The 51532-nt window shown below is 49.5% G+C and overlaps 3 protein-coding genes and 1 long non-coding RNA gene across 10 annotated transcripts; 2 read left to right on the forward strand and 2 right to left on the reverse strand.

Moving 5' to 3' along the window:
• The first annotated feature begins 2707 nt into the window (after positions 1-2707).
• On the forward strand, positions 2708-25717 carry TICRR (TOPBP1 interacting checkpoint and replication regulator). 5 transcript variants are annotated; one of them, XM_067555682.1, is made up of 22 exons: positions 2708-3392; positions 4090-4375; positions 5094-5332; positions 5619-5862; positions 6185-6317; positions 7095-7237; positions 9090-9299; positions 10131-10282; positions 11446-11546; positions 11897-11990; positions 12146-12225; positions 12957-13199; positions 14269-14365; positions 14621-14696; positions 15898-16044; positions 17200-17290; positions 17887-17948; positions 18874-19029; positions 19797-19951; positions 20331-22674; positions 24734-24844; positions 25180-25717. In XM_067555682.1, exons 1-22 carry the CDS (start codon positions 2733-2735, stop codon positions 25293-25295), a joined length of 5940 nt encoding a protein of 1979 aa, XP_067411783.1. In that variant the 5' UTR covers positions 2708-2732; the 3' UTR covers positions 25296-25717. The 5 variants fall into 5 exon arrangements, with proteins under 5 accessions (XP_067411783.1, XP_067411779.1, XP_067411780.1 ...); XM_067555678.1 differs by lacking the exon at positions 25180-25717 and having other exon boundaries at positions 24734-25154; XM_067555679.1 differs by lacking the exon at positions 25180-25717 and having other exon boundaries at positions 18877-19029; positions 24734-25154.
• Positions 13048-17357, reverse strand: LOC137158103 (uncharacterized). Its single transcript, XR_010921294.1, has 3 exons — positions 16386-17357; positions 15873-16118; positions 13048-13183 (listed from the first exon to the last, which is right to left on the reverse strand). It is a non-coding gene; the product is annotated as an uncharacterized lncRNA (long non-coding RNA).
• KIF7 (kinesin family member 7) lies at positions 25150-44508 on the reverse strand. Of its 3 annotated transcripts, none has more exons than XM_067555686.1 (19): positions 44433-44508; positions 41185-41580; positions 39343-39543; positions 37495-37912; positions 36373-36907; positions 34966-35103; positions 34236-34460; positions 33524-33714; positions 32730-32839; positions 32181-32333; positions 31368-31570; positions 30941-31138; positions 30590-30715; positions 29682-29855; positions 29061-29276; positions 28387-28593; positions 27705-27903; positions 27367-27513; positions 25150-27025 (listed from the first exon to the last, which is right to left on the reverse strand). In XM_067555686.1, the coding sequence occupies exons 1-19, from the start codon at positions 44458-44460 to the stop codon at positions 26625-26627; spliced, it is 4266 nt and encodes a 1421-aa protein (XP_067411787.1). In that variant the 5' UTR covers positions 44461-44508; the 3' UTR covers positions 25150-26624. The 3 variants fall into 3 exon arrangements, with proteins under 3 accessions (XP_067411787.1, XP_067411786.1, XP_067411785.1); XM_067555685.1 differs by having other exon boundaries at positions 25150-27022; positions 29682-29858; XM_067555684.1 differs by having other exon boundaries at positions 29682-29858.
• Positions 44509-44933: 425 nt separating this feature from the next.
• Positions 44934-48241, forward strand: LOC137158102 (ras-related and estrogen-regulated growth inhibitor-like protein). The gene is made up of 4 exons (XM_067555692.1): positions 44934-45072; positions 45692-45745; positions 46316-46392; positions 47586-48241. Exons 1-4 carry the CDS (start codon positions 44934-44936, stop codon positions 48009-48011), a joined length of 696 nt encoding a protein of 231 aa, XP_067411793.1. The 3' UTR covers positions 48012-48241.
• The last annotated feature ends 3291 nt before the right edge of the window (positions 48242-51532 follow it).

Below are 51532 nucleotides of genomic sequence, written 5' to 3' on the forward strand. Positions count from 1 at the left end.
CATGAGGTCACAAAGCCATTGAGAATAAGAATTAGTCACTGCTGACAGAGATCCAGTAAGAGAAACCATAACCCTCTCCCCTCACCCCCCTGGGAGTTCAGGTTATCTTTCCCCTGACTTCCATCCAAGACATCTCCATTTTTCATCTCACTGTGCTAGTCTGTGCTTATTGCTTTTGGCTGTTATGTTTTGTGTTTGATTTTTTTTTAAATGGAAAGACCTCCACGATACCAGAATGTTAGTCTTTGTAACCCTAACCCATGTCATACGTACTGCATCAGTGCCAATCCCACATGTTCAGAAACCACGAGTCAGGGTCAAAAATCCATGAGGTTATTTTAAAAATCATGAGATTTAAAATAAATAAATAAATGAAGGATTCTTTTAATTTGCCTCCTGGTGCTTAAGCCTTTAGAGGGCCACATTTTCACATTTTTCCTCCACCAAATATTGGAAAACTTGAGATAAAATCATGAAGGTTGCCAACCCTCCAGGATTGTCCTGGACTCTCAGGAATTAAAGATTAATTTTTAATTAAAGATTATGTCAAGTGATGAAACCTCCAGGAATACCTCCATCCAAAACTGGCAACCCTCGCTGGTCCCCCTTCAGCTCCTTAGCCAGGTGGTTCAGGTTCCCTTGGAAATATAGATTCATGGATTCGAAAGGGGCCATTGGGATCATTTGGTTTAACCTCCTCTAACACAGGCCACAGAACTTCTCCCAAATCATTCCTGATTGAACTAGAATGTTGGTTCCCAAACGGTGGGTTGCGACCACCAAATAGGGTTGTGGTATCTGCAGACGGGGTAACAGGGCCAACGGACCAGATTTGGGCTGCAAGACTATGCTGTCTGCCCCCAGATGTGTCTTGACCTGCTCTATAAACATCACACCAGGAAGCTGCTGTTTTGACCTACAACAGGGGTCATCAATTCTTTTTTGTCAAGGTCCAAATTTCTTGGTCAAGGTATAGTCAAGGTCCAGACTCCAGAGAAAATAATTACAAAAAACACTCCAACGCAATAATGATGTAAGTAAACAACAAGTTTTTGGGGTCCATTCAAAAGCATCTGGCTGTCTGGGTTTGGCCTGCAGTTCACATTGACCACCCCGATCTACAGAATGGTGACCCCTGCACAACTTGACCTCACGCATACACGTTGGCTATGGGGAGGTGGCTGTGCGAACGACAATTTGGCTGTTTGCACCATCTGACTGTACTAGCATTTGTCCGAGGGACCTGAATGCAGAAGATCCTTATCTCTGCACAGCAGCCACATCAACAGAGCATCTTCTCTGCGCCTGCTGGTTGGAGCCTGTGCTAGCCTTTTCCAAGTTGGGAATCTGCAGTGCTTTGAAAGCGCCGTTAGGCAGGGCCCATATCTCCTGTTATGACACCCTGAGCCCCTGTTGGCACTCCAGGATAGACTATTGTAAGTCACCTCTGGGCTGCCCTTATGTCACCACACAGCGCCTTCCTACATCCTGGCCTCATTTGCTCAACCCCTGTGTTAACCTACATAGATGGAGCTGCTTGAACCAGGGACTCCAAGGCATGTTTGTCAGCCCTTTAACACCTGCGCACTCCCCGGCTGCGAGTAGGCGTGGGCGGCCCCAGGGCAGCAGAACCTGCGTGGGTGTCCGGCACTGCCCTCGCTGGCACACACCTGGGGGGAAACGAGCCCCTATGGAGGCGGACACGGACACGTCAATGCCAGCGTGACGCAGGCGCCATGGTAAATGGGTCCCAGAACCGGCTCAGGGGACGGGCCCCCCAAGGGGATGTCACTGAGGGCAGCGTGAACACGCCCCAGGGGGCTGAGCAGCAGGAGCCACGGCATTGCAGAGCAACACGGCTCGGCTACTCCAGTGACGGACGCCATCAGTGACGTCACAGTGACGTCAGCGTTTCAGAGCCTAATGACCGCAGCATCCCTACTGTGAAGGGGGCGGGGGGAAGACACCACGTGGTCTTTCCTCCCCCCCCCCCCTCCCCCCGGCGGAGCCCGGCAGTGCCGCCCCAGGCATGGCACGAGAGACCCTGGCAATTATCTCATCATTGCCCAGCGATGACGTGGTCACCTCCCCCTCTCTATTTACCATCCTCGCGCTTCCTCCAATTCCTTAAGCCAGCCTTTAAATTTTAAATTCAGGGCTGCAGCCAATCAGTGGCTCGCTCCCGCCGGCTGACCCTGTACGTCACATCTGCCCGCCAATCGCATCCAGCATCCCTTCCGGCCGGACCTATCAAGGTGGAGCTGAATCGGGACTCCTGAGGAGACTGCGCCGCATGTGTACTTCCGCCCGGAGCTAGTTCAGCAGCAGCCAATCAGAAACCTGGGGAAGAACAAGGGCACGCAAACATCGCGAGAGGGGCGGGGCCTGAGGGGATCCTTCCGGCCCAATGGACAAGCGGGAGGGGGGCAACTGGCAGCCAATCGGAACACGGGAAGATGAGCGCGCGAGCAGTTGGATTGGGGCAAAAAAAAGACAGCAATGGCGGCCGTGGCAGCTTGAGGGGGGCTGGGGATAGGCGGTGGGGAGCCGGGGTGGCAGCGAGTACCCGGTGCGAGAAGAAGCCCGTGGGGGCGGGGTCGAGGTCGGGGAGGTCCTTGGCTGTGGAGCTAGGGAGCCTCTCTAGCCATAGGTGTGGGGGAGGGTCTAGCTGGGGGGGCAGCAGGGTCTGTGCGGGGAGGTGCTCGTGACTGGGCAGCTCCTTGGAGGGCAACATGACCTGCTCCCACCATGTGGTTTTTCTGCTGGACGTCGCCAGCCCCGTGCAGAAGAACCAGCTCCAGCTGGGCTGCCTGAGGATTCTGAACTACTCGGGCTGCAGGTTTGGCCTGGCCAATGTCCGATGGGGTTACAAATTCTTTGACTCGCTGGGGGCCCGTGGCCGAGCCTCACGGTTGGGTGATTTCTGTGAGCTTGGGCCCCGCAGCTTTGAAGACTTTGCGGAAGAACTGGAGTCCAGGTTTGGGGTGCAGAGCCACAAATCTCACTTACCTGGTCCAGTGCCCAGAGCCATCCTCACCCAGAATGTGCTGAAGGAAACCCTACTGGATTACCCATGGGATCGACCGGAGATCACCTCACCAGCCAAACCATTCCTGAGGAGCCAGAAGAGCAGGCTGATTGTGGCCCCAGATGAGCCACTGGAGAGCCACATGCCCTCAGAGGGCTTCGTGAATGCTGTCTTTCTTTTCTCTCCCTGCCCTCATTCTCAGAGGGAGCTACTGCAGTTTGTGTCTGGAAGTGATGTCCATTCCTCTTGTAATTATCCCTCTTCTCAAGAGGTGGCAGAAAAACTCTTACCCAAGAGAGTCCAGGAGATGATTGCAGGCCAGAAAATCACTCTGTATTGGGTAGATACTGCTGAATGGTTCAAGGTAATGAGAGAGAATGCAGCGGAGTATTTAAGCCCCTGTGATGGTGTACCGCCCTCTACCAATTATCCAACTGCATAGGAGGTGGTCAGGTGGCTTTATACTCTAACCTTCTGATGTGAGGTGTCTTTCATTACAAATGAAATGGAATTCTCTGCTTTATAGCTAATGGGCATCCTGGCTCACCTGAGTGAGGCCCATTACTGGGATGGCAATTATCTGTGTTGAGATTTAGGTACACTGGAAGATAGGGAACCTTGCCAAAGTGCTTATTTGTGGAATGTCTCATCCATTGACTTAAATGGGAGTGCAGGTGCTTTAATAAATAGTCTGCAGATGCTTAAATACTTGGGTGCCTAAATTCAGGCATCCAAGCTTGAAAACTGTGTAGCCTTATCTTGTTAAATAGGGATGATGCTACCTTCCTTGCAGGGTAGTTGTGAGAATTTGCTAAATAATGACTGTAAACCACTTGAACCCTGCTCTATTGAAGTGCCAAGTATAATTATGAATGAAAGTTAAGGATGCAGGGAGCTATATTTAAGAAGAAAAAGAAGACTTAAATAGGCCATCCATCACTACAGTGCCACTGTAGTCATTCCCCTGCACCATTTTCTCTAAAAATGTGATATTTTATTTTTCTGATAGTGATCACCTTATTGCCAATACTAACTCGAACCTGTTCATTGTTTCATTTCAGGTGTTAGAATCTCCAGATCATGTTGGCTACTGGACAATGTCTGAATTGATCCATCTCGTGGGAGGCACCATTGTGCCATCGGAGACCTTAATTCATGGTTTGAGTCACTACAGAACAGAGGCAGCCTCTCTCTTTTGTAGAGAGTCCAGCTCCTCTAAGCTGCAATTTATGCCAAGAGCCACAATCCTGCCCTTTGACTCAACCTTGAACTTCCTGCTCTCTAAGCCTTCACTATTCCAAGCATCATTCCCACAGCAGGAAGGAGCATTATTCCTCAGCATGCATGGTAATGGAAGGGGTTGCCAGGCAACACTTAATGGATTCTGGGTTAAGGACCAGAGCCATGATGCTTTCCTCTTGCTAACAGTACATGTAAAGTATTATTATTTAAGTCCAATTATTTAAGGAGAGCTCAAGTGATAAAAGTAAAATAGATTGCATCCTGAACAAAGGGATCTCTGATGTGTGAGCCAACATTACTAGGCTCAGAAGGATTAGTTTTTTTACTAGTAAATGTTAGTGAACATCAGTTTCACCTTATACACACAAACCAAAGGAAAAATGCCCAGTGACAAAAATCAAAATTTACTGATAGACAATGTAAGAAAAATGCTTCTTGGAACTTATTAGAGTTTGATTTAAGGATATTGACTTTGTATATTTTGACATGTGATATTGATGAATTTTATTAACAGCTATAAAGCTTTCCTTTGACCAAAGAGAGCTGAATGGGAGACCCCTTTCAAAGCTTCAGATCAGTTTACAGGGCGTAGCTTTCCAAGGGATATGCAGTGGTCATATTCCCCCACAACATGAGCTGAATTTGCCGTCTCCACATGGCTCTCAGCTTCCATGCTCAGGACCATAAAAGCTAAGATGTTTCCTGTGGTTCCACAGCACACTTACCTCAGAGCCATTGCCTGCCTAATCCAGGAGGTTTTTTTTACACTTTCTGCTGAGACTTCTGTTCCTGCACCCATTGTTTGTTTTTTCACCTTGAATAGGAGTAGAGAAGCAGTGGAGATGTGCGGTGATTTTGGAGCCCATAGCCATGAATCAGAGATGCTTCCAGAGTCCGGTCAGTATCTTCCTGAAAGGCACCTTGACAGACTGGAATTTGACAGTGGCTGACAACTTCCTCACTGAGAGTTGGATACTGCAGAGCTCCCGGGCAGGACAATTGGAACAAGATGCATTGTTTCAACAGCTTGTAAGAAGACTAATTACTGAAGAACTGCACATGGTAAATGTTCCCTCCTGTACTTTACTACCCTCTCTGGAAATGGCAAAGAAATAGCATGCACTTATATTACAGTGATGAGGACTATATTAGTGATTCAATAAATATTATTCCTAGAATATTATGAAAGTCTGCACCACAAACTCATTTTTTGTTCTAAATTTAGGGTCTTTTTACAAAAAAAAAAATTTCAGTCTGTAACCTAGTTGTGAGTTGCCTCTTCTGCCTTCCTGAGGCTGTTTAGTTTGTCTGTTTCTAGATAACCTAGATGTCTTTTTCCTTCATATAGGTTGCTGAAGTGTCTTCATCTGAATTTTGGTCCCCCTGCACTGGGATTTTATCCCCTCTCTCTGACACTGCTGCAGTTCTTACCCTGTTCTGCACTGAGAAGGCTACTGAAGTTCAGAGATGTCTCCCTCAAGGAGCTGTGACAGCAAGCTCATCCCAGGACTATACCTTTCATCTCCCAGAAATTGTGAGCAGTGTATTGAGTCAAGCTGATACCTTAATCAAAGATGATCTGGCTAGTTCTGGTAAGTGTGTAGAATGCAAAATGAATCTCCTTTTGATAGTCCCTAGATCAGAATTCTTAGATTCAAGATTGGGTATTTTTAGTGGAGTGTCTCTGGCTTTGGAACTTTCTCCCTCTGGCTATCTGCCAGGGCCAAAGTTTGCTACACTCCAGGGTACTGTGGTGGTAGGGAAAGTGGTGTTATTGAATGAGCATTTGCTTTACTAAGTTCGTTGTTAAGGCTTGATGACATGTGCCAGGTAGCAGAAGCCTTCGGGGCTATGGGAGTGCTGAGGCAACTTGAAATATTCTTAGTTTCATTCGAGCTTTTCCTTTCTGTCCAGACGAGACTACAGTCCCAGAGTGGGTCCAGCATGAACTGTCCTGCACAGATGGTTGGAATCCTGCAGTAGTTGAAAGGTGGTATTCTCTATCAGACATCTGTGGAGCAAGTCCAGATTTAATGGAGTCGTTCAGGTAAGTCTCTTTCACCTGTCCCCGAATATCATTTAGATATTGTCACTTTAGTCCAGAGAATGTCACTTACACTTCTCCAACTAGTTTCTAAAGCTCTACATAATTACCTAATATTTTCAATGCTTGTTAAGTAGGCAGACGTTACTGTACCTTCTTTACAGAGGAGTAAGAACCAGGGCTAGAATCCAGGAATCCTGACTAGTGCTCCCTTGCTCTAAACATTAGATCTACATTCTTAGATGCTTTGATAAGTATTTCTAGGGCACCAAAGTGTGAAACAGAGATGCCACAGATTTCGCCTCTTAAGATTTAGTGCAATCCAATGCAGTACAGTGAAGACAACTGGTTCATTAAGAAGGAACTTTGTTCCTATTTATGCTTACTGGTGCCCAGTGAATGCTGATGGATTTATAGTGAAATCCTCCTAAAGGGCTTGCTGTGAGAAACATGCAAAAATACTTATTGAGGGATATGATTAGATTATCTGAAACTGTTCTTGGCATTGGCCAGTGACATGTCTATTTCAGAAAGGAGTTCTTATTTTTTTGGAGTGCTGTCTCCTTAGCATAAACTAAAAATGTGTTCCTTTTTCTCTGTGCCAGGACACACACTCAGGGACCCAGAGGTTTGGAGAAAGTGGGGGTTATCTAGTAGGTATTTTGCAGGGGCTCATGTCTGAGCTTTCCTGAGATGAGGGCAGGTGGGCACCCTGCAGTGGGAATAAGGGATTCATCTTGTTCCCTGCATCTATTCTGAATTGCTTTGGCTTTTGAACAGGCTACTGCAGGCTGTTTCTGCTACTGAGAAGGAAGAGGCCTCCCAGCCTGAAATGGAGCTGACACACTGTCTGTCTGAGTTCTACCAGAGAAAATCTAGTGAAGCATCTGCCACAGCTGAGCCAAGGGACCACAAAAAAAGATGTATGTCTAGACTAGGACTGTGTGAGTGCTGAGCATTCCCATTACCCTATGGTCTTCTGCGTTTCGCAGCAACATTCTTGGTAATATGAAATCCGAACACCTGCCCTTCTCTGAACAAAGGCACAGTTCTGAGCTGCCTCAGAGGGTGGCCATGTAGCTTGTTTGTTAAAGGGCAATATTGTTTATGCATAAAATGAACCCTGAGCCCCAGTTGGAGCCAAGTGAAGCTGTATAGTTATTGACAACCATTTTCAATAACCACACAATATACAAATCTCTGCACTTTAATTGCCTATTGCTCTCTGGACTCCTCATCTATATGGCCACAACTAACATGACATCACATCTTCTCCACTTTGTTCTAATTTTAAAAAATCAGAGAAAACATTTTAACCCACTTTTTTTTCCTCACAATATTTAATCATTAGACATTTCAGTATAATAATTCAGGGATACTTTATGAATGTCCTGGGCTAATAATCTCCTATATTTTCAGCCTGGGAATCTACCTATATGGGATATAGTGGTGGAGTTGTATAAATAAGAAGCAGCCTCATATTACAGAAATTGAATTCTCTGTCAGACATAGGGCAAGGATGCTTTAGTCTCTAATGCAGAACTAGGGTTTTTACTCAGTTAAGCAACTCCACACGAGGAGCATCTGAATTGTATAATCCTTGTATAGCTATTTCTCAGTGACATTTCAGTTAATATGCAGATTTCTATATTATAAACCCTCTGCTCTAATGAGACCCTGTACTCAGGATTTTCAAGCTGCTTGCCTGCAACAACTCTACCATATAATCATCTTTCTCTCTTCACTGAAGCAGAAAAATCTCTAAAATGTACATTAAAAATGAGGGGGGAAATGCTCAAAAAGCACTGAAAAGGGGGTTTGCTTTTTAAAATTTAAAACCTTTATTTCCTTGTTTACAAGTGACTGGGTGCTTGTCCATACCATAACTTATATTTCTGGATTTATATTGTCCAGCCTTCACTGTTTTAGAAACCTGTGGTAAACGAAAATGTACTGAAATTATTCAGATGTGAGCCCGATTCTTAAGGAAAAGGGCTGAAGAGGAGGAGGCAGAAATGATAGAATCTTGTAAAAACTTAAAAATTTGTTAGTCATTTAACTCCTCTCAATGTGAGAGCCCATCTTGAAACAACAGTTTGGGAAAGTCTCTTGTTAAGCTGGTCTGAGCTGGAAGCAGTTCAGCTTCTAGCCTGGGTTTTAGTCCAGTATACAGCTGTTGTCTTGAAAACAGAAAGCAGAGCATGCTCTAACATTCCCCACTTGTGTAACTTGCTACTCTCATCTTCCTTAGGCTAAAATGAAGCTACTTACCCTTGGCTCCTTTTCAAATCACTAGTGGAGTTGCCCTTCTATTATCAGCTTTCTTGGAGAAAGCACTAAGCACATTCCAAAGGCCAGGTGCCCAGAATAATTGTTTGTATCTATATGTTAGGATTATGTTGGGTATATATGTTGCATACATTCCAGGATCATAGTGTGGCAAGCTAACTGAAAACAGTTAGAGGCCTGTGTTCCTTCCTAAGCGAACGGGAGATCCACTGTTCCAAAAAGAGGGTGAGCCCAGTGGAACAGCCAGCACCACCTGCCTGAGTCTTTCCCTCACATTCTGAACTCTTATTGCCTAATCACTGTGCGGAGGTTAGTTAACATTGCTGTATTGAGATTTACATTTCAACAAACCAAGCATTTATTTTAAAAATGCATCTGGCCTGTCTTGTGGTGCCAGTGTTCTGCTGGATGGTATCTTGGCATCACTTTGTGTGAACTCCAATTCCTCTCTGCCCGATGTAAATTTAACCATTTGTAATCCTGCAGGGGGGGTCCCCCGGACTCCAGTCAGGCAGAAGATGAAGACCATGTCCCGCTCCCTGCAGATGTTGAATGTAGCAAGGCTGAATGTAAAGGCTCAAAAGTTTCTGCCAGATGGAGTGCCACCAGCAGCTGGTGAGAAGCTACCCCAGAAGCTGTTATGGAGATCAGATGATAAGCTGGAAGAAAAGCGAAGAGTGCTGAAAATTTCCATAGGTACATGTCAGACAGGTTTATCAGCTTTGGAGTCAAGTTTGGGAGGACTTTCTTGCGATTCCATCTCTTCAGGCCAGTGGGGGTGAAGCTCTTTCTCTTCTGAGGTTTACTTTCCAGGCCTTTATAATGACTGATTGGACTGGAGAAAATAAAGTTGTCCAAGCATCTAGGTGTAGGTGGAAATATACCCATATTCCTTAGTTATGCCAATGATATGAAGGGCTTTCTTGTCTTAGGCTTTATTCTGAGGCAAGGAAGGGGTCTTGTGAAGCTACCTCAGGTGTTGATCTATTCCTGTCCTTCCTCTTGGGATTTTGAGGTGGGATGTGACTGGGTGGCACTGAGACTATAGCCCCATGAGCTTGCCCAGGCAGGATTTCATTTTAATCTGATGTGTTGGCTTTCATTTTCATAATTTGGAAGTGAAGGCTGTGGCAGCTGTAATACCTTCGCTTTTTACTGCTATCATGTATAGGAGCAGCCTGTGCATGTGGGTAGGCTAGGATAGCTAGCGCCTGCCCCTCCGGCAGTAGGTCTTTCAAGGCCTTGCTGCGCACAGGGCTCTGAGTGTCTGTCACTGGTATCTTCAAGGTAATTTGGAAACCTGTTTTGGTCTGAGAAGGACTAAGAGCTGTCCACCTGCCTTGGGTCTGAGTTGAAGATTCCTGAGAGGCTTCTTTATAAATCTTCTATTGGCCTGGCCATCATATTACGAGAAAACTGCTGTTACAAACCCACTCTGTTACACGGACCTGGTTATTGGAGAGGACAGCTGTGTCTGACTGTCCATTACCTCTTGCTTTTAGTAGATTTGCTCTGCTTACCTTACAGATTTCAAAACTGAGGAGGAGATGCTTTCCCATTTAACTGCAAACTACCAGGAGGCTGTGGTTAATGGAGAATTTCTGACATTTGTGTGTGCACGGAATATGGTCACAGCCATTAAAAGGTTTCTGAAACCAAAAGATGTCAAAGAAAGAGAGGTAGGCAAACCTATTGACAGATGCATATGCTGAAGCTGTGCTTTCCGTGACACAGGGTCTTTCCAGGTAATTCCACACCAGGATAAAGATCTATATAAAATTGTCTCCAGGCTCTTAACCTCTAGAGATCTGGGAGTATGGTTAAAATTACATGTTGTGATCACTGCTGAAATATTAGTTTAAAGAGAAACTTTTAATTCTAGAATTATTTCATCTTTTGTGTGTGTGTGTGTGTGTGTGTGTGTGTGTGTGTGTGTGTGTGTGTGTGTGTGTGTGTGTGTGTGTGTGTGTGTGTGTGTGTGTGTGTGTGTGTGTGTGTGTGTGTGTGTGTGTGTGTACACAGAATTAACAAACCTTAGCTCTTCTGCCTGAAATGGCTCATTTATATAAGAATCAGACAATTATAAGAAATGTACTACTATGGAGTTCTCAGGAAAATCCTTTGTAAACTAAGATCTGATTTGGTACTGATTCCAAAGAAAATGTATTTAAATTCGTACTTGAAGCAACAGCTAGAGAAGTTGTGTGTTCATGAGATTATTTAGAAAAAAAAATTGGTCAGTTCACAAATAATTAAAGTGGGGGGGGATAGATTGTGGAAGATACAAAATTCCGAAGTTCTTTTGAGGGTCCCCCTGTCAAAACCAGATCCATGTCTGTTGCACACTTTCCTGCCATCCAAGTGCTCACATTAGCTACATTTTAGTACAAATAAGACCACATGTGTAGATGAACTGCAATAATGGCAAATTGGTTTCCTTTCAGTGACACCAGATTAAACATAGAAATTAGAGATGGAAAAGGCCTATTATGTCACATTTAGTTCTTCCTCTGCCAGAGGCCAATGCAGGGATTGTTTATCATAAGGTTTTTTTAAAAAAATTAATCCCTTCCCACTAAAATGTCCACCACTTCAGTTAGGAGATTGTTCTACAGTCTAACTGAAATGTCTCAGACAGCTTTTCCTGAGAGTAGATTTTCCTCTGCTTATTTTCATCCCATTACTCTTCATTTTACATTCTTGTACTACCTTACTAGCTACCGAACCTGGATTTTTCTTATTGGACTGTTTTCCACAGTACTGAACAAATTAGAAGAATTTGCTGCATGATGAGAGAGAACGTACTTTGGAGCCTCTGTGCTATGATTCTGTGTATTTGCAGGTGGCCTGTATGGACAGAGTCCGAAGCCATCTCCTGAAGACCAGCAAAACCCTCCGACAACAGTATGATGTCAATCCTGACAAGGAAACCAAAGTCAGAGAGTATGAGGCACAATATTGTATTTACTGCAACTTAAAAAAACCTGCAATTTTGTTTAGCTAGTTTACAGGTCGCTTTGCAGTACAACTAGAGATGTATTTCTATGTGCAAATCTTTTGGGGGTAATTTCTATATCAAAGTGAGTGAATATCCATTCAGTGAAAAGTTTTACTACAGTGAGACACTACAGTGTTTAAGAGAGCATGTCACTTCCTTTCAGGGAAAGAAAACTAACCCATTTTGTATTCATAAAAACACCAAACCTTTGAAAGCTCTAGTTAGTCAGTAGTAAAATGAATGTGACTGTTTGACTAGAAAGAATGGCAGTAAAAGACTTACTGTTTCTGTATAGGTGTCAGCTTCAGGTATTTCTGCGCCTTGAGTTGTGTCTGCAATGTCCCTCATTACAGAGCAGCACAGATGAAATGGAGCAACTGGTGGAGGAGGCAAGTAAATAGGACTGGGCTGTGCTTCTAGCTGGGAATGGAAATGTTGACCTGGAACATGTAGTTTGCCCAGCCGAATCTTCTTTGCTCACACCATAAGGCTGGTCTTGGAGTTATTGATCTGTGATACTTCTCCCTATCTAATTCTATTACAGATGACAGATATGCTGCGTATTTTGTGTCTAACTGAAGACCCAGGGTACCTTACAAAGTTTCTTGAGGAAGTTGTAGTATCGTAAGTGCTTTATGGTGATGATTAAATGTTATCAGTGGAATATAGGCTTGGTCAGTTACCTGTCATGGGTAAATGGTAAACTTTGAGCACTGATTTCAGGTAGCTTTGTAAAACTGTCATGAAAATGTACTAGCCCAGATGCAATCTACTTGCCATACTTTATCCTGATTGTTACAGAAAAGCCAAATTATATTTTACTTGCCCATCTAAACTGGTTACTTGCCTAGGGCAAGTAGAATTTTAAGTCAGGTAAAGGCATGGATACAAAACTTAGAAGTGAAATCACAGGTGGATTTTGGGGCTTTTGCTACCTACTGAGTGTTTGACATGTATTTAAGCTTGGAAGGATTAGATTTTTTTTTTCCCAGTAAGTGTTGACTTTACCATACATACACAAATTGATTTAAAATATTTATATCAATGCTAATTGAAATGTACAGATAGGCAAAGCAAGAAAAAGGCTGCTTGAAAGCTTATTAGAATTTGATTTAAGGATATTTACTTTCTATATTTTGACATGACTTTGATAAGTTATGTTTCAATGGTTATAAAGCTTTAACTTTTTGAATCTCAATGTTGGTTGTTAAATAATTGTCTGACCCTCTCATAATTTCCCCATTATGAAAATTTAAATAGATAAAAATAAAAAGCTTAAAAACATTGATATTTGTCAAAATTAAAAATAGAATTCTGCCAAGCTCACCTATATCATATGTGTTGGTACCTTCCAGATATATGGACTCCATACCAAAGACCCTTGGGTGTCTTTACTACAGTCTGGGTACACAGATTCCTCCGAAGCTGGCATCTGTTCTGCCTGCAGACTTCTTCAGTGATGACTCTATGACTCTGAGTAGCAGATCTCCATCTCTTCCTCCATCTGTGACATCAGTTCCAGTCCCCAGCACAGCTTCCATAAGCACTGAGACTGATCAGTTGGAGGAGCTGCGCACCAGATCTGCCAAAAAGAGGAGGTGATATTTCTGAAGGGGGAGGGTTTTATTTTGTTTACAGCCCTGTGACTAAGAAGCTATCTAAACTATAGTCCCCATCATGGTGAGCTCAGTTGCAGGATAACTAACCAGGACTGATCTTGGTAAGTATCTGATGGATTAGGTCATGCTATTCAGGCCTTCAGTCCATTAAATGACATTAAAAGCTGTGCCATGCTTCTGGGAATGTGCCTGTTTTGTCAGTGGAAATGCGTAATGGACCGGTACTGTAATGGGTTTGGAGAATTGTGATTTGGGTCTTTGACTTAAACCCAGAAGACACTGACAAATTTTTAATTAAACTACTTTCTTTAAAACTAGTCATTTATCCTGATATAAACAAATTAATCACACTCATGGGAACAATCATGGTGTATTGTGTAAATTGATTAGCTGGGTAAATGAGTTAGAATCCTGCCTTTGTGAACAGTTGCCAAATTTCTCTTTTGGGAGGAGTTCTATACTCCACGTTGGTGTTTCTTTATTTTTAAAAAGAAATCAAATCAAACTACATCAGACTTCTTAGTTAGACTACAACGGCGTTAAATGAAACCCACAGAAAAAGGGAATTTGCAGTCTAACTTGCTGTGTGCTGAATGTTTAGCACACACTGGGATCTGCAGCCTTAGTGTCACTGATCTATATAGATACCAAGTCCATAAATCCTTTCTATGTAGGGGTCATGCTGTGCTATGTTTCTTAGGAAACCTGAGGCATTAAAACTGAGACTCTAGATTACTCATTGCAGAAACCCTAGGTAGCTGAGCCTAGGTGATGTGCTTTTGAGTAAGTTAATGACTGAGTTTCAGCCTTGGCTTTGGGTTATAGATGGAGCTGTTTATCAAAACACTCAAAGGCTCCTTGCAGTATAGATAAGGTCCCTGTTGCAAAGAGTTTGCAATCTTAATACAGGTGAAGTCTGTAAATCTGACCCATCTGCTCACTAAAAACGAATTAAAGTTATGTTCCATATAAGAACTGATATCAGTAAAACTGATAATTACATCTGTCTGTCTGTCTTGTATCTTCATTTCTTGTATCCTTTCTAAAGGAATAATGCATTAGCCAGACACAGGAGCATGACAGAAACCTCGCAGAATTTACGCCAGATTGAAATTCCCCAAATACCCAAGAATACCATCAGAAAGGTAAAGCTTTCCTAGGAGATTGGATGTGGGTATCAGCTGCAGGGGTGCAGCAGCATTGTGATACCACATGTAGGAGGAGGGTATGTTCTTTGCCTGTTGAGTGCCCTGTATCAACTGCACAAAGGCTAAAATCTGAGGCAGAACTTGAGAACTTAAACTCTTGTCTAAATGTAACATGTAGGGACAGCGGGTGTTTCAATCTTCTGATTTTGAGTATAAACTAGCAGTTTAACACTTATTATGTCTTCATTTCAGGAGAACTCTCACTCTTACTTTGCCACTGAGAAAGCCCAACAACAGGTGCTTCCCCAACAGAAGGAGGCAGTGCAAGGTATAACAACTAGCTTCTCCATAGAAAGCTGAGTGGTTCCACATACATGGCTGATTTCATTGGACATTGTAGTGAGCCAGGAGTGTTCTAGTGAGATGAAATCACAAATAGAGAGACAGGAAATCTGCAGGAAATATTGCCACAGTCTGGGGAAACTCTAGGGAAAACTATAGGCGTTCTTGATTGAATTCACTCAATATGCTGACAGGCTGTTGAGTAAGGCCATGTCTACGCTAACAAGCTTACAGCTGTACCGATGAAACTACGTGGCTATAAGACTGCTTATGTAGCCGCTCTGTGTTGATGGGAGAGAGCTCTTCTGTCGACATAATAAAATCACCTCAATGAGTGATGGTAGCAGCTCTCCCGCCGACATAGCACTGTGCACACTGCCATTTATGCCTGCAAAATGTATGTTGCTCAGGGGTGTGTTTTATTCACACCTCTGAGTGACACAAGTTTTGCCGGCATAAGTGGTTGTGTAGACAGGGCCTAATTTACTGAATAATTTTATTAAAAGTGTCTAACTTCATCAGTGTAGTCTCAAAAAACATACAAAATGTCAGTCTTCCAGGTCTCTTCCATTTCTTTAGTTCTTCCGTCCTTCTGCCTCTGGCCCCCGCACAGAGGACCACAAAAATATTTGATATAATGACCATTGAGATTCAGTCACCACCCCATTGAGATGAAGGGGGCAGTTCTTACTCCATTCTTCTCAAAGCTCTCTGTTAAGTATCATGTTCAGGAGGGTATATTTGCAGCTAGAAATTTGTTAATGTCTGTTTCAAAATTCAAGTATTCTATAAAATGTAAGGTTCCAAAGCCCCAAGACCACCTGTGCTGCAGCTCAGATTCTCTATGCCGGATATTTCCCATGGCCCTAATCAGGATCCTTTTGATGCTTGGAACTCCACCTAGCTTCTTTCTGTAGGTTACAGACAGAGCCCTAAATAGTTGACTAATGTAAATAAAAAGGAACCCTTGTAAGAGAGATCTGCATGGCTTTGGGGAGGAGCATGGACAGTGATTGTTTTCACCAGTAGAAACTACCTCTTCAGGTACTTAACTTTTCAAAGGTGTGAAAAAAGCCATTTGCTTTCATCACTGGCAGATTTGTTTACATTCTTCCTACCACCGCTGCCACATGAGAATTACCTTTGTGGTATATCTACTCACATTTTGCCCTTTCTGGTGCTTTCAGAGGTGACAAAGGTGCGACGGAACCTCTTCAATGAAGAGATGCTTTCTCCATCAAAAAAGTCCCTGAAGAAGATGCTTCGAAGCCAGTCAGTATCAGCTGTGGAAGGCCTGAGACACAAACGCAGCTGCTCTGACGAGGGCAGTAGAGGTGAGATATGAGCTACGCAACTGCCTATGTCTGGGATCTGCAGAAGAAACTTGAATTTACATCCCCTGCAGCCCCTTAACCAAAAAAAAAAAAAAAGTTCTCTGACAGGTCTTGTTAAGTAAAGTGAATTTGCTTCATCATATGAATATTTTTAGCTCAGTGCTGCAGTGTTCGGGTTGCAAACAGTGCAGGGCAATATTTAAATCCAAACCTGTTTTCATCTGTAAATTTAAATATTTTCCCACAAAGAAAGCAACTGTTAATCAGTTAAGATTGCTTGATGTGAACATCTACCCACACAAACCTTTAAAAAAATCCATTTAAGAGATCCTTTAATGTACCTTAGCACCCAGACATCATGTTCAACTTTCACTGACTTCGTGGCTCTATAAAATAGATGGAGTCTGTGCAAATAACTGACCATCCTTTCTTGGAGGCAGATTTGATCAGTTAATCTTTTTTCATGTGTCCGGCTGCTGTGGCATAAGAAAAATGAGAGACGGTTGAATCCCTTATATAGACAATTAAAATATGGCTGTGCGTGAGGTACTATGCATGTATCTGTTACTAAACTCAATTCAGTAGATAGCAGGGCTATCCCCTGAAGTCCTATGTCTGCATTATTTAGTATCATAATTATACAACTAAAGTTAAGCATGACCCAGACTCCTCTTACATTAATGCCACCTGTTATTTCTATGGCACCATAGGTGTACTCCATGCATTACAGATCTATGGGAAGACAAGGTTCTTGCCCCAAATAACTAACAACTTCAGTAGTTATTGGGTCTACTTGCAAGATCAGGACTTAAATTACACTTAATAAATAAGGGAACAAAGGGATGTAATATAAGTTATGTGAATGGGCTAATTATGTCTGACGTGTGCTCTGCTAGTTCCAAGATTTTATCCATATACATATAACTCACCTTTAACTGTAAAATTTATATTGTATGTGAGGTGCACCATGAAAGCAAAGGTGGCAGTTGTTTTGATGGTTCAAACCGAAGTGTACAATTGGCCATCTGCCTTGAATAGAGACTAAATAATATGTAGATGTGATATGTAAGTCTCTAAAATCTTCACATTGCTCTCTCAGTCCAAGTCACCTCCCAGGCTTGCTAAAATGTCTGTTTGCTGCTTCATCCGTTTCAGATCATCGCAAGCTGCTGACCAAGAAAGTCTCAGAGACGCCACTGCACAAACAGGTCTCCAGGAGACTGCTTCATAAACAGATCAAAGGCCGGTGAGTGAGTGTGATATTAAGTAGTTCTACATTTTTATTTTATTTTTTTTAACCAAGTGCTGGGTGGCCAAGATGTGGACTGCAGACCAAACAAGTACTATGGAATTTGGCAGTGTGGCCCATGATGTCCTCTTTAATGTAGCAAGACAACTTGTGGAGACTACAGGTCCCAGCATTTGAGTGAGGACAACCACCACTTGCTTCATCATGCATATTAAGAGCATATCTGATGCTTGCATCAGGTTGCCATTGCGCCCCTCAGGCGAGGCTGGGTGCCATTTCATAGGGCTCCCCTACAAAGGCTTGTGTGGTGATTGTTTTATACAGTGAGTTACTAATGAGAATCACGGGAAATCTAGGCTGAAGTTGGGCCTGTTCTCCTGTCTGTACCACAGCTGAAGGACATTCTGTGGCTAGACTGATCTCTTGATGGGAGGCAATGCCTACTAATCACACTCGGAGACTACCTTGCAACTTGTTGATGTGGCCCTGTTAGCAAATGGAGTTTTCTGCAGCTCTTAAAAACAAATGTTTAGGTTACTCTCAGACCAGGCATGGTGTCATGGAGAGTCAAAAGTTTTAACTGTTTCTCCAAGGTGTTCTGATCCTGGCTCTGACATCCATGTCGTGGAAGAATCTCCAGAAAAAACCACAACTGGTGAGTATTAATTTAATACAAACTCACTTTCCTTTTTACCTTGCTGCAGGTCACACTAAGATAGCACACTTCAGTCTGGATGATCCCCAAGTATAGAGAGAAAATTGCAGCCACCCCTGGACTGGAAGGCAACAGTGAACTATACAGAACTTTTAAGAGAGAATGAGGAGAACTTTAGGGAGGCAGAACATAATTCCCCAAACTGACTATATCACTGCTATGAACATCTCTACTTTTTGCCAAGAGTGCTGTGGGACTGTTAGACCTCTGAAGTTGCAATTAAAAGATAGTACCTCCTAGACCTGTGCTGAGACGTCCTCATTTTTCTTCTCTAATATACTACAGCATAGTGTTGAGGTTCCACAGAGTTAGTTGACCATGCTCCTCCTTGCCCTTAGCTAAGGAACAGAACAGCCAGGTGGGTTTGGAATGAGATGAAGTGAAGTGCAAAAACCAACAGTGGGATTAACTAGTCAAAAGACAACTCTTATTACTCCAAAGAAGCCAAAAATATATTTTTCCCAATATTACTTTTCTCTATAAACAACTACTCTAGTTACCACAGGATGTTGAATGATTATGAATGGGAGGAGTGGTGGCCATGAGACAACTGTTAAGATGGGGTTCTATGCTATGAAGAAGTTTTGGACTGGAAGGAAGCACCTGCTGTAGTATTAGAAGTCCCCACTGAAGTCAGGAAGTTGGGGTTCCTTTTCATTCTTTTCATCTTCAGATTTTGGTGAATGTTCCACTAATTAGTCCCTTCCCTGCCTGACGCCAGGTTAGTTAACAAAACGTTGCTGGACAACTGCAGAGAGGTCTCTTCCAGAGGCACTTGTCTGCCAGCTGTAGCTTTCTTTTGGAAGTGTTGTGTGGTTTGGTTTTTGAGGGAGAAGGCCCTGATGGTATTACTCTTATCTTCCAGAAGTGGGTTTAAGAAGAAGCCCACGCATCAAACAGCTGTCACTGAATAGGACGCACTCTGGCTCTTTCTATTCCACTGCACAGCCCAGCTCACGGAATATGCAACGAGTACATTTGGTACAGCAAGAAGTGACATGTGTTAAGCAGGATCTAACAGGTACTGGGATTGGTGATCACACTTACTGACCTGGCATTAACTGACATAGGTAATCCAGCTGCCAGATTCTGGTGCAGAAATACTTGCTGATTGGCACCATAGAGCACACTTAAGGGTTCTGAGGGCATCTGTTGTAAGAACTGCCAGATGGTGTCCTTTATAACCCGGAGAAGTCATTCAAGCAGAATATGGTATTTTTGTATTGGGAATCTCTGTATTAGGAACCCCTGTACTTCCATTCTCTTATGAGGAAAGGAAAGTCTTATTACTCAGCCAGCAAAGAAACAGTCAGACCCAGACCAATAAACCATCTTGCCCATGGATTATTTCCCACTAAACGCAACATAAACCTGTCAGCAGCAGAAGTCCTAAAGATGCTGCCAAACCCAGCTCTTCTATATAGCAGCACAGTGCAGTGCCAGATGGTATCTTCCTGATTTCCTTCTTCAAAGGATTATAAACTGATTTCACTGAGAAGTTCAGGACTTAGTGGTGCTATTCATCCCGGCAGCTTTGTCCTAGAGGACTTTTTCCATGCGTTTGTGTTCAGCTACTAGTAAAAGCTGTTTAGTTTGTCATTTTCCTGTGATAGTACAGAAAAGAGTAATACTTAGCTCAGTATGTGAAACTTTTTGGATAGCCAGCAAAGAGCAAATGGTGCCAATACTGGAGCCCTTTAATTGTCTCTGACCATGTGAGTGCCAGGAACAACTGTGCCAATCATGTCTATGCCTGCTGCCAATCTAACTGCACTATGCTTTTTTAAGGCATTCCACGGTATCCTGATAACCTAACCATTCAGTCTCCCAAGAGGCTTCTCTTTGGAGCAGTTCTTCAAGTGAGCAGCCCTAAAGTGAAGGATTCAGCTGGAACAAGGAGAACAAGAAACAACTCGGACTTGGAAGAGCCAATTGCCTATCAGGTAAAAACACCTTCCCAATCTCTCTCCCCCGGTGCCTACATGTACTTAGGGACACAGTGGGCAAGGTAATCTTTTATGGGACCAACTTCTGTTGGTGAGACAGACAAACTTGAGGTACACAGTGTCTTGTCTCTATCACCAACAGAAGTTGGTTCAATAAAAGATATTACCTCACCCACCTTGTGTCTCTTATATCCTGGGACCGACACTGCTACATCTACACTGCACAAATGTACTTAGTCAGACCCATGTGTCTTTAAACAGCTATTTCTGTTTGTGTGTGACTTAAATTGTCAGTTTCTATGTTTGTATCACCAGAAATGAATGTTAAGTTACCATTACATAGAAATATTAAGTATGTTCTATTCTCTTTCCTCAGACTCCAAGAAAAACTCCTCACAAGGCTGCCCAGAAGCCTCTGACCTCTACCAGTAGAATGCTAAGGAAATCCCCACGCACACCACACAAAACATCAAAAACACTGGAGAAGACGCCTGGCAAAAGTCCAGCTGCTAAGCAGACTGCAACTAAATGTTTGGGACGGTACTTCTCTCCTTCTAGACAGGACAAGTCACCGCCTGAGCCTAGTGAAAAGACGAGGGAGCATTTATCACAAGTAACTCCTCAGAAGGACTGTTTTCCTGAGAGATTTCCCTCCCCTTACAAGGAGGTGGGGTTACAAACTCCAGAAAAGCAGACGGGGGATAAAGTGCTTGATGATGTTTTTGGGTCACCGCTAAAAGATTTCAGTCCAGCAACTGCTTCATGCACAGCAGCACAAATGCCATGCACTGCCAAGGAAAAATCTATCTCAGACCCACAAACTCAAAGACGCTCCTTGAGATCCTCCCAGAAAACAGCATCTCCAGCTTCTATTCCGAGACAGGCTCTCGGGGTTGAGAGTCAGAGAAATCCAGAGCCAAACTTCCATTTAGAGTCAGTATCTCACCCAGTGGAAGCAACTCCCAGGAAAGTCAGATGTGCAGCTCCAAAACCTTTGAGTCCAGTGGGTGTAGTGGCTGCTGCTTTATCTTCAGAAGCCCAAGCCACTTTGAGTACAAAGTATTCATTTAATTCTTCTCCTTTTGAATCTTCCATACAGACTCCAGCCATAGGTTCTCCTCCTCATTGTAAAACAACAGAACTTGATTGGGAGTCTAATACACCTAAAAAGCCTCCTTTGAAATCTCAAAATATCACAGGCACATCCCCAAGGAAAGCCCTAAGGTCTCCTACCTGTACACCTGAGCACACCAAACGTGGAGAAGTAAATCCTGCTCTTTCACTCTCCAAGTCTGCTAAAAATAAAGAGAAGCATCATAGTAAAGGTATCACTAGGCTTCCTGCACAAAGCTCTCTGCTTTATGAGCCCAAGGCTTCTGAAAGTGTCTGCATGTTAGAGAAAAGTGAACTAGTGTGTATAGACGCTCAGGGCTCCTCCCCAAGAAAGGATCAAAGTTTAGAAAAGCATCTGTCTCCTGAGCTTTCTGCTCAAGGACATGTGCATGTCTTGGATGTTGTGAGAGTGCATAAGCACTTCGATTCCTCCTCCTTAGGCAGCAGAAGCATCTTTGAGACCCTCCCAGACAGACAGAGTGATGCCTCAGGAGTTAGAGTTTTACCATCAGAAGAGTTTAAAGAATCAAAGATGTTTACTGTTAAACCCTCTGGATCTAACTTTCTGAATGCTTTGCCCGCTACCTCAAAGTGTGCCTCTTCTGCCTATGCACTGCGCTGCACCCCAGACAGAATGCAGCGGGAGGCTGCAGCACGACTAGGGAATCCTGAACTTCAGGGAAAGCTTTCTACTCCTAAAAGTCAGAAGAAGTTGGTCTCTACCAATCCACCAACTTACGAGGTTGAACTTGAGATGCAAGCTTCTGGCCTGCCCAAACTTCGCATTAAGAGGATCGGCTCTGGCTCAGCCTTGGAAGTACAATCACAACTGAAGACTGGCAAATCCAGTGGAGAGGAAAGCCCCTTTACTGAACTTGCTGTGGCCTGTTGTGCTAGACACCCAGGAAAACTAGCAGCTGCCTGTGTTTCACCCTCCTGCTTTCGCTCTTCCCATAGTACACCTGGGAAGGGTGGAGGGCAGACCTACATCTGCCAGTCATACACCCCAACTAGTTGTGCGTCTACCACCACCTCCCCATCTCATGTGGATGCTGGAGTTCCCTGGACACCTTCTCCAAAGCACAAAGGGAAGACCACCCCTGATGCCATCAAGGACTGGCCACGGAGAAAAAAAGCAGCAGACAGCAATGCCAGTGGTGGTTGTGGTCGAAGTGAGAAGAATGCAGAATGTACAGGGAACATGTCAGCAAGTGAAGAGGGAGGGACAACGTCTGACCACTGCAGCATCAGTAAAGCCCTGCTGCTTATGGACTTTGAATTGGAAGGGGTTTACAGGCTTCACGACCAGTCACCTCCCAGCGACACAGAGCCCCAAGCTGACGAGGGCTCTTCCACAGGGACTTTCGGCCTGAAATCCAGGAAGCGGGCCTTTGATCACCGGTCTCCAGAGGAGGAAAGCAAGCAGGAAGCTAAGAGGTCTTGCACAACTAGAGACTACCTGGATCCAGTTAGCTCTTCCACAGATGAGAGCAGCACAAGCAAAAGGAGGGTATCCACAATGCCTCCTGGCAGAACCACGGTGTCTTCAAACAGAACTCCTGGGCAGCAGAGTTCCATAGGGGATGACGATGTCTTCAGTGTTTCAGGTAATCAATTGTCAAGTGTGTCATCCTACTGAAATTCAGAGATGCTAAACTGGAAGGAGCTGTGAGAACAGAATGCAAAGGGGACTTGAAACATAGGCAGGAAACAAAGTGTGATGCAGTTGTGCAAATGCAGCAATGCATCAGAGGAAATAATCTGAAAGGCAGATCCATTGGAGTGAGATGGAGGGGTGAGAAAGAATAGCAAATTACATGTGAGTCTTCATGCCATGTTGCAGCTACACAGGCCCGTGCTGATTGGGGTGTATATGCAGAATCATGTCATGGACTGGGTAGGTAGTTCTGCAGCGCCAGAATATTTGCCTCAGTTATGGGAAACTTATTAAAATATTGACAAATTGGGGAGAGCTCAAAGAAAAGAATAAACTGACTAGCAGCTGAAAGCGCTTATCTTATAGGGAGGGATTAAGAGCTAAGTATGGCCTAGCATAGTTAAGATAATTGCAGAGTCAGATCCCTGTCCCTTCTCTTAACATAGCGAAAGGGTGTGAAACCCTATGGGAAGAGAGAACTTGGGGTGTTAGCAAGGGGGTGTAACTAAGTAAGAGGAATGGAATGTGGGGAGAAGGGGAAATGTAAGCTGCATATGACTGGAGAATCTCCCTGACACGTGTATTAGGCTAGTGTGTAGTTTCCTAGGAGCTGTGGTTGTAGCCTCAGATATTGAACACTTTTAATTTAAAATGATGATATAATTAGACACCTGGAAGAACGCTGCATTGGTTCATGGGATATTGAGTACGATTCTATGCTGCTTGCCCCTAGGCTTTATTTTCACTCACCCTTTTTCAGCACTATGCATTTCACTCTTTTAAACTCATTTTAAGAGGTTGGATTTTTTTTTTCTGAAATAGGTACATGCAAGAACATGTTAATTGTACATGCAATCACCACAACTTTGTACAGATGGCCCTACAGATAACTGGTCCATAGCACTTGCAATTTCTTATTTTCAGATGCAGTCAAGACAACTGCACACACATGCTTACAATGGCACGTCTAATGTGAATGTGCTCTTGCCAGCAGTCACACCAAGTCAGCAACAGGCTTGGAAATTACAACTAATTTTATCATTAAGGGGATTGGTATTCATAGTCAGGATTGTAAGCAAGGCCCCATGGATTTCATGTCCTTGGAATCCATTCCTCGTTTTACAACCTAAGCTTTTTAAAGAATTGTTTCTATTCCATATGGTTGCACAGAGCCCCTTAACTGTGATGCTAGCGCTAGCTAGTGTAACCGATGCAGTGTCTGCTGAGTCTGCAGACAGCCTGAAACAATAAGCACTAAAAGTCACACACTGACCAATTCTTCCTAGATAGTCTGTTAATTTGAAAGCCTAGCTGGGTGTTTAAGAAAAAAGGTAAGTGTTGTTTACTCCTTCATATAACAAGAACCAGGATTCACCTAATGAAATTAATAGGCAGCAGTTTTAAAACAAACATAAGGAAATACTTCTTCATAGAACGCACAATCCACCTGTGGAACTTGTTGGTAGGAATGTTGTGAAGGCCAAAAGTATAACTGGGTTCAAAAGAAAAATAGGTAAGTCCATGGAGTGTAGGTCCATCAATGGCTATTAGCCAAGATGGTCAGGGATACAACCACATGCCTTAAGGTGTACCTAAACCTCTGATTACCAGCAGCTGGGACTGGATGAATCACTCAATTGCCCTTGTCTGATCAGTCCCTCTGAAGCATCTGGTACTGGCCTCTGTTGAAAGACAGGCTACTGGGCTAGATGGGCCATTGGTCTGAGCCAGTATGGCCATTCTTATATTCTCTGCTAGTCATTTTAGTAAAATCATTCATATGTGCATATCTCAAATTGCCTCTTAGATGTCTTAGACTTCACTTTTCCCTGACAACTTCAAAACAGCAGTTGTTGAAGACTTAGGGCAGAGTAAAAGCCTGCTCTTGACTTACCTGAAAATGTTGCAGAATTTCCACTGTGCCATAGTAACCAGGGGCCTTGGCTACTTCCCAGAGGGCAGGACTTGGTGGGGATGCTGCAGTTTCATGGCTCATTGTCCTTCTCCAGGCTCAACTCCACCACTGAAGGGCTCCCTCTCTGCTAGTGGTCTTCGAGCACTAACACAGTCCCCGCTGCTCTATCAGGGACAGACACCATCTCGGAAGAAGTGTGCCAGAGGTAACCACCTATCATTTCATAAAGCCTTGCACTCAGACTATAGACTTGTGACCTGCCTGCAGCTAAGTGAGATGGAAAGAGCACAGGTTGTGTACCAGAAAGGGGGCAGGGAACTTGTCTGCACCCAGAAAGGGAGGTGTGGGGAGAGGCTGGAGGATTTGATGTGTCTGCCCGGCAGGCTCCTGTTGCCAAGAAGTTGGGCCTTAGAGCCCTGAGGCAAAACTGAGCTATGTTTGCTCGGGAGGGCGGTAGAGTAAATGGGGTTTTCTGAGGCAAGTGCTGAACTGTGACCCTGAAAGGGTGGGTTTTTCACTAACCCTTTCTGGCCTCTGCAGATGAGTTGGACATCTTTCACAGCATTACGGACCAAGAAGTGTCTCCATTCCCCCACGCAGGGTCCCGGAGGCAGCACCTTAGCAGGACTTATTCGCGGAAGAAGCTACTCAGCTGAACTCTGCAGCCAGAGCAAAATAATGACATATGCAGGCTGTCTCACCCACTATGAAGTACATGCTGCCATCCCTAAGAGAGCGAGCTTGCTTTCTTGAACTCGTGGGGGGCTCATTGCTACTGGGACTTGTATGTAGCCAGTGTGTGGGGAAATCCTCATCTCCGCTCCTGCAGGTTTTAATGAGCACTCCAAGCTCCTCCATCCATGGGGCTGAGAAGGGAACAGACCTGTGGCAGTGGGTAAAGGAAAGGCTGCTTAAGGCCAATGAGAGCTTTTTTAATCTGGTAGGGATGTGTCCATCTATTCTAAGCCTGGTTCTGTCTTCCAGGGGGTGTGTGTGTCACACATGGAGTCCAACCAGCTGAAGCGAATGGTCACTATTTTAGTGTTCTTTTGTAAAAATAAACTTTGTAGGAATTGTGGACCTGACTTCTAGGAGCTTGAAGGGCTGTTGTAGGAGCCCGTGAAGTCCAGTGCTTTAGGGGCTATTCCTGCTGAGGGAGAATGCAAGGGATTCCCCTTTGCTGCCTGCTGGAGGCTATTCCTTACAGAACAAGGAAAAAATCAACTGATTTAGAATCCTGGGGAGAGAAACAGCTGTGAAGCCCCAGCCCTAGGCCCAGCCTCTAGACTAAATAGCAGGGCAGGTGGAGCGATGTCTAACGTAGCACTGCCTGTTTGCTGAAACCAAAAGGCCGTGCAAGAAACAAAAGGTTAAGTGGGATAGGAAGGGTCAGCTTATGGACGAGTGACAGCAAACAGAAGAGCTGCCTCACCCTCTGGTGGTAGGTGAGTGGAGGAGGCTGTGAGACAAGTAATTTATTCAAACTCACTCTGTTATTAGAAAGTTACAGCCGAAATGTAAAAAAGTTACTACAAAGGTATTTACAAGAGCTCAGAGCAGCTCCCCTGGCATGAACACTGCTGCAGCCAACAGCAGTTTTCTTATTGGGGCGACATCAGCAGGAGTAACTCCATGGCAGGGGCTAGGCTCCACAACTGTAAACATACCTCTGTAGCCTTGGAGACCCTCACAGGAGCTCTGTCCCTCACTCCACCCTGGGAAGCTGTTATGGGGGAAGGGAAAGACTTCCCCCTTGGTGTTCCCAGCAGGGTAGTGGTAGCTGGGAATTGACCAGGCTTCCCAGCAGCTGCCTTTTTAGCAATTTTCCCTTGTGATGAAAATGTCACAAGTCCCAGCTGGGGCTACAATGAAACGCAGCCTGGTTACAGCCATGCTGCCTAAGCAGAGCAGTAAGGCATTTACTAACTACAGCAGGCAGTGATTGCTCCTGCCAGCACTTTGCGCACACAATGTTAAGCCTGGCTCTAGAGTGGGTTTCTCCTGACATCAATCATTCCTGGGTGGGAGGGCACTGGAGCCACAGTCAGGCTGGCTCTGCGCAGCTCCCTCCAGGATTTGGGCAGAGGAGCCAGGTTCCATGGCATAGCCACCTCATGGGGCTGCCCCTTTTTGAACAGATAGTCTGCCTCTCTCTGCCGAATCTCCTCTGGGCCCAAAGCGTTGTCACTGGGCAGTGAAGAGCGCCTCCATGTGGATGGTAAGGGTGCATGCACCAAGTCCCTATTCTCTTCCTTGCACTGATGGCTTCCTTCAGTGACAGCCAGCTGCACCTGCTGTTCCACGATACCAGTGCCTGCTTCTTCATAGGTCCCCAGTACACCAGGAGGTCTCTCCCCAGCTCCATGTGTGCTTCTCTCCACCCCTACTGGAGAAGGCAGGTTGTTAGTGAAGTGGTTCTCAGGATACTTACTGTTCAACCTTGGCTAAGACAGGAAAACTAAAGCGAGTGCCAGTTACAGCAAGAGATTGCTGAAGGGCACCATGGACCATTCCCTCGGCACTGAAAGAATGGGCATGGATAATAATCCACAGGCAACTGCCCCTTGAGAGGGCCGAGCTGGGCCTGTGCTGCCCCTCAAACTCTTGCTGCTACAGAAATGGGAGTTTCTACCTGGTCATGTACAGACAAATGAAAGCACGGCCGGGGCGTAAAGCTTGAGCTGCACTCCCTAAACCCCCGCCAGCAGGGACCAGGGATTTCCTCACCTTTGTTCTGTCCTGGGTGGCTCATGTTATTCAGCCTCTGGTTGAGCAGCTGGTTTGCCCACATGTAACGGCTCAGTTCTTTTTCCAACACTTGGATCCTTCCCTCAAACTGTAGCTTGCTGCTGGCCAGCCCCTCCCCCAGGTGCTCTACAAAGAGAAGAAGGGTTACAGTCTGCGGGGCTCGGAAGCCGTGCTGCAGTTGCTTTGCAAAGGGTGATATGAAGTGGAGGAGCAGATGGTATGGGCCAAAGAACTCCATGGTGGAAGGGTTAACTAAGGCAGGGCCACTTGGCTTGCAGGAAGAACAGGGTCCATCCCCAGGGAGGCAGGGGCATTACCTTGGCTCTGCTGGAGCAGGAGCTGGATGTTCTGCTCATGCTCCTTCTGTTGCAGGGTGAGCTGGCGGTCCATCTCTAGGCGCTGGCGCTCCACAGCCACCTCCAGCCAGTACACCAGCTGCTGCTGCTCCTCCAGCTGCATTTCCAGCTCAGAGAAAGCAATGTGCTGCCGGTGCTGATCCTCTCGCAGAGTCACCACCTGACCAGAGCCCAAGAGCATGGCACACATCAAACCCGCACTGAGGCTCGGAAGCTTCACTCTTCCCCATTGGTCAAGTTAGTTTCTTGCTAAGGAGCAAAAAGGGCTTGGGTCTTCAATACAGCCCAGCACATCCAAAGGGCCACAGCTGTGGCACGGCTGCTGCAGAGCCACCAGGGGAAGCCATGCAGCATCCGAGAGCAGTGTCGGGTGGCCAGTTAGAGAAGAGCCGAGCGGGGGTACCCAGCACTTCTGCCCCAGGCAGGGTGTTTGTAAAACTGCGGGTTTGCGCGTCGCAGGGAAACCAGGCTGCAGTAGGAATAAAGAGAGGCTGCCCCCCTCACAGTGGAAAGCAAGCAACGGATCAGGACTCCTGGGCAAAGGTCCAGCGAGTGCAGGAGGGAAGTGCTATTGGGTTAGACACCAAGGTCCCAAGATGAGCAGAAGGCTGAGGCTGGGGCAGGGCACGTGTCTGGATCCTACCTTATCAAAGTACTTGCAGAGCAGAGCTCGGGTCTCGGAGGAGGAGAGGTAACTGAGCTTGGCCATGAGGTTCATCTCGCACTGGGACAGCAGGCTGGCCGAGGCCCGCAGGACCCGCTGTCTGCACGTGATTGACTCGTTCTTGTACTCGATCGCCGCATCCAGAGCCTCAATAGCCTCGTCCAGCTGGAACAGGATCCTCTCTTCCTGCCGGAGGAGTGGGGGGGAAGCTGCAGTTACTCCTGGGTTAGAGTGAGGGGGAACTGCACCCACTGGGAACCAACCCAGGGCAGCAATCAGGTCAGGGATGTACAAACTAGACCCAGGCTCCAGCCCTGCCAAGGCCCCTCACTCTCAAACTGCTGTTATGCTATTCATATCCAATACACACACAGCTCTGCCAATGCGCCTTACTGCAGACACGCCACCCCCGCGGATATGTCCAGCCTCAGGCCTCTTCCAAGGCTGACAATTGTACTCTGGGCTAGATTTGGAGCGACTGTGATGTGCAAAATCAGGCGCTCTGGAGCCGGGCTGGGCCCATCAGAGTCTTTTTCCATGTGACCACAGTAGCTGTGAGGCTAGGCGCAGGAGGCTGGCATGCCAGCCCTTTGCTAGACACCCTCCCACCATCTAGACAAACTGTAAGGTGGGCCCTAAAGGCAGCTGATTACCTCTGGGGACAGCAGGGTGCCCTGCCGCAGCTTGTTGTCTATCTCCAGCCTCTGCTTGAGCAGCTGGTCCTTCTCCTGGCGTAAGCTGTTGATCTCCTGCCGGATCTGCTGCTGGTCGTGGGCGCTGCCATGACGGAGTTGCCCATTTTTCTCCGTCAGTTCTTTTTCCAGGACCTCCAGGCGGCTGGACACCCGCACGATGTCGTCAGTCAAGGCCTGGAGCAGCCGGAGGAACAAGACCTCAGCTGAGCATCTCTCCAAAGGGCATCCAGCCCTACAACTGCCTCCCACGACACCCATGCAAGCCCAGAGCAATTCAACTCAACCACTCCCAAGCCCCAGTGAGGTGAGATTCCAAGGCAGGAGTTCAGTGGGGAGGCTGATGTGGTTCAGATTCAAGATCAGGCGAAGGCAGAGTCAGCAGAAATCACGCAGTGCAGGCTGTATTCCCTACCCCAAACTCTGCTGATGCTGCCTCAGTCCAGACCACAGCCCTGACCTGGGGTCCCACTCTCAGCCCCACCAAGGAACCTCACTCCTGCAAGCTTAGGGCAAGCGCTCTCACACCCCGCCCAACCCTCAGCAGGTGCAGCTGGGTCCGAGGGACCTCCGGCACCCCACCTGGCTGGAGCGGAGTCTCTTGGTCTCCAGGCCATTCTTCTCCTGCAGCAGCGCTTCCTTTTTGGCCACTATGGCTTCCCGTTTCCTCAGCTCATCCTCTAGCTCATCCAGGGCATGTCGCTGCTCAAGGACTTTATCCATCTCCAGGTCCAGCCACTTCTTCTGCTCCTCGATCTTCTGATGGAAGGAAAGGAAGAGAGGGAGAGGGGTGGAGGAAGGACACAATCACCAACAGCTACCTCAGTATGCTGGCCAAGGGAAGGGATTAGGGCAGGGGGGTGGAGGCCTCTACTAGCTAGGTACTTATCTGGTCCTCATCACTGCAGATCTGAATGCTTTACCCCTTAATGTCTTTATCCTCACACACCCCTCTGAGCTAGGGCAGTGCTCTTATCCACAGTGTACAGAGGGGAAACTGAGGCGCACAGAAGCTAAGTGACTTGCTCAAGGGCACACAGGATGTCTGTGGCAGAGTAGAGAAAAGAACCCAGGTTTCCTGAGTAAACAGGCTACTGTCCTAAGCAGTGGGCCATCCCTCCGCTCATCCTGCTGCCCCTAAGCCAACAGACAAGGCTTCACCACAGCTGCTCCATGCCTCGGCCATTTGGGATTACTGGGGTTCAGGAGGGTCCTGGCTAGGACAGGTCATCTCACTGCGCTTCAGGTCCCAAGAATAGGTGGGGCCCAGAGCAGAGGTTGCATGTGAGCCGTGCTCCCTGGGGAAGGAGGATACAGTGAATGTGTTAGAGATGTGAGTCAAGCTTAGTCTGTCCTTCCCAGTGGGAAGATTCCAGGGACAGCTGCCCATCAGGGTGGGGGGTCCAGACATCTTTGCTGACATTACCAATCTGGGGCAGAACTCCCCTAAGAGCCCACCCCATTAGAACAGGAGGGTCACGGCCGTGTACCTGCTGCTGCTCCAGGCTGATCACAGAGCCGTTGCTGCCACTCCTCCGTTTCCTTTGGAAAGCTGCAATCTCCTCCGTCTTGATGCGCAGGATCTTCTGATTCTGCTCATGCTTCAGTTCCAGCTCCTGTGTAGGGGGAAGCAGCCGTTAGTTTGGGGATGGAGGGAGAACAGATTTATTCAGAGCCCAGGAGTTCAGACTGATACAAGGGGGCTGGAGCCACCACAGCCGCAGGCTCAACCCATCAGGCCAACCTGCCAGAAAACGTAGGACAGGCTCCCTCCCCCACACAGGGGCAACCACCACACCCCAGAGCTATCCTTGGCCGGCACACAGAGATCTGGGTCTCACCTTGACTCGGTGCTGCCGCTTGTGCATCTCAGTCTCCAGGCGGCGTTTCTGCTCAGTCTCCTCCCGCAGGCGTCTCTGGAGCTGCCCCTGCTGCCGCCGCATCAGCTGGATGTTCCTTTCCAGCTCCCGCACCCGCTTCTCGCTCTGGGCAGACAGTGACACCAGCCTCTCCGTCGCTTGCTTCTTCTCTCGCAACACCTGCCATAGGACAGCTGCTCTTAGATTCCAGGCCTGGAAATCAGAGACCACCCTGCCTCTCAGAGCCCCCACAATAGCCTTTAGAGCGAGGGAGCCCCCAACCCTACTCCTTCGATAGCCCCTCAAACACAGAAGCCACGGCCCAGGGGCCAGCAAGCTGTGCTCAGCCTCCCAGAGCTTCGACTCCTCCCGGCAGGGGCAGAGATGGGAGAACCCAGCGCTCACTGACCCGCGCCTTGCTCTGGGCTACTGCGACTCTGGTGCGATATTCCTGCAGTTTGCATTTCTCTCTAGCATCCTGGGGCTCCTTCTCCTCCAGTTCCTGCAGCTGCTTCTGGCCATTGCTCAGCTCCACTCGCACCTGCTCTGCCTCCTGCTCCAGCTCCAAGATCTTCTGGCAGTACTGCCTGTTCATGGCCTGGGCATCCTTGCCTGAAACCACCAGGGAATCCACAGTCACCAATGGCTCTACCCCCTCTAGCCCCCCTCTCCTTCCCTGGTGGCCCATCTGGAAGGACGGCAACACCAAGGGCCTGCATGGAGCTGGCAGCTTCAGGTGTCTGCCAGCCCATCAGGAGCAACTGCTGTGGCATCGGGACACTAGGCTGTGCTAGAACAGCCTCTGCAGAGCATGAGGGGGTGACTATCGTATGCAAGGGTTCGGTCAGTATTTGCTGAGGCCAGGCAAGCAGCTGAGCATAGGGCCCACGTCCCTGCAGGGCAGGTAGAGTCCCCTTGCTAGCAGTAAGAGCAAGAACAGGCAGAGGCAGCCCCCCAAGATGCAGGAGAGCGTGGCGCAGACCCAGGGAGTGGGGCTCTGCCCACAGTAACAAGGGCGGCAGGGAAGGTCACTTAGCACACTGAGAACCTGGCCCAATGGGGACAGGCACACAGGGAGGGAAGGACAGTTGGGGGAACAGAGGATGCAGTGTCCCACCAGGAGAGAGGACAGGCAGAGATTCAGCACCTCCACCCAGAGGTGTAAGCCCAAGAGCCCCCAAGCCTCCCTGGCAAGAACATCGCCTCGCCAGCTGCTCTGCACCTGTCTTGATGAGCTCTGCGATCAGCTCCTCTTTCATGCGAATGTTGATTGCAAGCTCCCGGATCTTCTGCTGCGCTTGCACCAGCCGCCACTCCGAGTCCTTCCCCGAAAGGCCTTCCCTGGGGCCAGCCGGCTCCCTCCTCCTGCAAGCCTCTGCAACACAGAGCGAGCCTGCTTCAAGACCTCGCCCAGGAAGCTGCCATCCTAACAGCTGGGCGGAGAGGGAACAAGCCAGTAACACCATGGCCCAGACCTGGTGGAACACAGTGCTGCCCTCATCTTCAATACACCACTACAGCCCTCAGAGACTACAGATCCCAGCATGCAATGCTCCATCTCAAGTAAAGCAGCCAGGCCACAATCTGCTCCATTCTGCGCTAGTCATGGCAGTCCCCTGGCTCTGACCTAGGTCGGGCAGTCTGGATACCCTCTGCACCACCTTTCTTTTCCAGAGCAGAGCACATGACCAGGCTCCTCACCGTGGCCCATGTGGGCTGAGGGCATCACCAGCCTTTGGAAGATTCCTCCTGGGATACAGTCTCCACTTACCTTTGGGCAACTCCTGAGGCTCCTCCTGGATGGGCAGCGAGTTGCCTCTATTCTGCTCCTCACACACCTTGCTGGAAACATCCTTCTTGCTCCAGCTCCCGATCCCATTTCTAGAACAGCAGCAAATCAGTTTAGCTGGGCCTGCTGCATGCCCAGGCCTGCCGCATGGCACTAGCCCAACAGAAAGGGACGAGGATGCCCGTGACCCATCAGACAAAGCGGTTTTCAGTGGGAAAGGATCTCAGGGGCGCTGGGATCAGGAATGAAGCAGCAGGCTCAAATCCGTCTCAGTCCATTTCCCAGTGGGCAGGTACCCACATCCCCCAAGCCAGCAGTTGACAGCCTCAACAGAGAAGCCAAGGGCTGAATGGCCCAGCTCTAAAAATGGCCCCTCCAACTCGGGGCTGAGATACAGAAGGAAGTGGCTTGAACTGCCACTGCCTGTGCTGTGCAGGGTGGACTCAGTCTTCAAGGCCATCAGGCCAGCACCTCTGACCTCCGCCAGCACTAGCCTCACCAGTTTACACAGACACTAATCTGCAGTTCGTCCGTTGCAAACATGCTCACATTTCCTGGTTCTTTCAGTTTGGCTTCTGCAGTTCGACATGTGCTCACGGGCTTTGGGGACATGGCACCTGCCTGGCTAAGGGCACAGAGGTGGCTCATTTAGAGCCGGCCAAATTCCCAGTGCAGGAGTCTCTGGCTGGTGGTTGGACAAGTCCTTAATCAGGGGAAGCAGACATGTTCAGCAAGCGGTCCTGGGCAATGTTCTCGCGTGTGCAGCCTCCACTCACCTGCGCTGGTGCAGAAGCCGTTTCTGCTCCCCCTCTTCCTCCAAGGTTGGCTCTACCGACCTCTCAGCGTCCTCACTGCACTCCCTCATCAGCACTACGTCTTTGGCCTCCAGACTGCAGGCCATGCCCTGTGCATGGCTTCGGCAGCGCACCACCAGGTCCTCCCCCAGCTGGGATGGGCTGCTGCTGAGCTGCTCGGGGCAGAGGGGGTGGTCATGCATGGAAAGGAGATGGACACATTGCACCAGGGCCAGAGCTCGGGAGGGGGCACTGACTCACAACCAACCCCTCTGTTAGTTATGAAGAGGGGAGACAACATGGAGCTCAGTGGCTCTGTGAGCAGGGCTGGTGAGTTCCTGGACCCAGCCAGGGCTCCCAGCTGGGCAGTGCACAAGGCTTTCCCGGCAGCTCAGGGAGATGAATTGCTCAGGATGCAATTTGTAAGTACTCTGTTTTCCCCCAAACTGAGCAAAGGCCTCACATCAGGAAGGACAACACTCAAGATCAGGGCCGAGTTTCAGGCCTGGGCCGGTTTTGCTGGAGGCCTGTCTCCCTCCCAAACTCAGACATGGCTCAAGGGACTTTGCTCAAACTCACTGACAAGATTAGAGACCGAACGTGGGACAGGTCAGCTCCTTCAGTGAGGGGAACCAGCATGGAAACCAGCACCGCCCCGAGTGCAAGCAACTGTGGAAATGACTTCCACACCCACCTTTCCACAATGGACTCTTCCAATCTGGCTGGTGAAGGGCTTTGACTGCACCATGCTGAGGCCATGGGACCGTGTGGTATTCAGCGGGGCAGTGTGAGGTCTCTGGGCAAGCTCCACCAGGTGAACGTTTTGCAGCAGCTCTGGCACCTGCAAGTTTGGCATCGCCATCTCCAGGCACACACGTAGCTCCGAGATGGCGTCCTGCTGCTCCTGCAACTTGTCGCTCTGAAAAACAATGGAAGATGTGATTTCCCATGTGCCCGTATCAGGCCTGCCGCTAGCACAGAGGCAAACAGGAGCATTCTCCCTGCTGCATTCTCACACTGTGTTCTCCCTGATTCCTCGCCCCTGCTCTCTGTGCCAGGGCACAGGGATCCAGGTTTCCCATCCAGAAAAGGGATGGCAGATGAAAGATGAACAAGACAGGGAGCTTTGGCTGGCTTTGGGGGGAGTACTAAAAACCCCCAGGAAACCCCAACCCAGATGGGAGAATCTACAGAACAGGCCAGGCTGGACCAGGCAGCATCTGAAATTAGAGGCTCCCTATACAGAAGCATTCTCCGTGATGAATAAAGGTGCGATGAAGGTTAAAAAGGGAGCAAGGGACCAAAGACACCACGAGGATGCAGGGAAGGTTTGCCCACAAGAACAGAGAGGGGCAGGTTGTGGGCACTTACAGGGAGCAGGAAGGGGAGAGATTCTCCCTGTGCATGGCAGAGGCGAGCCGTACCTGAAGTTTGTACTGCTCCATGGCATCTTCCAAGGCAGCTAGGAAGTCACGGTTCTCCTCCTCCAGACGCTCCACTTGTCTCTGCAGCTGGGCCACGTGCTCATCTCTGGCTGCCTCACATGCCTTCTCTGGGATCACCTGCCCCCAGGAAGGGAAGAGAGACCGCATCAGTAACCCCCAAACTACTCTGTGCTCCTCTCCCTGTCCCACACACAGCACAAACAGGCATGTCTGCTGTACTGCCTGCCACCCACCCTCCTCCTTGCAACACACAGCCTTGGGCTTAGCACACAGGAACATTCTGAGCATCGCTCAGGTGGGAGAACTGGTGCAGTCAGGTACAAAGACCTGTTCACGACTCCCCGTGTGAGTCGGGCGAAAGGCTCGAGAGGAAAGATGTTCTTGATACTGTCACTGAGTCAGGCAGTCATGCTGTGCAGGCTGCATTGGAGGATGCTGCTATGGAGAGCTGCAGTCCTGGCCACTCGCTCAGTGGGGCTCCCCGAGCACTCACTCCTCCCACCCCGACTTACTGAAATAACTTTTCTTGCTCTACAGCTAAGGGGTAAAAGTATGTTCTGAATAAAATCTGAAGCTAGTTTAATTTCACTTTTCAAAAAAATCCCTCTGGTACCCAGCCACCATTCTGCCTCCCTACCGTCCTCCAGCAGGATCCAGGCTTCTCCCTCCACTCCCTGGCCACACTCCCGGACCGACCTGTTGCGTGGATGTTGCTTTCCCCCCAAAGGCAGGTGGTAGGCACCTCAGAGGGGTTGGGAGGTTTTATTAATTGATGTCTGAGAAGCACTTTGTCCTCCATCAAAGACAGGGACTGCCGTGTTATTCACAGGGAACCGGTGCTAGCTAAAAGGGTTGGGAGTCAGCTGTCAAGTGGGGACAGGACATCAGAGTCCTCAAACTTGGCTCTCTCTTTGCTGTCCCATCATACCCGTGGTACCGATCTGGCCCCCAGTACCATCGGATCTGTGCACCTCTCAATCTTTAACACATTTATCCTCACGGCACTCCTGTGAGGCAGTGCACTGCTGCTGTCCTAACTTTACACATGCCCAGGCCGAGTGACTTGCCCAGGGTCACACAGAAAGCATGTTGAGGAGCTGGGAACTGAATCGAAGTCTCCCAAGTCTCAGACTAGCCCTAACCATTGGACCATCCTTCCCTCTCGGAGGAAGTACAGGAAGCTAGGCCCACCCACAGATGGGCTCTAATGAGGGCCTACTACAGAGACAGCATCATCTCATTCTCTTCTTCCCCTCTCCTAATGCAGCTTTTCCTTTACCGTCTTCACTAGGTGCTTCCCAGCACCGGCAACAAACATCACCCCTGCATAGCCTGACCTGACACCGGTCACTGCCCAGTGCCCGAACGAAGCTGACACCCCAATACCTGAGATCTGGGCGGCTTTGAGTCTTGTGCCTCGGGGCTCCGATCCTCTGCTGATGTGCTCTCAATGCCGCTATCCAGTCCAGAGGCAGAGGTCAGCTCGCTCCTTTCACTCTCAACCGCGTACAGCCACTCTTTCACCCGCAGGATCTGCTCCACGGTCAGGTTGCCCGGCCCCTGCAGTTCCATCAGGAGCTGGTAGGCAGTGTCCGTGCATGTCCTGTAGTGGGCGCACTCTGCCGCCAAGCGGGCGCTGTGCTCTTGTGGGCCCCGCTTGGCAGCATCGGAGCGGTTTATGATACGGGTCTGCGAGCGGTGCTGCCGCTCCAGCGCCCTCTGCAGGTTCTTTATTTGAAGCTGCAGCTCCTCCACGTGCTCCGCCTCCTTGCGGCAGTTCACGATGGCCTGGTTCTTAATGTTCTGAGCTCGGCTGGCATAGTTCAGCGTGTTGAGACTCTCATCGAAGTCAGAGGAAGAAGGGCTGACGCAGGCGATCATGACAGTCTGGGCATTGCCCCCCAGGGAGTCTTTCAGGATCCTAAGGAGAAGGGCAGAGACATCAGATCAGAGTGGCTCACGCTACTGCAGATATGCCAGGGGCTGGAAGGGTATTCACAGCACCACCTCTCTGACAGGGTAAACCCCGGAGGTACAAAACGCTTTATCGTCCGCTCAGCGAAAGGGGCCAGGATGACAGCCCCGAGTTCCTGTATGTTCCTATGGGCGAGGGAGAGCACAGCCTGAAGCACTGCAAGCATCCCTCATACTGACCTCTGGCGAAGACGTCTGCAACGCAGTGGCCACCTCGAGGGGTGAGCGGGGCTCCAATGACTTGATGTGCATGCCAACAAGGGAGCCACTTATGTGAACCTGTCTATGCTAGGAACTAGACTGAGACCACTTTACTTCACACAGACCCCACACCGCCATCTGATGGGAGCATCTGCTAGTCACTGCTAGGCAGGAATGGATGGGAGCTTCCATACTCCATTCCCCGTGCCCTGAGCCAGTGCAGCGCAAGTATGGTGGGAAGGAGTAAAGAAGCCTCATGTCTCTGCCACAGGGTTAAGAGAGCATCAAACAGATTAGCAGAGCGATGTGGGTGGCCCAGGCACCATGCAGTACCTGGTGATTTTGGAATCCCTGTAGGGAATGTGGCTGCATTTCCTGCGGGGGTCTCCCAAGGCACTGATCACATTGCCCAGGGCCAGCAGACCACTGTTGATCTGGATACTCTCCTTCAGCCGTTCCCCTGTGTTTCCAGTCTTCACCACCCGCTCGGAACCCGCCAGGTCCACGAAGTGGAATTTGGAAGCCAGGACTTGGCCGGAGGCCGGGACCGAGGCCCTATCTTGGAGGGTGAGGCGGGTGAGCCGGCCGGCACCACGCCGCTGCTCCATGGTCACGGTGAAGATGGTGTGCGAACGGCTCGACTGTGTGTTGATGTGGGTAGCTCCCGTGTGCTTGACCGTGTTGCCCATTTCCAGCAGGCTCAGGACCTCATCCAGCCCCTCCACTTCGGTTTCCTTCACTCCATACAACACTGCAAACAAGACAAAGACAGCAGTGACCGTGCTGGCATGGATTCTCACACAATGCCAGGGGAAGCCATACAAAGAGACAGCCAGGCCACCCAGCAAGGGTTGAAGGGCAGTGGGGATTCACATGTAGAATAACCCCAGAAGGGAAATCTGTTTCCTACACGAAGGGTTTTCCTCCAGTCAGTTGGGTAATCCATTTTGTTATTGTAGGGTTGCTTAAGAGGGCCGGACTGTGCACACACAACTAACTCATCATGGGCCACGCCCCCACACTCAGCCATAGGCATCTATTTTAAACAATCATGCTGACTCATTTGTTTGGGGGACAAACCGCTCCATCCCTGCCTCACCATATGAATAATGGCCTGGGCTTAGCACAGATGTAGCGAAGCAGAAAGACAAGGTCAAGCTTAGCTGCCCTTGGAAACAGCCCCAGGACTGAAATGTTGGTCCTGATTGCATGCAATCCCTTTGGCAGCCTCCACAGCACACCCCTGCTGAGCTGCTCAGATCCTACCTGTGCCTGAGAAAGGCAAGGGGCCACAAACCTCAAGCGTTGCTGAAAATGCAGGCCTGCACCCTGACAGAGTCCCTTCTGACCACTTCCATACTGACTGCTGCCATCACCCTATTCACGTGGTGCTGCTGGAACCCAGGAATTTCAGAGGGAACGGACCAGACATGAGGAGACAGAGCAGCACTGAACGAAGGCCCGGGTCTCGTCCAATATTGTCCTAGCCATGCCAAATCCCCTTCAAGTGTCCCACTGGCCTAAGAGAAGACACAATCTGGAGCTGCCCCTAGAAAACAGGGAATCCACCCCAGGGTTCGTTTGGGTTTGTTTGACCACAGTTACTTTCTGTGCATAAGGTAACTACTGGGTACGTGGCTAGTGTTCAAAGCTGAGGCCCCCGCGCTGCTCCAGAGAGCCCAGTGCAGATGGGGCTATAGGAAAGCTCTCCTTGCACTATTCAGCAGAGCATGCTAGCCATGGTCATCTGCATGGACAGCCAGTGAGATCTCCTGCGCCAGGAGACTTCCTTTCGCCCCCATATTAAATGGCAACCTGTGAAATGTGTTTCCAGCCCCAGGGGGACCTGCACAGCTGAGCTACTGAAGATGTTGGAAGGGAAGTTGCTCCAGACACATTCAGAAGAAAAAGCTCTTAGATAAAGCCTCACAGCTGAGACCCCCCCAGTCAGAGCACAGGTTATGCCCCGTATTCAGTAACTGCATGCTATAGTGGCCAAAAACCTGAGTCCCAGAGGGGGGTCACAATTCCTCAGTTTCATAGTAAAGGGCTGTGGGAGAGCACTGGAGGTAATAGCTTCTTTGTCAGGGGAGAAGCACTGTGCACTGCTTTGCAGGAACACGCATCCAGCCCTGGCCAGGGGACAGTCCAGGAGGGGAGTTTAAGAGCAGTCACATGTACCAATGTTGCCCTTGTCGTCCTCACGGATCTGGATGTCCTTGCTGGCCGTTTCCACTTGCAGCAGATCCTGGAACTCCTCCTTGTACACCTCCAGGTAGGAGACTCTGACTGTGTAGTCAATCAGGTCATTCTCATCAATGAGTTTGAAGGTCTCAGCCATGGCACGTGGGATGATGCCCTGATCATCCTCATTGATAGAAGCTGGCAGGGAGTGAGACACACAATCACCAGAAGCAGTGAATCCCCAGAGAGCCAATTACAGTGTGGCGTGCAGCTACAAAGCAGGGATCAATCAGCAGAACACATCTCATGACACAAGGACAGCATGCCAGGGGGACCAGCCTCACACCATCCCGTGTGCTCAGCAGTGAGGGTCCATATTAAAGGTCCCAAAGTGCCCTTCTCATAGGCAGTCCTAAGGTCCTTGCCCAAAATTCCCCTCAACCCACTGTTGCATACCCTAAGATGCACCACTTCTGGGGTGGAGGGCAGCAGGTACGTCTTCACAGCACAGTTAACCCAAGTGACTGGCACCCTGGTCTGAGCACCCAAGTTAACCTAGCCTGGGTGTTAATGTTCTCACAGCTAAACTATACCTACGTCCTCACAGTTTCTGCACTTGCCCTTCTGTCTGGAGACAAATTCCACTTTCTCCAATCCCCAAAATATTCTTCTGGGCTGAGGATTTCATTAAATTAAGTTTTACATTGATTTTTGTTTGGGTCTCCAAACACTCTGCCATTATAAGCCTCAAACTTGGCATGAAGGTAGCTATAGCTGCAAAAGGAAAAGTCAAGCCAAGCCTGAAGAGATAAAAATAATTTAGTATTTGTATAGCTATGAAGTTACCTTTCTGCATATGCACAGTAAACATTTTAAGGGGCTTAGGTACCAAAATAGCCAACACTTCAGCATTAAAGCGTTTATAGGAACTAAACAGGAGAAGCTGAAGAAAAGGGAGCAAAGGAAAGTGCAACAACAAAAACCTACAATTAAATTAAATGCAAAACTCCTTCTGTTAAGGCTGATTTAGGGCATGTAAACACTTAATCTGTGACAGCAGCACCTTTGCAGTGCTTCAGAGTAGATCCTCACTACAGCGACAGGAGGGGATCTCCCATTGCTGTAGTTAATCCGCCTCCCTGAGAGGCGGTAGCTGGGTTGAACGAAGAATTCTTCCATCGACGTAGCACTGTCTACATCTGGGGTTAGGTCAGCATAGCTACATTTTTCACACCCCAAGAGACATACCTATACTGATATAAGTTTTTAGTGTAGACCAGTCCTGAGAAATAAAGCAAGCAAGGCTCCGGAAAGTCGAAGGCACTCTTCTAAAATCATGAAACTCTCTCTTTGCCTGACTTTCCCAACATAACCAAGTAGTAACCATATTTCACATGCTGCTGCTCAAACAGTGATTGATCCCAATCAAGTAGATGAATAATTCTGCAAAAGTTACATCAGGTTCCTATTGAAATATTATGTCAGACACGCAAAAAATACTATGTAAGTGCAGTGTCTGGTTTTGCAGCTAAACATAAAAGCTTACTATCCACTGGGCACCAGAAAGAGATGTGTGCTCACTGCAGGATGGCCAAACTGAGGAGCCTTTGAATTTCCTCAGCTTCTGCTTTCTTCATTTCTCAGCTTTGATGTTGCACTATCACCAGTTTTTCATATTATTACCAAACTAGCCTAAGAAGTCCTGTCTACTTCTACCCAAAAGGGATCCTGGCGTCCTGCTCACAGCCAGGCTCTGGGCAGTGTGTGGGGAAGGGAACTATTGCTACACATGCATCAAAGACACAAGACTCGGAAGGTGCTACTTCCCCAGATACTCACAGACACTTGCTTCCCCAATGGTGTAGGTTTTGCCCGAGCCTGTCTGGCCATAAGCAAACACAGTAACGTTGAAGCCTTCAAAGAAGGCCTCGACCAGCGGCTGCACACAGGCACCATACACCGACTCTTGGTCTGAGGACTCAGTGAAGACAGCATCAAAGTGGAAATGGCGGTTACGCCCCAGGGTCACCTCGTTGGTCTCTGGGTCTCCGTGCAGGCAGGCCTGGTGCCCGTGCAACAGCTCCTTGGGCAGCAGGGGTCGAACACGCACAGCTACTTTGACAGGAGTCTCCTCCGTTCGGGGCTGGGCCTCAGCTTTCAGACCCATGGTCAGCAACAGTTGCCAAGTCAGGAAAGCCGCAAGCCAGGTGCAGACACCATCTCTCTGCCCTGATGCTGTGAAGAGAGAAGCTGGATTAGTGTAGATTCAGCAGTTGTCTCTGAGCCACCATCGAGAAAGGCTCCTGATGATTTGATCAAGAGATGTGGACTCGAGAGTGGAGCTGGAAAAGACTTATTAGATCCAGGGTCCAGCTACCTGGGACTGGTACGGGGCTGGGCCCTCGTGTACATTTCCTAGAGCTTTATCCAGTCCTATTTCAAACATCCTTCCTTCTGGGGCTCGCACGCATTGCTTGGGGGGGGGCCAGTTCCCCAACCAGCTCAACCCCAGAGCCGGGACTTTATCCCCGCACTCACTCTGCATTTCCACCTTGTTAATCTCCTCCAGCTCCCCATGCAACACGCCTCCCATCCCTGGAGCTCACCCACTTCACCTTGACTCTGCCCTGGAGACAGGCCAGGCACTCCCTCCCCCTTAGTAACATAAGAACAGGCTGGGGGCATGGGCACAACCCACAATCTGTGCCTCGTGGTGCCACCTGCCCAAAGGGTCCTGGAAACCTGCACTAACCTGAGAGGGCAGCGCGCTCAGTAGCTACTCGGCCGAGCCCATCCCCACTCCCGCAGGTGCACACCGTCCCTTGGCGCTCCGCCGGGGCAGGGGGAAGTGCTGCCCCGCTGAGCCGGCTGGAGACCATGGGAGCGGTGCCCTGACCCCCGATGGGAGCAGGGTGGGAGGGTCACCCACTGATCCCAGCACAGCGGCCGTGTGTGGCGGGGCATGCCGAGCACCGGGGGGGCGGTGTGTGCCGTGCGGGGGGTGCCCCATCGCAGTGCAGGGCACGGCGCTGAGCCCCAGAACGGCGGGGCCGGGCTGAGCCCCCTGGGGCGGGAAAGCAGGGGAGGGGGTCACTGCGCGGGGCCCGGGGCGCTCCTGCCCCCGGGGAGGTTTAGGGCCGCGGCGCCGGGCCCGAGGAGCAGCCCCCGCACTCACCCCCTCGAGCCGCCGGGACAATAACAACAAGCCCCGGCCGGGCGCAGCTTTTGGGGGTGCGCGCGGCTGCCTCGCGCACTGGGATGGCGTCAGGCGGCGGGCGCGGCCAGGGCCGGGGGGACCTCGAGTCCCGCCCCCCTCCGCTCCGCCCCGCCAGGGGCGTCAGCCGGGGCTGCGCCGAGTAGCCCCGTCCTGCTACCCCGGCTGGCAAGGCCAATGGCCCCGTCCTGTCCCCCGCCCATCGCCAGCTCCCCCCGCCCAGGATCATCGTCCCCCAGCAGAGTCATCACCCCCCCATCGCCAGCCCCCCCACTAGGGTCATCACCCCCCAGCCCTGCCACCCACCCCAGCAGGGTCATCACCCCCCCCCCCGGCTATCCCCCCCACCGCCACCAGGGCCATCATCCCCCAGCCCTGACACCTCCCGCCCGGAGTCATTAGCCCTGCCACACACCCCCCCAGCAGGGTCATCACCACCTCCCCGGCTATCCCCCCACCGCCACCAGGGCCATCATCCCCCAGCCCTGACACCTCCCGCCCAGAGTCATTAGCCCTGCCACCCCCCCCCCCCCACCAGGGTCATCATCCCCCCCCCCCCCCCGGGTATCCCCCCACCACCACCAGGGTCATCACCCCTCTGCCCTGCCACCATCCCCTCCCCAACACCAGAATCATCACCTCCCAACCCTGCCACCCACCCCCCTCAGCAGGGTCATTAGCCCTGCCACCCCCCCACCAGAGTCATCACCCCCCAGCCCTGATACCCCCCCACCACCAGAGTCATCATCCCCCAGCCCTGATACCCCCCCACCATCAGAGTCATCATCCCCCAGCCCTGATACCCCCCCCCCCCGGGTCATCAACCCTCCGCCCTGCTGCCACCCCTTCCCCCGACACCAGAATCATCACCTCCTAGCCCTGCCACCCTCCCCCCACTTTCCACTAAAGTCCCCCAGCCCGGGTTATCAACTCCCCCAAGCCCAGCCACCCTCTTTCCCGCCCCTTAATTATCCCAGCGGGTTAAAGCCTGGCTGATCACTTGTAGGCCCTCTGGCTGTCAGGAGTGATGGGGAGGGTGCACAGGGCAGTGGCTTTGTGGCTCAGTGCAGGGAGGGCTTTTCTTGCATGACGCCTCTTGGGGTGGGGTGTGCCAGGCAGGGGTGGGACTGGTGTGAAGGGAGGTGCTCAGGAGGTTGGGGAGAAAAAACATAGTGGTGGCTGGGGGAGAGGGACCAGGGACTGATGCGATGCCAACAGTGAAGCAGGGAGGGGCAGAACTGAGAAGGGCTCTGAAGGGTTGGGGCAAGAAGCTTGAAGTTGGTGCAGTAGAGGAGGGGTAGCCAGTGGAAGGGGTCGAGGTGGGGGTGATATGGTGAGAGTGGTGGGCAAGGCAGATTATCTTCCTGTGACTGAGGAGGGGTGACGTGAGTGATATTGGTACAAAGACCCCTCCTCGATGCCATCCTTGACCTGGGTCTGGAAGTGTGTTCAACCAAGACAAGTCACTTCATTCAAACTACGGTGCAGTCTCAGCCCTAGTGAGAGGTTGTGGGTGGAAGTTACAGGCTAAATGACCGCTCTGGACAACTGGGTTAATTTTACTCATGTCACAAGTGAAATGAGTTTGGTGATCTCAACTAGTGGACGTTTGTCCATATCTCAGAACCATTGCATGTAATGGCCCCATTAGAAGTCCATGCTCATGCGACAGACTAGGTCTGGGAGTGTTATAGTCAGGAATGAAGTGGAGGGGGAGTTGATGGCAGATGAATAGGAGTGGGGGGCTGCAGGTCATAAATGAGATGTATTGGAGCTGGGCGGGGGGGCAGCACTTGAATAGCAGGGGGTTCTGCAGGTCAAGGTCAAGGTGGCTTAGCAGAGTATGTGGACCAGGGGGAGGGAACATACCTACCTTCCTCATCAGAAGCTCCATAATTCATCCTGTAAGAGAGAAGTGGGAAGAATCCAGCCTTGTGATGCCTGCTGGGTGAGATACCATGGATGGATTGTTCTTCTAATGCATGGATGGCTGCCTACTCAGCTGAGGGTCCCATATAGGACGTGGTTTGGAGAATAGCTGCTGAAATCAGACCCTGTTTAGCCCCATCAGGATCCTCCCAGCCTGCTGCCACTGCAGGGTCAGGTTTGGGGTTTTTCTTTTAGGATGATTTGATTGGTATCAAAGTTGAGATTTTTTAATCTTGGGAAGTTTACAATGAATGCTTACATCTGCTGCTCTTGATGTGTCACCCCCTTCAACTGTTGGGAATGGTATGGCCCATGCAGATTACTCTTTCGGTTAGGGCTAGAATAGGAAGGGACGGGAGTCATTCCACCTCGAACAGTGGAGACTGGAGAGGACTGGTAGATAGACAGACAGACTCTGCTGAGAGAGAGATCTATCTGTCTACAAATGGTTCTTCGAATCCCTCTGCGCAGAAGTGCCAGCTTTACCCCAGACCACCGGCCCTTGATGGAGGTATCCAGTCCCACCACGCTGAAAATGGAAGCGAATGTGCTAGTTATGGGAGCAGACAGCGTGGGGAAATCAGGTGAGAACTTTAATCACTAGAGGAAGAGCAGGGAGAACAAAAATTTCCTGACTGGGAGATCCCAGGAGCTGGGGAAAGCTCCAAGGGAAGGGACGTGAGTCACACATATCTTAGGGACTTTTAAAACCGAACTGGACAAAGCTTGGAGAATATGCTGTAGTATACAATCCTGCCATGGCCCAAAGACAGCTGAGATGGGACCTGCTTGGTCTATTTTATCTCAGACAGCTGTGATTCAAAGTGGGAAAGCAGAACCTATCCTATGAGACAGCAGGAGAGTTTCATGATGGGGATCTTCTGTAAGTGAAAATACTTCTACAGTTGCAGTCCATTGAAATGCTGGTTTGGGAGAGTTCCTGACCTATTCATCCTCTCTTAGCAAACCTGCTGGTTGGGCAACATGTGAAATAAAATACAGAGCTCGTTCACATGCAGCTCAGTGAGCGTTTAATGGATAGAGAAATGGGGAGATGGCTCCATTGCAGAGCAAGCTGTCCGTGCCAGGCTGTGGCTGGTGCTGAGCTGGGTTCAGGGTAGTAATCACTCTGCTTGGGTTTGTGAGGAAGCTAAAAAATGTCAGTTAAAATCCTTAGGATTTTTTTTTTCCTGTTCTCTGTAGCCTTGACGGTGCGTTTCCTCACTAGGCGATTTATCGGGGAATATGGAGACATGGGTGAGTGCCATCCCGGAGCATTGCGTGTTATCTTCCCCTTGTCCTTGTGGGGTGTGGATTGACCAATTTGGAAACGTCCTGATTTGCGTGACTGGTTCTATTTGCAGGATTTGACTATTTCCTGAGCCACCTCTTTCTGCCTCACTCTCCAGGGCTCTTACCTGCTACCTGCAAGCTTAAGGGTTAAATCTACTCATTGGAACCATTTTGTACATTTAGAAGAGTTTCTTGTAGAGTTGTGAGGGGTTCCTGTGTGACCCCCATGGGGCAGCTAGTGGGGATGCAGGTGCAAGTGCACTGACTGAAGGACAGGAGGGAGATCGATACCCTGGCAGGTTGGGTTACTGGTGGCAGACTCTGGCTGAATGCCAACATACTAGGTGTGGCTGGTGCCTTACATACAGCACAAAAGCCATGGTCCTTGCCCCTGGAGTCTGATCTGCTACCGGGAGAAGAGTGTGTGTGTGTACACAGCAGGGAGGCAGTGGGTGGCAGGGCTGTCACCGAGAGGACACGGCTCTCTGGTTGTCTGTGATCTGTAAGTGCAGTGATCTTTGTGTCTTTTGGCAGAATCCATCTACAGCCACAGCCTGGCAGTGGAGGGCAGAGAGATACTTGTCCACATTTGGGACACCCCCTATTCACAGGTGAGGTGCCTCTGTGGCTGCTGTCGCACATTCTTGGCCCTAGGAAAAACTGTTCCCCTAGCTAAGAAAACCAAATGGCAAACCATGGACCTGAGGCATCAGCCAGACTGTAACACCTGCGACGGACTCCCCCCAACATGACTAACCTTTGGGCCAACCAGCTGGCTAGTGGGCAGCTTGCAGGGATGGGGCCTCCCTCCCTCATGCTTCCTGCTGGAGGGTAAAGGCCTTGGGACAGCAAAGACTGTATTCCCATGCTAGCACTAGTGCAGGACTTGCCACCCTGCTCCACTAGTCCCCAATGGGAAAGAAAGGGGATGAAGCAGCAGCTAGCTCAGTGCTGGACCTGACTAATTCACCCCCCCCCACACACACACACACACTGGGCTGGTTCAGTGGACGTGGCAGCAAGTGCCACGCGAGGTCCTAAGCCAAACTCGGATAACCTGCAGCCAGAGCAAGCATGGCCAAAAGCTCTCCTTGCTCCATGCGCTGGGAGGTGAGGACAGTAAGCCTGACTTTAGGCTCTTCCCAACTATTCTGTCCTAGCCTAAGTGAGCTCTGCCAGGTATCGCTCCTGCCCTTCCCTTTACGCTGAGGTGGTTATTCTTCTCATTCCTGCCAACCTTCTCTGTTCCCTGCTGCTTCCTGGTGAGGGTGTGACTGTCACCTTCTTCCCTTGCCCACCTGTCCAAAGATGGGGAGGTGCTGCATCTCTGCCAGCACGGAGCCAGAAGCTTCCGGCTGTTCGTGAGCCTGGATGCTTTACACAGAAGGGCAGTAAGCTGCTGCTGGGTGCAAGCACAGCCTCCTTGAACCGAATTGGTGGAAGGCCCTGCTCCTCCTGGAGTCAGAGGTGGCTGAGTTTGGGTGTAGGAGGTTAGGTGATAAACCCTTTACCTTTGGGTTATGGGTGTCAGTGGGTCACGGCTCACCCCCTGTGCTGGCCAAGGCCAGAACCGAAGTCTCTCTCCTCCTGCAGCTGGTGTTTCCATGTTGGGTTTGATGTGGCTGGCAGGGCCGCTACCCAGCAGCAGATGGCCTGCATTTTGTTCAAAGGGGAGTGTAGGGCTTTCAATTTCTAGCCCAGGTGGATGGTCGTATGACCTTTGTCAGCACTGACATCCTCCCCAGAGACTGCTGACCATTGCTTATTTATCAAACTCCACCCCATCTCATGTCTCCTCCCCCAGGACCGAGTGGATGAGAGCTCTGCCAAGGAAAAGCGAGTCCAATGGGCAGATGGCTTCATCCTGGTCTACAGCATTTGCGACCGTGCCAGCTTCAACGTGCTGCGCCCTGAAGTCCAGGTCATCAAGGCAGCCAAAGAGGCCCTGAGCCAGGAGAAGGTGCCCATCGTCATTGTGGGCAACAAGCGGGACCTGAACCACCGGCGGGCAGTCTCCAGTGAGGAGGGCCGGCTCCTGGCACTCTCCATGGACTGCGAGTTCTACGAGGTCTCTGCAGCTGAGGCCTATCATGGAGCACTCATGGTCTTCCACAGACTAGCAGAGCGCATCTGCGAAGCCAAGCTGGTCCTGAAGAAGGGCACTGGGATCCGCAGCATTGTCAAGAGCATGTCGGCTGTGTTTGCTCGGAAGAGGACGGACTCACTCTGAGCTGGAGCCTCATGTTACTTCTCCATGTGCTGCCAGCTGGAACCACCTCGGTGCCCAGCTTCCTAAGCCCTCCTCCCCCGGTGACTGTGAAGAGAGGCATGTGCTCTATTTGAGGAGTCAAATAGATTCCCCCAACCTCACATGTGAGAGTCTCTGTCTTGGGAAGATGGCTAAGTCTGCCCCTGCTATCATATATACTAGTGTAACCTGGGGCCTTGTCATTCAACTCCTATGAGTCCATACTCTCCAACTCCAGGCAGTTGGGCCCTATTATACAGTTACTAATGTGTGTCCAGTCCAGCACCAGCTGTGAGCTCCCTCGCGGAGAAGATTCCTCGGCCAAAGTAGTCTGCCTACTATTATTCATTATGTATATTACAATAGCATCTAGAGACTCCAGCCAGGATTGGGGCCCTGTTGTGCTCTGCTCACAGTTTCTCTTGGTCTTCACTCTGCTAAATAATTCCACTCCCCTCCTTAATATTGGAAAACATGAGCGCATCCTTCTGCTGCTTCTGGGATTATGTGATTTCCTCCACTTCCTTTGGTGGGGATCTGCCCCCTCCTGTCAGTACAGATGAGCGGGAAGGAACGGCTGTCTCCTGGCCCTCTGTTCCAACCTCAGCTAGTTTAGGTGGGATGCTAGGAGCATTGACTTGGACACATGGCTGTTTCTGTCTGTCTTAGGTACAGGTACTTACTATGACCTCCATCACTATAGCATCTGAGCATCTCCCTACATGGCTGTGAGGTGGTGCAGTGCTATTAACCCTATTTTACAGAAGGGGAACTGAGGCACCGAGATTAAGTGACTTGCCCAAGGTCACCCAAAAGGCTGGTGGAGAAGGGAATTGACCCCTGGTTTCCAGCATCCCAGGCTAGCAGCTTGACCCCTTGACTCTCCTCCCCCCCCCCCCCCTTCGCAAGGGGGTGCCACTGGGTAATGCACTATTCTCTTGTAAACCTCTCTGATGCTAGCATGGTTCTGGAGTGGCTAGCAGGTGCAGTACAGAGAGTGGCATCAATGTCTGTCCCTTGGTGTTTCTCAGCATCTTAGATGTCTGTCTTCAGCTGACACCAAAGCCCCTGGGATTCAGGGAACATTGTAACATCCTCCTTCAGCCTTGGGTTCTGTCCTGCTTCTCTGTGCAATCTTGTCTGGTTACTGAGCTGTCATGGTGCCTGGAGTTGTCTGTGCCGACCAGCTTCTCTCCCCTGTTCTTTTGCTGACAGCAGAGATTTCTGTTGTTTAAACCAGTGGCTCTCACCCTTTCCAGACTACTGTATCCCTTTCAGGAGTCGAATTTGTCTTGCGTGCTCCCAAGTTTCACGTCACTTCAAAACTACGTGCTTACAAAATCAGACATGAAAATACTAAAGTGTCCCCGCACACTTTTACTGAAAACTTGCTTAGTCTCATTTTTACCATGGCATTATAAAATAAATCCATTGGAATATAAATATTGTACTTACATTTCAGTGTATAGTATATAGCGCAGTATGAACACGTCATTGTCTGTATGAAATTTTAGTTTAGATTGACTTTGCTAGTACTTTTTATGTAGCCTGTTGTACAACTAGGCAAATAGCTAGATGAGTTAATGTATCCCCTGGAAGACCGCTGCATACCCCTAGGGGTACATGCACCCCTGGTTGAGAATCCCTAGATTAAACGATGCATTGGCCATGCATGTAAGATTGGAGACCGCAGATTTCCAGGACTCCAGACTCTAGCATGGGATCTGTGTATGCTAACCTGGTCCCTGCTGGGAGCCACAGTTTGCCTGACCCTAGACAGTCACTGGGCAGGGCCTGCCAGTCCCCTCCAGTCAAAGGAAGGGCTAAGTTCTTTACGCAACTGGGCTGAAAGCCAGTAAAATTCCTCTCTGAATGTGGAGTGGGGGTGTCTGCTCCTCCTGTCCCAGCCCCTCACCAGCACCAGGGCTGTAAAGGTTGAGTGTAAATAAGAGCGATTTCTACACTGACAGTTTGTAATAAACCCACTTTGTGTAGGAAGCTCCTGGATCATCACAGCTGTGTTTTTTTGAGCTGGGGAAGTGGGAAGGCACCTATGGAGGAGGTAGGTGAGGAAAACAGCCTTTTAGCCTTGCCTGCCCTGGAGTCCGGCAAACCAAAGGCAGAAGTTGGGCACTTTCTGCAATTTGGCAAAATCTCCCTCCTGCCATAGTCCCAGGCCCTTCACTATTAACCCAGCACACAGTCAGCTCAAACTGGCTGGTTGAATTTGTTCATTTTTGCTGGCAGCCCAGCTAATCCAGCCAGTTTGATAGCTGCCCCTGCCTAGCTGGACAGACTGTGCTGTTCTCCTGTGGCTTGTGTACATGGGCCCCGGTTTGGATTAGAGCGATTTGGAGCAGCGTCTATATGATGAGCTGTGTGTGGTTATTGTTGGATTGGCACTGCAGGGAAGGGGCAGAGCACACACCCTTAAGACCGCTCCCCTTCCCCCCCTCCCCGGTGCTGCTGCATTGCATTAATTGTGAGATTTTAAGTAGTTTAGGGTTTAAAAATCAAACCTGTGAGAGCACTGGCAGAAGGCAGCGCCTGGCACAGGCTGGTCGTTCCAGCACCGTAGGAGGAGTTGGACTGTCCCTGTGTCCACACTCACAGAGCAACGCCCGCTGCCTGGATTTGCTGAATCCTCAAATAAGCGTTCACCTAGCTTTAAACATCTTCGCCCATTAGCCCTCTGGGAACTGGCTCTGCCCAGAGCACCCAGGCGCCCTGGAAAGCCCAGCTGTAGGAGCAGTTGCTGCCTGAGCCTTTCTCCATACAGAGCAGCGAAGAACCACAACAACAGCTGTGCTGTGTGACCATGGAGTGCGGGCTAGGGCAGACAAGGCAGGAATCTCCTGTCCCCGCTGTACAGCAGCTCAGGGGAGAGAGCTACGGTGGGAGCACGTGTCCCTGCCTATGGCTGGAAGGTGGCCACAGCCAATCCCAGCAGCAAGTCAGGGAGAGGACAGCTACATCTGGCACTGCCATTTTGTGACTAATGTACTCACACCTGGAACATCAATCGGGGGCAGCCCCAGCCCTCCTGAAAATAGTCACCCCTCCACAAAGAGCGAGAGGGAGGGGAGGAGCATCTCCTGCTAGGCCTGGGGCGAGGGTTGAGGTGTGGGCGAGGGACATCCCAGCTGATAAATGAAAAGGCCCAGCCTCCAGCCTCTCCCCCCAACTGCCACCCCTGCACAAATGCCCCTTTGCTGCTCACCCCAAAGCAGCTGGGCAGTGCAGGGCACTAGCCAGCCTGACGGCACTGAGAGCCTGGGGGAAGCTAGCGCCGCATACGCAGGAAGAGCTGGCCTGGACCACAGCCCCAATACTGCAGACCGTGCAGCCCTTCCCCCGCTGCTGAGAGAGCAGCCAGCCCCACAGGCCCCGATGCTGCCTCCTCTGCCAGGACCACACACAGCACCAATCAGGCTCGGGGACAGCCCAGCTCAGCAGCAGCACTGCCCTGGCTTAGGTCACACACCCGAGGCTGCCGCCAGCCC

The sequence above is a fragment of the Emydura macquarii genome, unplaced genomic scaffold (assembly GCF_026122565.2).
Source record: "Emydura macquarii macquarii isolate MOO-44397 ecotype Brisbane River unplaced genomic scaffold, CSIRO-AGI_Emac_v2 contig_1644, whole genome shotgun sequence".
Lineage (NCBI taxonomy): Eukaryota > Metazoa > Chordata > Testudines > Chelidae > Emydura > Emydura macquarii.

Excerpts from the sequence above, each read along its gene's own strand:
- TICRR (XM_067555678.1), top strand. The coding sequence starts at position 2,733 with ATGACCTGCTCCCACCATGTGGTTTTTCTGCTGGACGTCGCCAGCCCC. Across the intron at positions 4,376-5,093 it reads ATTATTCCTCAGCATGCATG|GAGTAGAGAAGCAGTGGAGA; the intron begins GTAATGGAAGGG and ends CACCTTGAATAG. Across the intron at positions 7,238-9,089 it reads AAGGGACCACAAAAAAAGAT|GGGGGGTCCCCCGGACTCCA; the intron begins GTATGTCTAGAC and ends GTAATCCTGCAG.
- KIF7 (XM_067555684.1), bottom strand. The coding sequence starts at position 44,460 with ATGAATTATGGAGCTTCTGATGAGGAAG. Across the intron at positions 35,104-36,372 it reads CAAAGCCGCCCAGATCTCAG|GTGATCCCAGAGAAGGCATG; the intron begins GTATTGGGGTGT and ends TCCTGGGGGCAG. Across the intron at positions 31,571-32,180 it reads CGCAGAGCTCATCAAGACAG|GCAAGGATGCCCAGGCCATG; the intron begins GTGCAGAGCAGC and ends TGGTGGTTTCAG.
- LOC137158102 (XM_067555692.1), top strand. The coding sequence starts at position 44,934 with ATGGTTCTTCGAATCCCTCTGCGCAGAAGTGCCAGCTTTACCCCAGAC. Across the intron at positions 45,746-46,315 it reads CGGGGAATATGGAGACATGG|AATCCATCTACAGCCACAGC; the intron begins GTGAGTGCCATC and ends GTCTTTTGGCAG. Across the intron at positions 46,393-47,585 it reads GGGACACCCCCTATTCACAG|GACCGAGTGGATGAGAGCTC; the intron begins GTGAGGTGCCTC and ends CTCCTCCCCCAG.